The sequence below is a fragment of the Lithobates pipiens genome, unplaced genomic scaffold, assembly GCF_037356315.1.
Source record: "Lithobates pipiens isolate NorthernLeopardFrog02 unplaced genomic scaffold, aLitPip1_a1.2 Scaffold_74, whole genome shotgun sequence".
In the NCBI taxonomy this organism is placed as follows: Eukaryota; Metazoa; Chordata; class Amphibia; order Anura; family Ranidae; genus Lithobates; species Lithobates pipiens.
In genome coordinates this window covers 979-73,067 of record NW_027507897.1, presented here as the reverse complement: position 1 = coordinate 73,067, position 72,089 = coordinate 979, and the positions used below count along the sequence as shown (strand labels likewise).

Genomic DNA, 72,089 nt, shown 5'->3' with positions numbered 1-72,089 from the left:
CTAGTTCACGGTGGAGGCTCCAAGACGAATAACAGAAAAGGAGTTCCTTTTAGAGGATTTAGAGAGACAATGCCTCCACCGGCCACCATTTTAAAGAAGACCAGAAGCTGGTCTACAATTAGGGTTGCCACCTGTCTTGTTTCGACCTGGACATTCTGGGTGTTGACACATGTGCCCGAGTTTCAACCTGCCTAAATCCTGGACACATATAGCAACAGTTGAACTGTCCTGTAGTCCCGGCTGCAACATCTACAGCGGCGCATCGATTCCCGAGCCCACCATCAATGTACACTGTCACATACTGCCTGTGCAAGAGCTGGCTCCCTGTGACTGCCTGAATGAGTTGTGTGTGGGCGCTCGAGTCTGTGATTGGCCTGGTGGAGCAGGTAAGTGGTCACATGTGGACTGGGGGTGATCGCAGCCGGCCGGAGTCCCGCCTCCCTGCCTGGCGCGCTGTGTTTCTCCTAACTGAGGTGAGGTCTCTCTGCAATCCGCTCTTCCGCCCGTCTGTCAGCCCGCCCCTCTCTGCAAACCGCCCCCCCCACCTCTCAGTCCCCTCTGTCAGCAACCCTCCCCTGCTGTCAGCCCCCCCTCTCTCTCAGCCCCCCCTCTCTCTCAACAACGCCCCTGTCAGCCCCCTTCTGTCTGCCCACCCCTCTATAAGCCACCCCCCTGTCAGCAACACCCCTCTATCAGTCCCCTCTCTGTCAGCAACCCTCCCCTGCTGTCAGTCCCCCTCTCTCTCAGCCCCCCTCTTTCAGCAACCCCCCTTTCAGCCCCTTCTGTCAGCCCGCCCCTCTATAAGCCATCCCCATCTGTCAGCCTGCCCTTCTCTGTAAGCCGCCCCCCTCTCTCTCTCTCAACAACCACCCCTGTTAGCCCCCCCCCCCTCTCTGTAAGCCACCCCCATCTGTCAGCCCACTCCCCTCTCTGTCAGCAGCCCCCCCCCCTCTGTCAGCCCCTCTCTGTCAACAACCCCCCGTCAGCCCCCTTCTGTCAGCCCGCCTCTCTGTAAGCCACCCTCCTCTGTCAGGATCCTCCCCTCTATCAGTCCCCCTCTCTGTAAGCAGCCCCCTTCTGTCAGCCCCCCTCTCTATAAGCCATCCCCATCTGTCAGCCCGCCCTTCTCTGTAAGCCAACCCTTCTGTCAGCAACCCCCCCTATCAGTCCCCCTCTCTCTCAGCAACCCCCCTGTCAACCCCCTTCTGTCAGCCTGCTCCCTTCTATGTCAGCAGCCCCTCCTCTCTGTTAGAAACCCCTCCTCTCTGTTAGAAACCCCCCTCTGTCAGCAACCCCCCTTCTCTGTAAGCCACCCTCCCCTCTGTCAGCTATCCGACCCCCCCCCCCCCCCGTCAGCTACCCACAAACAGCATGCAAAACCCCCCTTTCTTCCCTCGCTCCAGTGGGGCTAATGTCCTGCAGCTGGGTCACACTGAACTCTCTATCTGTGCAGTTTCTCTCTCCCACCCAGCCGCCGGCGCCGATGCCACCAGACACTTTTGCATGAGAAAGCATGGTATTACAGACTCCGCCCCCTAACAGGTTCACACATATCTTTGCAGCGGCTCCTGGAAGGTAAGGTTTTTTTTGCCTCGCTGTAATGGAGGTATCTATTGAGGGGGCACTGGATAAAAAGGTGCTTGAAAGGGTTGTAGAATGCACAGTGCCACCTTGTGAAAAGTTTATATGGGGTTGGGTTCAGTAGAGCTGATTCAGGTTTTTGGATGGAGGTCCTCTGCCCTATAAACACCGTCCTCTGCCCTACAAACACCGTCCTCTGCCCTACGGGCACCGTCCACTGCCATATGGGCACCGTTCACTGCCCTACCGACACCGTCCACTGGTCTACTGGAACCGTCCACTGCCCTACCGGAACCGTCCACTTATCATATTACTACTCATATTTTAACTGACATTTCTTTTATTAATCAAATCATATTTTATAGGTACATGAATGTTTTTGTTTTATTTAACCATGTCCCTTTAAGTCCTCCATCCCACTGTTAATGCAATTTGGCCACAGCCACTGTTCACCGTAGCACACCTCATTACTACTCTCTATGGGTAACCCAAAAGGTGTCCCAGGTATTATACAATCCTGTAGCGTGTACTACAAAAAAATTGCCGTGCACCGCAAAAGTGTTCGAGTTTGGCTTGAAGAAAAGGTGGCAACCCTATCTACAATAGAGATACTGCGGCGTCGCCCACCCCCGCTGCCAGTGTCTATGGAAGGTGGGCGGCACCGCAGTTCAAACTGAAAGGTGCGGCAACGGCGGTGTCTGGAGGATCTGTCAGGGGTCAGTCTCAGTCTGGAGGATGTCAGAGGGGGCCAGTCTGGAGGATGTCAGAGGGGGCCAGTCTGGAGGATGTCAGAGGGGGCCAGTCTCAGTCTGGAGGATCTGTCGGGGGGCCAGTCTCAGTCTGGAGGATCTGTCGGGGGGCCAGTCTCAGTCTGGAGGATCTGTCGGGGGGCCAGTCTCAGTCTGGAGGATCTGTCGGGGGCCAGTCTGGAGGATCTGTCGGGGGCCAGTCTGGAGGATCTGTCGGGGGCCAGTCTGGAGGATCTGTCGGGGGCCAGTCTGGAGGATCTGTCGGGGGCCAGTCTGGAGGATCTGTCGGGGGCCAGTCTGGAGGATGTCAGAGGGGGCCAGTCTGGAGGGTGTCAGAGGGGCACCAGATGTTGAGGACTGATGGGGACACCAGATGTAAGGAGGGGCTCCGCTGATGGAGACACAGATGTGAGGAAGGCTGCTCTGATGGGGCACCCGATGGCATCTGGTGGCAGGCAATCTGACGCGCTCATGGCTCCCACTGATTCTGCATTATGGTGAGTGTAATATAAAATGAAATCATTCAAATGTAATAATAGAAATAATGCGCTTCAATCATCCCGACACCATAACAATCATGGTGCCGGGATGATTGAAGCACTAACACTAGGTATTTGGAGTCTCTATCTGCTGATAGTCAAATTCTGGAAAACACATATTGCTATTGTGGTGTAGGATCGAGGGCTGCTGTCTCTTCATCCCCCCCCCCCCCTTTCCCTCTCCATCCATCCCCCCCCCCCTTTCCCTCTCCATCCATCCCCCCCCCCCCTTTCCCTCTCCATCCATCCCCCCCCCCCCTTTCCCTCTCCATCCATCCCCCCCCCCCCTTTCCCTCTCCATCCATCCCCCCCCCTTTCCCTCTCCATCCATCCCCCCCCCTTTCCCTCTCCATCCCTCTCCCCTTTCCCTCTCCATCCCGCATTCATCTCAGACTATAACCACACCCCTTCAAGCCACGCAGTTTTTTTTACGTAAACCACGCCCATATTTTTGCTGTGCACTGCATTTTCACCTTTTCATATGCCACACCCATATCCGCATGCCCGCCCCCTAATTATAATACAACTCCGCCTACTGCCAAAAAAAGTGTCCACGATTTTTTATTTTTTTTTACAATGTTGCCAACTATGCACGGGGCACATAGATAACAACTGTGTGACTGACGTTCTTCCAGTGCAGAAAATGCCAATCATCGTACTATGTGTGAACAGGCACAGAGCTTCTTCACACCGTGTCCGTTTACTGCAGGGATGTCTTTAATATTGATTGGACCCTGGGTAAAAAATTTCTTGGGCCCCCCACCCCCATGCAACTTCACTCTCCACCTGCTCTGAGGCATACAATAAATAACAGCTAGACTTAAAGTCAGTTTACCGTATCAGATCAGGCAGCAATTGCGATTGGTTGCCAGTGGTTACAGCATATCATTACTGCTTAATGACTGGTTGCTAGAGGTTACAGCACACATTACGGGTCACTGATTAGTTGCTAGAGCTTACAGCAAATGATTTCTGCTCGTTAATTGGTTGCTAGAGATTACTGTACAGTAATACTGCTCACTGGATGGTTGCTAGAGGTTACAGCACATCTCCTCACTGCAGGGGGCCATGATATAAATATGACTGATACCTTTATTTACATATCAATGCCGCTAGCCACAGCTATTTACTTAGTAATGCCGCCACATTTACATGTAAACACAGGGTCTGCAGGTGAGTCATCTGTACACAACAATAGGGCAAAGCTGGGCAGCATTAGTACCAGCACTTCACACTGAGATATCTGGACACAGCACAGGACTAAAACTTCAGGGGAAGTTTTAAACTGAGAAAGGGAATTTAAACTGAGATATTTGGCAAGTATGGGGAAGCTGCTTTGGGCCCTACAACAATGACAGGACACGGGGCATCTGCCCCTTTTGCCCTGCCTTAAAGTGGTTCTGCACCTTTTAAAAAAAAAAAAAAATATTAAAAGCCAGCAGCTACAAATATTGCAGCTGCTGACTTTTAATAAATTGACACTTACCTGCCCCAGGGTCCAGCGATGTCGGCGGCAGATGACGAGCAATCGCTCGTCTCTCTGCTGCCCCCGCCGCCATCCTATGTCAGGGAATCGGGAAGTGAAGCATTGTGGCTTCACTGCCCGGTTCCGTACTGCGCATGCGCGTGTCGCGCTGCGCATCTCTGCTGGTCCCCGCTGTGTCCTGGGAACTGTTTCCCAGAACACAACGGGGGGGGGGGGGGCATCTGCGGCGGTCTGTCCCGGAAGTGGGTGCAGATACCTGGATTATCCAGGTAACTGCACCCCCCTCACCCCTGAAAGGTGCCGATTGTGGCACCGGAGGGGGGGAGGGATCAGATGAGCTGAAATTCCACTTCAGGGTGGAGGACCGCTTTAAAGATGGCCCTGGTTTACTGCACAACAACACATGCATGGTGTGAACATCGAATACAATAGTTTCCTATGGGTCCTGCTGTATTATACATGTGTGGAGGTGTGCAGCAAAATGCAGATCAATGGACATGATGTGAATAAGCTCTTCTTTAGTATTACAGAACTGGACGGTGCTCATGGGATACGCCTTCAGTACAATGGAAGAACTTCTCACTGCCACTGCTGGAAGAATGAAGATAAGAAAGTTGCATAAGTGGGGAAACAGAAAAATGTGTGGAAAGAACACGGCTTTGTGATTTATTTATTTTTAATGAAAATTAAACTATTTAAAGTAATACTAAAGTCTCCATTTTTTGTTATACTTACCTGCTCTGTGGAATGGTTTTGCACACAGCAGCCCCATCCTCCTCTTCTCTGGTCCCCCACAGGCTCTCCAGGCCCCTCCTTCCTGCTGAGTGTCCACACAGCAAGCAGCTTTCTATGGGGGCACCCGAGCTGCTGCTCTGTGTGTCCATTCAGACACAGAGCCACTATTCGGCCACATACAATCTCCTCATTGACTTTGACAGCAGTGGGAGCCAATGGCGCCACGCTGCTGTCTCAGCCAATGAGGATGAAGAGTCCCAGGCAGCCGGGACTCTCCTGCAACATCGCTGGATCGAGATGGGCTCAGGTTAGTATTAGGGGGGCTGCTGCACACAGAAGGATTTTTATCTTAATGCATAGAATGCATTCAAATAATCTTCTGACTTTACAACCACTTTAAGCCTGATTTGTTTATATGCAATGGTCAGCAGTGATAGATTCCTCCATCTGCACTGCTAGCAAGGTGAGATTTATAGACCACGTAAAGTGATTGTAAACCTCAGATATGAAATATGAATAAAGCACATCCGTCTATAGTGTGTACTTGTCTAAGTTAATCAACATAATCAATCAACATCATTTTTAATCCTCATGCTGCTAGTCTTAGTAAATAGAAAAGTATACCATATTTACTTGTCTTGGCAAAAAAAGTCGGAGTCTTCAGGAGGGGAGGAGGGTTTTTCTCAACTAAGCACACACTCCTGCATGCAGGCCTGAGCTAAAGGCAGATGGAATCCAGGAAGAAAATGTTACATGAATCATTGCCCTTGCTCAAGATGGTGAGGGGCAGAAATGCTAGGGGGGTGTTTTTCAAAGTGATTTCTCAACAAAATAAAGCATAGATGGAGACATGGATGGATGGATGGGGGAGTTTGCTTTGAATATTCAAAATTAAAGTCTTTTTGTTTTAGTGTAAAGATTGGTACAGCGCTCCCCTAAATGGTAAATAAACTTTATATACCTTATGTGTGCAGGGCCATCTTTAATATTGATTGGACCCTGGGCAAAACTTTTCTTGGGCCCCCCACCCCCCATGCAGTTTTGCTCTCCACCTGCTCTGAGACATATAATAAATAGCAGCTAGACTCAAAATCAGTTTACTGAATCAGATCAGGCAGCTATTGTGATTGGTTGCCAGAGGTTACAGTGTATCATTACCGCTCACTGACTGGTTGCTAGAGGTTACAGCACACATTACAGGCTCACTGATTAGTTGCTACAGGTTACAGCACATGATTTCTGCTTGTTGAGATTACTGTACAGTAATACTGCTCACTGATTCATTGCTAGAGGTTACAGCACATAATCTCCTCACTCCAGGGGTCATGCTATACATATGGATGCCGCCTTTATTTACATATCTATGCAGCTATTTACATATGAATGCTGGTTATTTACATGTAAACACAGGGTTTGAAGGTGAGTCATCTGTACACAACAATAGGGCAGAGCTGGGCAGCATTAGTAGCAATACTTCACACTGAGATATCAGGACACAGCAAGAGACAAGGAAATTTAAACTGGGATAGTTGGCAAGTATGAGGCAGCTGCTTTGGGCCCCACAACAATGACAGGGCCCAGGGCAGCTGCCACTTTTGCCCTGCCTTAAAAACGGCCCTGTATGTGTGAACCTTCTGTGATGGGCAGCAATACAATAAATCAATCAACATAATAAAGAAAGTAATGACAAAAATGAAAAAGAATATTAGAAATGCAAATCATTTAACCACTTTAAGACCAGGCCTCTTTTTATGCCCCGTATGCACGGTCGGAAATTACGATGGGAAAATTCAGATCCGATTATGTTGTTGGAAAATCCGATTGCGTGTGGGCTCTAGCGGGCTTTTTCCGTCGGAACTTCAGACGGAAAAAATTTGAGAGCAGGACCTAAAATTGTCCAACATCCAGTCTGACTTTTTCCGATCAAATGTATAGAATTCCGATGCACAAAGTGCCACGCATGCTCAGAATAAATTTGGGGATGAAAGCTATTGTCTACTGGCCTCTACGTAGTCCCATCATACACATTGTACATCACTTCGTTCAGAACGATCGGATTTTCCTACAACTTTGTGCGACCGTGTGTATGCAAGACTAGTTTCGGCCAAAATCCTTCTGAAAAAATCTGATGGATTTTTTTTGATCGAAATGTCTGACCGTGTGTACAGGGCCTTAGATGTGGTGTTTACAAGTTAAAAGCACTTTTTATTTGCTAGAAAATTACTTAGAACCCCCAAATATTATACATTTTTTTTCTAACATCCTAGAGAATAAAATGGCGGTCGTTGCAATACTTTGTAACACTGTATTTGCGCAACGGTCTTACAAGCGCACTTTTTTGGGGAAAAAAAAATACACTTTTTTGAATTAAAACATAAAAAAGAAAGAAAGATAATGTTACGCCGCATAAATTGATACCCAACATGTCACGCTTCAAAATTGCGTCCGCTCGTGGAATGGCAAACTTTTACTCTTAAAAATCTCCATAGGTGACATTTAAAAAATTCTACCGGTTGTATTTCGCGTTACAGAGGAGTTCTAGGGCTAGCATTATTGCTCTCTACCGATCGTGGCGATACCTCACATGTGTGGTTTGAACACTGTTTTCATATGCGGGCACTACTTACGTATGCGTTCGTTTCGGCGGAACAGGGCGCGTTTAAATTTTTTATTTTTTTTCTTATTTATTTTACCTTTTACTTTTTATTTTTACACTGTTTTAAAAACAAAAAAGTGTCACTTTTATTCCTATTACTAGGAATATAAACATCCCTTTTAATAGAAAAAAAGCATGACAAGGCCTCTTAAATATGAAATCTGGGGTCAAAATACCTCAGATCTCATATTTACACTAAAATGCAATAAAAAATAATAATTTTGTAATTTAAAAAAATAAAATGGCCCTTTAAGAGCTATGGGCGGAAGTGAAGTTATGATCTGTCTCTCCCTCCCTGAAACATTTCCCCTGGCTCTTGGCTCAGATCCGTACACCGCCCCTCCAGCCCTCTGCACTGCATCTACTCCCACACTACTGTACACAGGATGGGTGAGGGAGTCCGTGGAGGGACACGCCGCTGTGCATATCCCGCGTGTTCTGAGGTCTGAACAGTGTATTGTATTTGTACATGGAAAAACGCTGGGGGTGCTATGGGAGGGGGGACTACTAGCACAAGTGGAGGGGGGTCTGCACTGAGGGGGTTTATACTGATGGAGGGGGGTCTATGTTAAGGTGGCCAGATTTTCAAAATGAAATCCGGGGACATATATATATATATATATATATATATATATATATATATTATTTTCTTTTGCAAATAGTAAACTATTTTATAAGCAGATGTTCCTCAAATTATATATGAAGTGTATGTGGAATGTGTTTATAGAATGATTTTACTGCCCATCAGTGCCGCCTATTAGTGCCACCTCATGAGTGTCTATCAGTGCCACCCATCATTGCTGCCGCCTGTGAATGCCCATCAGTGCCGTCTGTCAGTGCCATTGCATAAGTGCACATCCGTGCCACCTGTCAGTGCCACTTATTATTGCCACCGCATGAGTGCCTATCAGTGCCATTACCTGTCAGTGCCACCTATCAGAGCCACTGCCTGTCAGTGTCACCGCCTGTAAGTGCCCATCAGTGCCAACGCATGAGTGCCCATCAGTGCCAACTATCAGCGCCACTGCCTGTCAGTTCCGCCTATCAGTGACACCGCCTGTTAGTTCCCATAAGTGCCGTCTGTCAGTGCCGCCTATCATTGCCACTGCCCGTCAGTGCCCATCATTGGCACCTGTCAGTGCCACCTCATCAGTGCCCACCAGTGAAGGAGAAAAATTACTTATTAAAATGTTATAACATAAAATCACCTCCTTCTTGTGCTTGTGGCCATTACACTCTGTAGCTCCAGGCAATCCCGCCCCTCTGGATTACAACTCCCATAATTCTTTTCAGTACAGGAGGGAGGGGGAAGGAACACTGTGCTCTGTTCTCTCCCCTATGTATTGCCACTGCCGGTGTCCTATCATATACTGTCCCCCATCGAGTTGGAATATAAAAGAGCCAAGCGCAGCGAGGCCGAGCCCGAAGCATGGCGAGCGGCCCTCTAATTTTCCCAAACCTATGTCCGCTTGGATGGTGGGGCTACCACCTCCACTCACGGCGCAGGCGCCGTTCATCTTCAGAGATTTTCCAAAGCTTCTTCTGCTCCGTACTGCGCATGCGCAGTACAGGGCGGACACTATATGATGGCAGGACACTATCTGCCAGAACACGGGGAGAGTAATTGGAGGAGGAAGCAAAGGTAGGAGGAGAGGGGCGGGATGCTGGGAGAGGGGGCGGTCATGTGTCTCTGGGATCACGGCCGGTGTCCTATCACATTGTGTCCCCCATCGGATAGTGTCCACTGTGTACTGCGCATGCACAGTACACAGGACACACAGATTCCGAAAATAGCCGAAGATGAACGGCACCTGCGCTGTGAGTCCAGGTTCTAGCCCCACCATCCGAGTGGACATAGAGTTGGAATAAAAAGAGCCGAGCGCTGCGAGGCCGTGCCCGAAGCGTGGTGAGTGAAGCGAGCCCATGAGGGGCCCTCTAATATTTGCAGCCCTATATCCACTTGGATGGTGGGGCTAGCACCTCCACTCACGGCACAGGCGCCGTTCATCTTTGGAGATTTTCCGAATCTCCTTCTGCTCCGTACTGCGCAAGCGCTGCACCTGCGCATTACAGGACGGACACTATCCGATGGATGGATGCTATATGGCAGAACACCGGTTATTCTAGCTGAAAATGGGGAGGAAGAGTGGCGGCTACAAGTAGCACACAGTCAGGCTGGAGCCAGTCCAGCTCCTCCTCTTCAGCTACTTTGCGAGTACTACCGCGATAGCGATCACAGACCTGGCTCCTCTCAAAGCCAGCGTGGCACCCGTCCACTGGGAAACTGCCTGCCCAGGATCGGTGTGGCAAAAGCGGGGACAAAACAGGGGATGAATGGGGTCCGGGGACCATGCCCTCAGTCCGGGGATGTCTGGTCACTGTAGTCTATGTTGATGGCGGGGTGGCTGCACTGAGGGGGTCTTTACTGATAGAGGGGGTGGCTATACGGAGGGGGGTCTCTACTAAGGGGAAGGTGTCTATACTGAGGGAGAGGCGTCTGCACTGAGGGAGAGGGGTCTGTACTGTGGGAGGAAGGGTCTGCACTGAGGGAGAGGGGTCTGTACTGTGGGAGGAAGGGTCTGCACTGAGGGAGAGGGGTCTGCACTGACAGAGGGGGGCCTGTACTGCGGGAGGGAGGCCTGCACTGTGGGAGAGAGGTCTGCTTTGCGGGACGGGCATCTGTACTGCAGGAGTGTGGGAGAGGAGTCTGTACTGCGGGAGATTGGTATGCACTGCAGGAGGGGGGTCTGTACTGAATTTTCTGGCTGGGATGCCTCACCAGCCCCGTTGCAGCCAGACCCCAGGACCAGCAGCTCAGCCCCAGCAGCCGAACCCCAGGACCAGCAGCCCAGCTCCAGCAGCCAGACCCTTGGCCCCAGCAGCCAGACCCCAGGACCAGCAGCCCAGCTCCAGCAGCCGGACCCCAGGCTCCAGCAGCCAGACCTCAGGACCAACAGCCCAGCTCCAGCAGCCAGATCCCAGGAGCACCAGCCCAGCCCCTGTGTGATCAGGCTGCATTTTTCATGGGCACTGTAGGGTTGCCACTTTTCTTCAAGCCAAACCCGGACACTTTATTGGCGCACATTACATTTTTTGTTTGATTGTAAGAGACCTGGGACACCTTTGGGTGCTCCAAACAGAATAGTAATGCACAGTGCCCCCAAAACATACTGTCAAGCCCTGTTCTAAGCCACACTCCTGTCTTAATAATGTGTCCGAGTTTCAGGTGGACTGAAACCCAGACACATGATTTAAAACCCAGACTGTCCGGGTGAATCCCGAACAGGTGGCACTCCCGCTAGGAGGACTGTAGGAGGGGTGATAAGGGGAGCCCCCATCCAGGGATATAGAGACTCCCCTTCATCCCTCTCCAGTTAAAAAAAACACCAGCTGGGAGGACAGCAGAGGGATGATGGGGGGCCTTGATCACCCCCCTCTAGTAGAAAGAAATCACTGGTCAGGAAGAATACAAACAGCTGCCCCTCCTCCCTCCTACTAAGGTGAATGGTGTGTAATGAGTGAAGACATCCAGAGGTCTGTACACACATAGCAGTCCCGGGAGGGGGGATTGCAGAGAAGGAGGAAGAAATCCCACGCACAGTTCAGATGGCTGTGATGGAGCTCTTGGGGGCTGCCATGGCTGCTTCTACTCCTCGCTTTGTCCTCCACATTGCTGAAACTCTCGCTCTTAGCGGTGACGGCGGGGGTGGGGGTCATTACTCCTCCCCTGTCCTAAAATCTTCAAATAGTCCCGACAGTGTTCCTTCTGCTGTGGCTCTGCCAATTAACCTAAAGTGCCGGCCCCCTCTTCTATACCACCCCGCCGGGGCTTTGAAATTGCCGGGAGCCGCAGCACAAGGATTACTCCTCTTCTGCCCGGAAAAAATCAAATAGTCCCAGCGGAGTAATCCTTGTGCTGCGGCTTCCAGCAATTTCAAAGCCCTAGTGGAGTGGTATAGAAGAGAGGGCCAGGACTATTTGATGATTTTCGGGAAGAAGAGTAATGCTTGTGCTGCGGTTCCCAGGAATTACATGCCCCGGCGGATTGCTGTAGAAGAGGAATCTGTTGGAACTGCTCCAAACCTCTGGTACCCTAGTCCTGTTCCTTCCCCCACCCCCAGAGCTGAGCAGGTGGAGCTTAGAGCCGCATTCCGGTGTGAACAATGTGTCTGGGTGTCAGGCAGACTGAGACCTGGGCACATGGTTTAAAACCTGGACTGCCCAGGTAAATACCGGACAGGTGGCAACCTTACATATGGAGTGTACTATGTGGTATAGAAGAGTGCATGGGACATGCTCTAAGTGCGATATGGGATATAAGCAGTGGCGGACTGACCATTCGGTCAGTTTGAACGTGTTCCAAGGGGCCAGCCAGCGCCACCTGCTGGAACTGTCAGTGCTCCTGTGGGCCCCCGCAACCATTGTTTCAGGCTCACCTGGGCCCCGTCGCTATTGAAGGGGGGGACACCAGGCTCGGATAGACACTGGGCGCCGCGGCTCCCTTTTTCCCTTCTGCTATCCCTCAGCTGAGACACTGACAAACAGGGTCAGGGTGCCCAGGTCCAATCGTCCCACGCACCTCCACAATCGCACTTCTTTTCAGCTGCAGCCTCCTCCTTGGCTCTGACATTCACGCACACAATCCGGGAGCAAGAGCAGGGGAGGAAGGACACCTGCCATAAGAGGTCTGTAATAACAAGTCTTGAAAGGGGGGACGAGAAGGGCCTGGGCAGGTAACAAGTGTGCTGCCAGGAGTGATTCTAGGGAGGGGAAGGGGGGTGGTGGATGGAATATGTGCTAGGGGGTGCTTTGGGTTAGAGAGGACTTGTATTAGAAGGGGGGAAGATTTGAAGTTTGACCCCCCAGCACAATTCTTCTCCCCTCCCAAAACACCCCTTAACACATATCCTATCCCCCACCCCCTTCCCCTCCCTAGAATCACTCCTGGCAGAGAAATTTTTACCTGCCCAGGCCCTTCTCGCCCCCCTTTGAAAAGTACCCCGTGGCACATATCCTTCTTTTAACCCCCCTCCCGAATCACTCATTGCCATATCCTCTGTTAGCCACATAAACCTTGTAATCGTCGCTGCCTTAATTTCTTCTCCATGAAGTTACTCATGAGCAATTACAATAATGATCGCCCATGGCCTTACTTCCTCAGCCCTTTTCTGCCTGGCCAACACCTCTTATGAACGCACCAACAGCCCAACTATAATCTTATTACGAGGGGCCCTAACAATTATTCCCCTCGCAGGGGCATGATGATTAATTATTATATTACTAAATATAGCCTCCCCCCCTACTATTAACTTCGTAGGAGAGATACTTATTATAGCCTCACTTTTTAGTTGATCTCTCATTGCATTTTTAATTGTTGCCCTTAACCTTATTTTCACAACCGCATACACCTTGTATGTCTTATGATCAACTCAACGAGGCCCGTTACCAAACCACATTAAAACCCTTTTCCCACACCAATCTCGCCAACACCTTTTACTTTTTCTACATATTATACCAGGTCTCCTTCTTATCCTTAACCCAGAAATTATCCTTTGTGAATATAATTTAACCAAAATTCTAGATTGTGATTCTATAAATAAAGGTTCAAATCCTTTTATTCACCGAGCTTATCTGGTGTAGTGAGAACTGCTAATTCCTCACAACCATGGTTCAATTCCACGGTTCGCTCATATCCCTCAAAATACTGTTAAAATCCCCCCTTACTCCTATACTGACAGCTCAATGAAATATACTTATACACCCTATTATATCACTTATTCAACTGACGATACTGCCGTATAAATGTATTAAACAACGTCATGTAACAAATGAATTAACACAAACTACCATAATTCCCCATTACTGCTTCCAATTAAAGTTATACATCTACTCTTACAGCTCGCAATGCTCCTCCCCCTTATGCCCTCGTACCACCTCCAAGACCAGAAATAAGGTTAATAATAAAGCCCACCCCCCCAAAAATAATATTCACCCACCCTCGCATAATAAACTACCCTCCCCCCACCACTCATTACATCCTCCATCCCATCCGACTCCTGAAAACAAAACTTTATTATTATCCCCCATTTGTGTTAATCATAAAACTAATAACAGTACATTATATACCGCAATATACCCTATAACCACTTGACTCCCCCACACCTCAGGATACGGCTCTGCCACCAAAGCAGCACTATAAGCAAAAACAACCATCAACCCCCCCAAATATAAAAGAACAGAACGAGGGATAAAAAACTAACCCCCCCCTTTTATTAAAATTAAACACCCAGCCCCCGAACCCCCCACTAATCCCAATGCCGCAAAATAGGGGGAAGGATTAGAGGCTACCGCCAAAAGTCCCACTAATAAACACAACTCTAAAATCATATATTTCCACTAGGACTTTAACCTAAACCTTTAACTCGAAAAGCTATCGTTATTCAACTACAGAAACTTATGGCCCCCACAATACCAAAGTCCCACCCCCTCCTTAAAATTATCAACGGCTCATTTATTGATCTTCCCTCCCCCACCAATATTTCTTCATGATGACATTTTGGCTCACTTCTAGGAATTTGCCTAATTGCCCAAATCGCTACAGGCTTATTTCTCACAATACACTACATGGCAGACACCTCCCTCACATTCTCATCTGTCTCTGCTGATCTGCTATACTCACTTGCTGAACATCTTCCTGGCTGCCTCCTCTATCTCCATCACACATACCATGTGCTTGCTGCCCAGATGCCGCACAAAATCTTCTGTTTTGTGGGCACATACTGGCAGAAGACGTCACACAACTGCGCAATTGTAACTTATAGTAACGCAGAGCCGTATCGCAAAAAATGGCCTGGTCATGGGGGGTAAATCTTCTGGGGAGGTTAATCTTGGTTTCATGTTCTGTTCTATGACTGAGGATCATTTTTAACCACTTCAATACAGGGCACTTTCACCCCCTTCCTTCCCAGCCCAATTTTCAGCTTTCAGCGCTCTAGCGCTTTCAGTGACAATTGCGCGGTCATGCTACACTGTACCCAAATGAAATTGTTATCATTTTGTTCGCACAAATAGAGCTTTATTTTGGTGTTATTTATTCACGACTCCGTTTTTTTTTTTTGCGATATAAGCGCAAAAAAAGCGGAAATTTGGGAAAAAAACAATATTTTCTTTTTTCTATTTGAAAAGAAATCCAATAAAATCAAATTTTGTCATAAATTTAAGCCAAAATGTATTCTGCTACATGTTTTTGGTAAAAAAAATTCCGTTAAGTGTATAATAATTGGTTTGTGTGATCACGGACATATGTACGCAAATGATCATGTACATATGTGTGCAGATAATCATTGGGACATGTGATTTTAGTGGGACATATGTGGGGGACATGTTTTTATTATTAGGGACATGTGTTTTTATTATTTGGGGACATGTATGTTTTGGGACATGTGTGTTTTGGGGACATATGTGGGGACTGTGTTTTCACTGTGTGGTGTGTTTACACTACACTGATGATCAGTGAGTAAAAAGCTGTGAAAAGCAGCCCATACTCACTGATCATCAGCCGGCTGCAGCGATCTGCTCTCCTCTCCTCAGCGGTGACTTCCGTGTGAGGAGAGGAGAGCCGATTGCCTAGAAACCGGCTGTTTATTTACATCACATGACGGCCGTGATTGGACACGGCCGTCATGTGATCAGGAGGGCCAATCACAGAGCCCTCCTGCCGATCTGAGATGTGCCGTGTCCGGGTGACACGAGCACATCGGGATCGCGCCGCTGCGCGGGCGCGCGCGATCCCGCTACTCCTGAAGGACGTTCCTGAACGTCCTATCAGGAGCAGGCGGCTCCCACCCGGCCGTATATATACATTGGCCGGGTGGGAAGTGGTTAATGACATTCTTGTAATGATAAGGTATAGATCTACATGGATGGGAGAAGCTTTATTCTGGAGAAAGACAGACAGTGCAGAGCATAGAATTCGTCTCTTATCACACAGAACAATCTAGTAGTGTGACCTCCATGTGTTATAGTGAGCCCTGAGCTCTGAGAGGGGGGGGGGGGGCTGTGTGAGGAGCAGAGAGGGAAGGTCTGAGGTAAGTTGTCCCCTCTCCCTCCTTCTACGTACCCCCTGAGAAATATCTTTCTTCTTCCCTCCAGTCATGTGACAAGGGCATAGAATGAGTGAGAACGGCACAGCCTTCCCTCACTGCACAGCGGAGATCTCTATTGCCACCTGCAGACTGGAGGGAGAAGAAAGCCGAATTCACTCTCCAGCTATCTGTCTTCTGTCCGTACATCAGGGCTGAGCGGTGTCACAGCCTGCGCATGCCCTGTGCGTCGGGGGGCGGGTTTACTCTGATTGGCGGAGGGGGCGGGGAGGTGCGACACTCTGATTGGCGGATAGGGCGGGGACGCGCTTACGCTGATTGGCGGAGGGGACAGGCGGATAACGCTCATAACAGGCAAGCGCCAGCCGACCGGCGCCATTTTCTTCTGTGTCTTGAAGGCGGCTTATCGGCTCTCATCACAGCAGAGGAACAGCGCCATACAGCGGATTTTTTGGAGATTACAGGCAGAGCTTTTTAGTCGGAGATATAGTAAGTGTCATTATCAGTGATGTCACCTTAGTAGTGAGATCGGGTCCAGGGTCGGGATGTGTGGGGGGGCGGGGACAATAGAGAAGGGGAGCGGCTTGTACTGTAATGATCTGTCAGTGTTTTCTCTCCTCCTTTCTGATCCGGAGGATTCACACTCAGCATCAGAGCTGCCATTAGAGATCACAGGGGCCCCCGAACACCCCACTGACAGGGGCCCCCGAACACCCCACTGACAGGGGCCCCGAACACCCTGCTGATGGGGGCCCCCAACACCTCACCCGACAAGCGCCCCCGAACACCCCACTGACAGGGGCCCCCGAACACCCCACCCAACAGGGGCCCTGAACACCCCACCCGACAGGGGCCCCAAACACAGGTCCCCAAGCACCCCACCCGACATGGGCCCCAAGCACCCCACCCGACAGGGGCCCCAAACACCTGACCCCAGTGACGGGGGGGCCCCGAACACCCTACCCGACAGGGGCCCCAAACAACTGACACCACTGATGGGGGGGCACGGAACACCTGAACCCACCTGACAGGCGCCCCCAACACCCCACCTGACAGGGGCCCCCTCCTCCTCCCAGTTCTAATCTTTTCACCAAATTCCTATAGAAAAGTGACGCCACCCCCCATGCAGTGTTTGTGTATCCCCCCCCCCCCCCCCCCCCATGCCTGCTGTCTGCAGACATCTGCCTGGACTGCATCCAAGCAATGTGTACAGTGCTGCCTGTGAGACAGAATATCACATCACATTACATAACAGTATATCACATTACATCACAATACATGACAGTGTCACGCTCTGAGTGGTTGGGGAAGGAGGTGACAGGAGGAGCTGGTAGTGTCTGGTGGTGGCAGAAGGTGATGGTGGCAGGAGGAGTTTGTGGCAGGAGGAGCTTGTGGCAGGAGCTGGTGGGGACAGGAAGTGCCAGGAGCTGGTGGTGGCAGGAGGAGCTGGTGATGGTGGCATGAGCTGATGGGGGCAGTAGGAGCATGTGGCAGGAGCTGGTGGTGGCAGGAGGAGCTTGGGCCAGAGCTGGTGATGTTGGTAGGAGCTGGAGGGGGCTGGTGGTGGCAGGAGGAGTTTGTGGCAGGAGGAGCTTGTGGCAGGAGGTGACGGTGCTGGCAGGAGCTGGTTGGGGAAGGAGGTGACAGGAGGAGCTGGTGGTGGCAGAAGGAGGTGGTGATGGTGGCAGGAGGTGAGGGGGCAGGAGGAGATGGTGAACAAAATATGATGGACTATTTTTATATTGAACCTTAAATTGCATTGCTATTCAGATAGTGTACTTGTTTGTAGCCCAAATACTGAAATTTGCAATTAAAACTGTAATTTTTTAACCTTAATAAAATGGCAGTAAAAATTTGGCTTTGCCAGTAAATTCTGGGTGTCATGCCAGTAAATTTCAATCTGGTAGGTTGGCAACACTGGCACACACTACCCAATGGGGCACAGGGATCCCCACCTGGGGGCACACACACTACCAAGTGGGGGCACAGAAATCCCTGATGGGGGCACACACTACCCAGTAGGGGCACAGAGATCCCCCACCAGGGGGCACACACTACCCAATGGGGGCACAGAGATCCCTGCCAGGAGGGCACATACTACCCATTGGAAGCACCGTTCCCCCTTTACATGTGAATCCACAGAGTTCTCTTACACTGTAAGGGGGGACTCTGCAGACTCTGATATAAGGGAGAACTCTGGGGACTCTAACATAAGGGATGATCTGGGAACCCTGATTTAAGGGGGAACACTGTACTCTGGTGCACGGTGAGGACGGTGTAAAGGGGAACTGTGATATAGAGGGTGCTCTGAGAACCCTGATTTACCTCGGTGTACTCACTCAGCCACTTGATCGTTCTTATGGGTGGCGAGAGGGGACATCCCCTCCCCACCACCCTCCGGTGCTTCTACCAACTTACTGCTGTGGAGAACAGATCCGCCAGGCCTGGATGTTTACCATAGAAATTTCCGGCGGACCAGATGGTCGCCAGAGTCTGTTTAGAGGCTGGGCGCGATGTTATGACGTCACGCCCGGCCTCTGCATTCAAACAGCGCCGCCTCGGCTGGGAAGCTGAGATCGTTTTTATATTTCAGCTGTCCCAGCCTAGAGGTGAGATGTGGGGTCTTATTGACCCCACATCTCATTGTAAAGAGGACCGATCATGCCATATTCCTATTACAAGGGATGTTTACATTCCTTGTAATATGAATAAAGTGATCAAAATTTTTTTTTTTTTAAAGTGTCAAACTAAAAACATGTAAAGTAAAATTCACAAAATAGAAAAAAAGTTAAAGTGCCCCTGTCCCCATGTGCTCGCACGCAGAAGTGAATGCATACGCAAGTCCCGCCCACATATGAAAACGGTGTTAAAACCACCCATGTGAGGTGTCGCCGCGAACGCTAGAGCGAGAGCAATAATTCTAGCGATTAGACCTCCTTTGTAACTCAAAACATATAACCAGTAAAAAAAATTTAAAGCGTCGCCTATGGGAATTTTAAAGTACCGAGGTTTGGCACCATTCCACGAGCGTGTGCAATTTTGAAGCATGACATGTTCGGTATCTATTTACTCGGCGTAACTTCATCTTTCACATTATGCAAAACAAAATGGGCTAACTTTTTAATGTTTTGCTTTTTTAAAGCATGAAACTATTTTTTTTTTTTTTCCAAAAAATACACATTTGATAAATACTGCGTGAGATAAAAAGTTGCAATGACCGCCATTGTATTCTCTATGATCTCTGCTAAGAAAAAAATCTATGTTTGGGGATTCTATGTAATTTTCTAGAAAAAAAATGATGACTTATATGAAGGAGAGAAATGTCAGAATTGGCCTGGGCGGCAAGGGGTTAAAGGAGAAGTACAGCCAAAGCTTGTTTTGCACTCCTGTGACACGTCACAGAAGTCGATCCAGGAACCCGCATCATCACAACAATGGAAGTTGGGATCCACCAGGTCCCTGGACCAGCACCCAGATCAGCCTCTCAGTGAGCTGCTGAAAGCCTGAGCCGACCACTCCACCCCCTCCACAGCCCAGCACCCCAGAGAGTGAGGAGGGGGCAGAGCAGAGAGCGGTGACTGACAGTCTGCAGCTCTCTGCGAACCGAGGGATCAACAGTTTTTGATCGCTCATCTCTCCATGTAGAGTGGCCAGGGGACAGATGCAGCATCCACCTAGGTAATTATGATACTGGGAAAAACTCCCAGCATACGGGACAAGAGAAGTGGTACTGTGCAGGGTCCACACAAACAGAATAAGAACAGATACTGAGAATTATGCCCAGCATACCCAGCCATTAAAATGACCATAGTACAGTTTAATTATATGTAAAATCTATGAAATGATATAAAATGAATTTGGCTACAGTGTTACATGGCCGAGGTATTCCCAGTCAGTTTTCATACTAGAAAAGTGGCAGTTGGTATGAGGTGTGTGATGTCACAGTGGGCTTCAAACCGGTTCAAACTGGACTGCAGTTGTTTCAAAACATTCCTGCACTGGGAGCTGACTGAGTCACATCGTCAGATTGTGTCTCCTGGGATTATTAGCTTTTTTATTCAAATATATTGCTATTGTACTATTATTGTATATATTAGTATTATTAGTATTTAACAATTTTAGTTTTTTCCAGACACACCGGCATCAATCACCACCACCATGCCACGGGCTTCACGCCATCCGTCCCGTGGAAGGCGATCCCGTCAGGAGGGAGAAGAGTCTCCAGTTGCTCACCGGACAAGAGGACAACTTCGGAGGAGACGGGAGGAGGCAGAAAACAACCGGAGCCGTTCCCCCAGAGACAGAGCTGCAGAACACCGCCCAGCACCACCGAGACCACCGGCAGTGGAGCAGCCTAACTGTTCCATTTGCCTCTGTGAGTGTAATGCAGGGACCACCAGAACATTACCATGTGCTCACACTTTCCATTCTGTTTGTATTTACAGATGGCTTATGCAAACATCAACTTGTCCTCTGTGCCGAGCATTGACTTCACCATACCAAGCCCCTGCCTTGCAGATTCATCATCGGATAAGGCTTCGTAGAAATCTGGGCATCCGCTGGTTTATCCACTAATGTACCACTTTTCTCTTATTACAGGCCTCAAAAACAGCATGTAACGTACAGTATAACAATATGTTTTTTTTTTTTTGTTTTGTTTTATATTTCCTGCATATAAATGTGGTGAAATAATGGACCAGCAGGTAATATCAACAATATAGTAGATTGTGTAATACAATGAAAACTATAAAATGCAGCCCTGTGAAAAGAAAATTTTAGTGAAACCGTTGGGAGACTGGCACCAAAAGTGCCGACAGGTAGATGTCCCTACATGGGAAGGCGATCACCAGCTGGAATGGTCTGCGGTGCTCCCAATAGCATCCAGTCAGGGTTTAAAATCATGAAAAAAAACAATAAAAGAAAAAGGGCCTCCACATAGTGCATGAATCCAAGTGAAAAAGATTTGTTTTATTTAAAATAAATAAATGTACAATCACCAATCATGATGGGTACATAAAGTGATCACATAAAAATGGCGTGGTAACGAGAACACATTAGGCTAGCAACCTGAAAAATAAATAAATAAATAAAAAGGGCATATGCCCCAGTAGATGGACTATTGTCCAAAATAGGTCGGGTTGCTGGCCCATTGTGCTCTCGTTACCACACCATTTTTTATGTGATCACTTTATATACCCATCATGATTGGTGATTGTACATTTTTATTTATTTTTAGAAAAAATCTTTTTTCACTTGGATTCAGGCACTATCTGGAGGCCCTTTTTCTTTTATTGTTTTTTCATGATTCCCATGTAGGGATGTCTATCTGTCGGGTTTTTTTGGTGCCAGTCTCCCACCGGTTGCTGCTGGAGATGTGATCGAGGTTCACCATCACACCATCATTTCCCAGTTAAGATCCACGGGAGTGGATGGCTTAAAGGCTCGTTTAACCCACCGCTATACGGCGTGTGTGCCCACCACCTGTGGTAAGTAAGGATGAGCTCAGGCGTGTTCGCATGCTCCACGTGAAGAGCCCGCCAGGAAGTCAGCGCAATGCTGCGCTAATCACAGGCAGTGAGACATTGTCCTGATGTGCGGCTGCAGAGATTGGGCAATGTCTCACTGCCTGTGATTAGCGCTGCGCCGACTTCCTGGCCTGCTCTGCACGTGGAGCATGCGAACACGCCTGCTGCTAGTCACTAGTTTAACACCCATCCCAAGAGGTGACTCCTTTCCACCAATTTCTTTTACTATCATCCCTGGGGGTGACTCCTGAGATCTTCACTAAAAGCTTTATTTTCACAGCGCTGCATTTTATATAGTAGATGATGGCTGGAAAAAGAAAATGCAAAAGGCAATTACCACTGAAAAAGAGACCCTTCACCTTGACGTGGCCTTGAGCTCGCGGGTGGAGGCTCCAGGCTACTACTACCAAAAAGGGGTCCCTTCACCCCGACGCGGCCTCTAGTTCACGGTGGAGGCTCCAAGATGACTAACAGAAAAGGAGTCCCTTTTAGAGGATTTAGAGAGACAATGCCTCCACCGGCCACCATTTTAAAGAAGACCAGAAGCTGGTCTACAATTAGGGTTGCCACCTGTCTTGTTTCGACCCGGACATTCTGGGTGTTGACACATGTGCCCGAGTTTCAACCTGCCTAAATCCTGGACACATATAGCAACAGTTGAACTGTCCTGTAGTCCCGGCTGCAACATCTACAGCGGCGCATCGATTCCCGAGCCCACCATCAATGTACACTGTCACATACTGCCTGTGCAAGAGCTGGCTCCCTGTGACTGCCTGAATGAGTTGTGTGTGGGCGCTCGAGTCTGTGATTGGCCTGGTGGAGCAGGTAAGTGGTCACATGTGGACTGGGGGTGATCGCAGCCGGCCGGAGTCCCGCCTCCCTGCCTGGCGCGCTGTGTTTCTCCTAACTGAGGTGAGGTCTCTCTGCAATCCGCTCTTCCGCCCGTCTGTCAGCCCGCCCCTCTCTGCAAACCGCCCCCCCCCACCTCTCAGTCCCCTCTCTGTCAGCAACCCTCCCCTGCTGTCAGCCCCCCCTCTCTCTCAGCCCCCCCTCTCTCTCAACAACGCCCCTGTCAGCCCCCTTCTGTCTGCCCACCCCTCTATAAGCCACCCCCCTCTGTCAGCAACACCCCTCTATCAGTCCCCTCTCTGTCAGCAACCCTCCCCTGCTGTCAGTCCCCCTCTCTCTCAGCCCCCCTCTTTCAGCAACCCCCCTTTCAGCCCCTTCTGTCAGCCCGCCCCTCTATAAGCCATCCCCATCTGTCAGCCTGCCCTTCTCTGTAAGCCGCCCCCCTCTCTCTCTCTCAACAACCACCCCTGTTAGCCGCCACCCCCTCTGTCGGCCACCCCCATCTGTCAGCCCACTCCCCTCTCTGTCAGCCCCTCTCTGTCAGCAGCCCCCCCCCTCTGTCAGCCCCTCTCTGTCAACAACCCCCCGTCAGCCCCCTTCTGTCAGCCCGCCTCTCTAAGCCACCCTCCTCTGTCAGGATCCTCCCCTCTATCAGTCCCCCTCTGTAAGCAGCCCCCTTCTGTCAGCCCCCCTCTCTATAAGCCATCCCCATCTGTCAGCCCGCCCTTCTCTGTAAGCCAACCCTTCTGTCAGCAACCCCCCCTATCAGTCCCCCTCTCTCTCAGCAACCCCCTTCTGTCAGCCTGCTCCCTTCTATGTCAGCAGCCCCTCCTCTCTGTTAGAAACCCCTCCTCTCTGTTAGAAACCCCCCTCTGTCAGCAACCCCCCTTCTCTGTAAGCCACCCTCCCCTCTGTCAGCTATCTGACCCCCCCCCCCCCCCGTCAGCTACCCACAAACAGCATGCAAAACCCCCCTTTCTTCCCTCGCTCCAGTGGGGCTAATGTCCTGCAGCTGGGTCACACTGCACTCTCTATCTGTGCAGTTTCTCTCTCCCACCCAGCCGCCGGCGCCGATGCCACCAGACACTTTTGCATGAGAAAGCATGGTATTACAGACTCTGCCCACAGGTTCACACATATCTTTGCAGCGGCTCCTGGAAGGTAAGGTTTTTTTTGCCTCGCTGTAATGGAGGTATCTATTGAGGGGGCACTGGATAAAAAGGTGCTTGAAAGGGTTGTAGAATGCACAGTGCCACCTTGTGAAAAGTTTATATGGGGTTGGGTTCAGTAGAGCTGATTCAGGTTTTTGGATGGAGGTCCTCTGCCCTACGGGCACCGTCCACTGCCCTACGGGCACCGTCCACTGCCCTACCGACACCGTCCACTGCCCTACCGACACCGTCCACTGGTCTACTGGAACCGTCCACTGCCCTACCGGAACCGTCCACTTATCATATTACTACTCATATTTTAACTGACATTTCTTTTATTAATCAAATCATATTTTATAGGTACATGAATGTTTTTGTTTTATTTAACCATGTCCCTTTAAGTCCTCCATCCCACTGTTAATGCAATTTGGCCACAGCCACTGTTCACCGTAGCACACCTCATTACTACTCTCTATGGGTAAGCCAAAAGGTGTCCCAGGTATTATACAATCCTGTAGCGTGTACTACAAAAAAATTGCCGTGCACCGCAAAAGTGTTCGGGTTTGGCTTGAAGAAAAGGTGGCAACCCTATCTACAATAGAGATACTGCGGCGTCGCCCACCCCCGCTGCCAGTGTCTATGGAAGGTGGGCGGCACCGCAGTTCAAACTGAAAGGTGCGGCAACGGCGGTGTCTGGAGGATCTGTCAGGGGTCAGTCTCAGTCTGGAGGATGTCAGAGGGGGCCAGTCTCAGTCTGGAGGATGTCAGAGGGGGCCAGTCTCAGTCTGGAGGATCTGTCGGGGGGGCCAGTCTCAGTCTGGAGGATCTGTCGGGGGGGCCAGTCTCAGTCTGGAGGATCTGTCGGGGGGGCCAGTCTCAGTCTGGAGGATCTGTCGGGGGGGGGCCAGTCTCAGTCTGGAGGATGTCAGAGGGGGCCAGTCTGGAGGATGTCAGAGGGGGCCAGTCTGGAGGATGTCAGAGGGGGCCAGTCTGGAGGGTGTCAGAGGGGCACCAGATGTTGAGGACTGATGGGGACACCAGATGTAAGGAGGGGCTCCGCTGATGGAGACACAGATGTGAGGAAGGCTGCTCTGATGGGGCACCCGATGGCATCTGGTGGCAGGCAATCTGACGCGCTCATGGCTCCCACTGATTCTGCATTATGGTGAGTGTAATATAAAATGAAATCATTCAAATGTAATAATAGAAATAATGCGCTTCAATCATCCCGACACCATAACAATCATGGTGCCGGGATGATTGAAGCACTAACACTAGGTATTTGGAGTCTCTATCTGCTGATAGTCAAATTCTGGAAAACACATATTGCTATTGTGGTGTAGGATCGAGGGCTGCTGTCTCTTCATCCCCCCCCCCCTTTCCCTCTCCATCCCTCTCCCCTTTCCCTCTCCATCCCTCTCCCCTTTCCCTCTCCATCCCGCATTCATCTCAGACTATAACCACACCCCTTCAAGCCACGCCCACTATTTTTACGTAAACCACGCCCATATTTTTGCTGTGCACTGCATTTTCACCTTTTCATATGCCACACCCATATCCGCATGCCCGCCCCCTAATTATAATACAACTCCGCCTACTGCCAAAAAAAGTGTCCACGATTTTTTTTTTTTTTTTTTTTTTTTACAATGTTGCCAACTATGCACGGGGCACATAGATAACAACTGTGTGACTGGCGTTCTTCCAGTGCAGAAAATGCCAATCATCGTACTATGTGTGAACAGGCACAGAGCTTCTTCACACCGTGTCCGTTTACTGCAGGGATGTCTTTAATATTGATTGGACCCTGGGTAAAAAATTTCTTGGGGCCCCCCACCCCCATGCAACTTCACTCTCCACCTGCTCTGAGGCATACAATAAATAACAGCTAGACTTAAAGTCAGTTTACCGTATCAGATCAGGCAGCAATTGTGATTGGTTGCCAGTGGTTACAGCATATCATTACTGCTTAATGACTGGTTGCTAGAGGTTACAGCACACATTACGGGTCACTGATTAGTTGCTAGAGCTTACAGCAAATGATTTCTGCTCGTTAATTGGTTGCTAGAGATTACTGTACAGTAATACTGCTCACTGGATGGTTGCTAGAGGTTACAGCACATCATCTCCTCACTGCAGGGGGCCATGATATAAATATGACTGATACCTTTATTTACATATCAATGCCGCTAGCCACAGCTATTTACTTAGTAATGCCGCCACATTTACATGTAAACACAGGGTCTGCAGGTGAGTCATCTGTACACAACAATAGGGCAAAGCTGGGCAGCATTAGTACCAGCACTTCACACTGAGATATCGGGACACAGCACAGGACTAAAACTTCAGGGGAAGTTTTAAACTGAGAAAGGGAATTTAAACTGAGATATTTGGCAAGTATGGGGAAGCTGCTTTGGGCCCTACAACAATGACAGGACACGGGGCATCTGCCCCTTTTGCCCTGCCTTAAAGTGGTTCTGCACCTTTTAAAAAAAAAAAAAAAATATTAAAAGCCAGCAGCTACAAATATTGCAGCTGCTGACTTTTAATAAATTGACACTTACCTGTCCCAGGGTCCAGCGATGTCGGCGGCAGATGACGAGCAATCGCTCGTCTCTCTGCTGCCCCCGCCGCCATCCTATGTCAGGGAATCGGGAAGTGAAGCATTGTTGCTTCACTGCCCGGTTCCGTACTGCGCATGCGCGTGTCGCGCTGCGCATCTCTGCTGGTCCCCGCTGTGTCCTGGGAACTGTTTCCCAGAACACAACGGGGGGGGGGGGGGGGCATCTGCGGCGGTCTGTCCCGGAAGTGGGTGCAGATACCTGGATTATCCAGGTAACTGCACCCCCCTCACCCCTGAAAGGTGCCGATTGTGGCACCGGAGGGGGGGAGGGATCAGATGAGCTGAAATTCCACTTCAGGGTGGAGGACCGCTTTAAAGATGGCCCTGGTTTACTGCACAACAACACATGCATGGTGTGAACATCGAATACAATAGTTTCCTATGGGTCCTGCTGTATTATACATGTGTGGAGGTGTGCAGCAAAATGCAGATCAATGGACATGATGTGAATAAGCTCTTCTTTAGTATTACAGAACTGGACGGTGCTCATGGGATACGCCTTCAGTACAATGGAAGAACTTCTCACTGCCACTGCTGGAAGAATGAAGATAAGAAAGTTGCATAAGTGGGGAAACAGAAAAATGTGTGGAAAGAACACGGCTTTGTGATTTATTTATTTTTAATGAAAATTAAACTATTTAAAGTAATACTAAAGTCTCCATTTTTTGTTATACTTACCTGCTCTGTGGAATGGTTTTGCACACAGCAGCCCCATCCTCCTCTTCTCTGGTCCCCCACAGGCTCTCCAGGCCCCTCCTTCCTGCTGAGTGTCCGCACAGCTCGACTCTGTGTGTCCATTCAGACACAGAGCCACTATTCGGCCACATACAATCTCCTCATTGACTTTGACAGCAGTGGGAGCCAATGGCGCCACGCTGCTGTCTCAGCCAATGAGGATGAAGAGTCCCAGGCAGCCGGGACTCTCCTGCAACATCGCTGGATCGAGATGGGCTCAGGTTAGTATTAGGGGGGCTGCTGCACACAGAAGGATTTTTATCTTAATGCATAGAATGCATTCAAATAAAAATCTTCTGACTTTACAACCACTTTAAGCCTGATTTGTTTATATGCAATGGTCAGCAGTGATAGATTCCTCCATCTGCACTGCTAGCAAGGTGAGATTTATAGACCACGTAAAGTGATTGTAAACCTCAGATATGAAATATGAATAAAGCACATCCGTCTATAGTGTGTACTTGTCTAAGTTAATCAACATAATCAATCAACATCATTTTTAATCCTCATGCTGCTAGTCTTAGTAAATAGAAAAGTATACCATATTTACTTGTCTTGGCAAAAAAAGTCGGAGTCTTCAGGAGGGGAGGAGGGTTTTTCTCAACTAAGCACACACTCCTGCATGCAGGCCTGAGCTAAAGGCAGATGGAATCCAGGAAGAAAATGTTACATGAATCATTGCCCTTGCTCAAGATGGTGAGGGGCAGAAATGCTAGGGGGGTGTTTTTCAAAGTGATTTCTCAACAAAATAAAGCATAGATGGAGACATGGATGGATGGATGGATGGGGGAGTTTGCTTTGAATATTCAAAATTAAATAGTCTTTTTGTTTTAGTGTAAAGATTGGTACAGCGCTCCCCTAAATGGTAAATAAACTTTATATACCTTGTGTGCAGGGCCATCTTTAATATTGATTGGACCCTGGGCAAAACTTTTCTTGGGCCCCCCACCCCCCATGCAGTTTTGCTCTCCACCTGCTCTGAGACATATAATAAATAGCAGCTAGACTCAAAATCTGTTTACTGAATCAGATCAGGCAGCTATTGTGATTGGTTGCCAGAGGTTACAGTGTATCATTACCGCTCACTGACTGGTTGCTAGAGGTTACAGCACACATTACAGGCTCACTGATTAGTTGCTACAGGTTACAGCACATGATTTCTGCTTGTTGAGATTACTGTACAGTAATACTGCTCACTGATTCATTGCTAGAGGTTACAGCACATAATCTCCTCACTCCAGGGGTCATGCTATACATATGGATGCCGCCTTTATTTACATATCTATGCAGCTATTTACATATGAATGCTGGTTATTTACATGTAAACACAGGGTTTGAAGGTGAGTCATCTGTACACAACAATAGGGCAGAGCTGGGCAGCATTAGTAGCAATACTTCACACTGAGATATCAGGACACAGCAAGAGACAAGGAAATTTAAACTGGGATAGTTGGCAAGTATGAGGCAGCTGCTTTGGGCCCCACAACAATGACAGGGCCCAGGGCAGCTGCCACTTTTGCCCTGCCTTAAAAACGGCCCTGTATGTGTGAACCTTCTGTGATGGGCAACAATACAATAAATCAATCAACATAATAAAGAAAGTAATGACAAAAATGAAAAAGAATATTAGAAATGCAAATCATTTAACCACTTTAAGACCAGGCCTCTTTTTATGCCCCGTACACACGGTCGGAAAATTCAGATCGGATTATGTTGTTGGAAAATCCGATTGCGTGTGGGCTCTAGCGGGCTTTTTCCGTCGGAACTTCAGACGGAAAAAATTTGAGAGCAGGACCTAAAATTGTCCAACATCCAGTCTGACTTTTTCCGATCAAATGTATAGAATTCCGATGCACAAAGTGCCACGCATGCTCAGAATAAATTTGGGGATGAAAGCTATTGTCTACTGGCCTCTACGTAGTCCCATCATACACATTGTACATCACTTCGTTCAGAACGATCGGATTTTCCTACAACTTTGTGCGACCGTGTGTATGCAAGACTAGTTTCGGCCAAAATCCTTCTGAAAAAATCGGATGGATTTTTTTTGATCGAAATGTCTGACCGTGTGTACAGGGCCTTAGATGTGGTGTTTACAAGTTAAAAGCACTTTTTATTTGCTAGAAAATTACTTAGAACCCCCAAATATTATACATTTTTTTTCTAACATCCTAGAGAATAAAATGGCGGTCGTTGCAATACTTTGTAACACTGTATTTGCGCAACGGTCTTACAAGCGCACTTTTTTGGGGAAAAAAAAATACACTTTTTTGAATTAAAACATAAAAAAGAAAGAAAGATAATGTTACGCCGCATAAATTGATACCCAACATGTCACGCTTCAAAATTGCGTCCGCTCGTGGAATGGCAAACTTTTACTCTTAAAAATCTCCATAGGTGACATTTAAAAAATTCTACCGGTTGTATTTCGCGTTACAGAGGAGTTCTAGGGCTAGCATTATTGCTCTCTACCGATCGTGGCGATACCTCATATGTGTGGTTTGAACACTGTTTTCATATGCGGGCACTACTTACGTATGCGTTCGTTTCGGCGGAACAGGGCGCGTTTAAATTTTTTATTTTTTTTCTTATTTATTTTACCTTTTACTTTTTATTTTTACACTGTTTTAAAAACAAAAAAGTGTCACTTTTATTCCTATTACTAGGAATATAAACATCCCTTTTAATAGAAAAAAAAGCATGACAAGGCCTCTTAAATATGAAATCTGGGGTCAAAATACCTCAGATCTCATATTTACACTAAAATGCAATAAAAAAATAATAATTTTGTAATTTAAAAAAATAAAATGGCCCTTTAAGAGCTATGGGCGGAAGTGAAGTTATGATCTGTCTCTCCCTCCCTGAAACATTTCCCCTGGCTCTCGGCTCAGATCGGTACACCGCCCCTCCAGCCCTCTGCACTGCATCTACTCCCACACTACTGTACACAGGATGGGTGAGGGAGTCCGTGGAGGGACACGCCGCTGTGCATATCCCGCGTGTTCTGAGGTCTGAACAGTGTATTGTATTTGTACATGGAAAAACGCTGGGGGTGCTATGGGAGGGGGGACTACTAGCACAAGTGGAGGGGGGTCTGCACTGAGGGGGTTTATACTGATGGAGGGGGGTCTATGTTAAGGTGGCCAGATTTTCAAAATGAAATCCGGGGACATATATATATATATATATATATATATTATTTTTTTTTGCAAATAGTAAACTATTTTATAAGCAGATGTTCCTCAAATTATATATGAAGTGTATGTGGAATGTGTTTATAGAATGATTTTACTGCCCATCAGTGCCGCCTATTAGTGCCACCTCATGAGTGTCTATCAGTGCCACCCATCATTGCTGCCGCCTGTGAATGCCCATCAGTGCCGTCTGTCAGTGCCATTGCATAAGTGCACATCCGTGCCACCTGTCAGTGCCACTTATTATTGCCACCGCATGAGTGCCTATCAGTGCCATTACCTGTCAGTGCCACCTATCAGAGCCACTGCCTGTCAGTGTCACCGCCTGTAAGTGCCCATCAGTGCCAACTATCAGCGCCACTGCCTGTCAGTTCCGCCTATCAGTGACACCGCCTGTTAGTTCCCATAAGTGCCGTCTGTCAGTGCCGCCTATCATTGCCACTGCCCGTCAGTGCCCATCATTGGCACCTGTCAGTGCCACCTCATCAGTGCCCACCAGTGAAGGAGAAAAATTACTTATTAAAATGTTATAACATAAAATCACCTCCTTCTTGTGCTTGTGGCCATTACACTCTGTAGCTCCAGGCAATCCCGCCCCTCTGGACTACAACTCCCATAATTCTTTTCAGTACAGGAGGGAGGGGGAAGGAACACTGTGCTCTGTTCTCTCCCCTATGTATTGCCACTGCCGGTGTCCTATCATATACTGTCCCCCATCGAGTTGGAATATAAAAGAGCCAAGCGCAGCGAGGCCGAGCCCAAAGCATGGCGAGCGGCCCTCTAATTTTCCCAAACCTATGTCCGCTTGGATGGTGGGGCTACCACCTCCACTCACGGCGCAGGCGCCGTTCATCTTCAGAGATTTTCCAAAGCTTCTTCTGCTCCGTACTGCGCATGCGCAGTACAGGGCGGACACTATATGATGGCAGGACACTATCTGCCAGAACACGGGGAGAGTAATTGGAGGAGGAAGCAAAGGTAGGAGGAGAGGGGCGGGATGCTGGGAGAGGGGGCGGTCATGTGTCTCTGGGATCACGGCCGGTGTCCTATCACATTGTGTCCCCCATCGGATAGTGTCCACTGTGTACTGCGCATGCACAGTACACATGACACACAGATTCCGAAAATAGCCGAAGATGAACGGCACCTGCGCTGTGAGTCCAGGTTCTAGCCCCACCATCCGAGTGGACATAGAGTTGGAATAAAAAGAGCCGAGCGCTGCGAGGCCGTGCCCGAAGCGTGGTGAGTGAAGCGAGCCCATGAGGGGCCCTCTAATATTTGCAGCCCTATATCCACTTGGATGGTGGGGCTAGCACCTCCACTCACGGCACAGGCGCCGTTCATCTTTGGAGATTTTCCGAATCTCCTTCTGCTCCGTACTGCGCAAGCGCTGCACCTGCGCATTACAGGACGGACACTATCCGATGGATGGATGCTATATGGCAGAACACCGGTTATTCTAGCTGAAAATGGGGAGGAAGAGTGGCGGCTACAAGTAGCACACAGTCAGGCTGGAGCCAGTCCAGCTCCTCCTCTTCAGCTACTTTGCGAGTACTACCGCGATAGCGATCACAGACCTGGCTCCTCTCAAAGCCAGCGTGGCACCCGTCCACTGGGAAACTGCCTGCCCAGGATCGGTGTGGCAAAAGCGGGGACAAAACAGGGGATGAATGGGGTCCGGGGACCATGCCCTCAGTCCGGGGATGTCTGGTCACTGTAGTCTATGTTGATGGCGGGGTGGCTGCACTGAGGGGGTCTTTACTGATAGAGGGGGTGGCTATACGGAGGGGGGTCTCTACTAAGGGGAAGGTGTCTATACTGAGGGAGAGGCGTCTGCACTGAGGGAGAGGGGTCTGTACTGTGGGAGGAAGGGTCTGCACTGAGGGAGAGGGGTCTGTACTGTGGGAGGAAGGGTCTGCACTGAGGGAGAGGGGTCTGTACTGTGGGAGGAAGGGTCTGCACTGAGGGAGAGGGGTCTGTACTGTGGGAGGAAGGGTCTGCACTGAGGGAGAGGGGTCTGCACTGACAGAGTGGGGCCTGTACTGCGGGAGGGAGGCCTGCACTGTGGGAGAGAGGTCTGCTTTGCGGGACGGGCATCTGTACTGCAGGAGTGTGGGAGAGGAGTCTGTACTGCGGGAGATTGGTATGCACTGCAGGAGGGGGGTCTGTACTGAATTTTCTGGCTGGGATGCCTCACCAGCCCCGTTGCAGCCAGACCCCAGGACCAGCAGCTCAGCCCCAGCAGCCGAACCCCAGGACCAGCAGCCCAGCTCCAGCAGCCAGACCCTTGGCCCCAGCAGCCAGACCCCAGGACCAGCAGCCCAGCTCCAGCAGCCGGACCCCAGGCTCCAGCAGCCAGACCTCAGGACCAGCAGCCCAGCTCCAGCAGCCAGATCCCAGGAGCACCAGCCCAGCCCCTGTGTGATCAGGCTGCATTTTTCATGGGCACTGTAGGGTTGCCACTTTTCTTCAAGCCAAACCCGGACACTTTATTGGCGCAAATTAAATTTTTTGTTTGATTGTAAGAGACCTGGGACACCTTTGGGTGCTCCAAACAGAATAGTAATGCACAGTGCCCCCAAAACATACTGTCAAGCCCTGTTCTAAGCCACACTCCTGTCTTAATAATGTGTCCGAGTTTCAGGTGGACTGAAACCCAGACACATGATTTAAAACCCAGACTGTCCGGGTGAATCCCGAACAGGTGGCACTCCCGCTAGGAGGACTGTAGGAGGGGTGATAAGGGGAGCCCCCATCCAGGGATATAGAGACTCCCCTTCATCCCTCTCCAGTTAAAAAAAACACCAGCTGGGAGGACAGCAGAGGGATGATGGGGGGCCTTGATCACCCCCCTCTAGTAGAAAGAAATCACTGGTCAGGAAGAATACAAACAGCTGCCCCTCCTCCCTCCTACTAAGGTGAATGGTGTGTAATGAGTGAAGACATCCAGAGGTCTGTACACACATAGCAGTCCCGGGAGGGGGGATTGCAGAGAAGGAGGAAGAAATCCCCCGCACAGTTCAGATGGCTGTGATGGAGCTCTTGGGGGCTGTCATGGCTGCTTCTACTCCTCGCTTTGTCCTCCACATTGCTGAAACTCTCGCTCTTAGCGGTGACGGCGGGGGTGGGGGTCATTACTCCTCCCCTGTCCTAAAATCTTCAAATAGTCCCGACAGTGTTCCTTCTGCTGTGGCTCTGCCAATTAACCTAAAGTGCCAGCCCCCTCTTCTATACCACCCCGCCGGGGCTTTGAAATTGCCGGGAGCCGCAGCACAAGGATTACTCCTCTTCTGCCCGGAAAAAATCAAATAGTCCCAGCGGAGTAATCCTTGTGCTGCGGCTTCCAGCAATTTCAAAGCCCTAGTGGAGTGGTATAGAAGAGAGGGCCAGGACTATTTGATGATTTTCGGGAAGAAGAGTAATGCTTGTGCTGCGGTTCCCAGGAATTACATGCCCCGGCGGATTGCTGTAGAAGAGGAATCTGTTGGAACTGCTCCAAACCTCTGGTACCCTAGTCCTGTTCCTTCCCCCACCCCCAGAGCTGAGCAGGTGGAGCTTAGAGCCGCATTCCGGTGTGAACAATGTGTCTGGGTGTCAGGCAGACTGAGACCTGGGCACATGGTTTAAAACCTGGACTGCCCAGGTAAATACCGGACAGGTGGCAACCTTACATATGGAGTGTACTATGTGGTATAGAAGAGTGCATGGGACATGCTCTAAGTGCGATATGGGATATAAGCAGTGGCGGACTGACCATTCGGTCAGTTTGAACGTGTTCCAAGGGGCCAGCCAGCGCCACCTGCTGGAACTGTCAGTGCTCCTGTGGGCCCCCGCAACCATTGTTTCAGGCTCACCTGGGCCCCGTCGCTATTGAAGGGGGGGACACCAGGCTCGGATAGACACTGGGCGCCGCGGCTCCCTTTTTCCCTTCTGCTATCCCTCAGCTGAGACACTGACAAACAGGGTCAGGGTGCCCAGGTCCAATCGTCCCACGCACCTCCACAATCGCACTTCTTTTCAGCTGCAGCCTCCTCCTTGGCTCTGACATTCACGCACACAATCCGGGAGCAAGAGCAGGGGAGGAAGGACACCTGCCATAAGAGGTCTGTAATAACAAGTCTTGAAAGGGGGGACGAGAAGGGCCTGGGCAGGTAACAAGTGTGCTGCCAGGAGTGATTCTAGGGAGGGGAAGGGGGGTGGTGGATGGAATATGTGCTAGGGGGTGCTTTGGGTTAGAGAGGACTTGTATTAGAAGGGGGGCAGATTTGAAGTTTGACCCCCCAGCACAATTCTTCTCCCCTCCCAAAACACCCCTTAACACATATCCTATCCCCCACCCCCTTCCCCTCCCTAGAATCACTCCTGGCAGAGAAATTTTTACCTGCCCAGGCCCTTCTCGCCCCCCTTTGAAAAGTACCCCATGGCACATATCCTTCTTTTAACCCCCCTCCCGAATCACTCATTGCCATATCCTCTGTTAGCCACATAAACCTTGTAATCGTCGCTGCCTTAATTTCTTCTCCATGAAGTTACTCATGAGCAATTACAATAATGATCGCCCATGGCCTTACTTCCTCAGCCCTTTTCTGCCTGGCCAACACCTCTTATGAACGCACCAACAGCCCAACTATAATCTTATTACGAGGAGCCCTAACAATTATTCCCCTCGCAGGGGCATGATGATTAATTATTATATTACTAAATATAGCCTCCCCCCCTACTATTAACTTCGTAGGAGAGATACTTATTATAGCCTCACTTTTTAGTTGATCTCTCATTGCATTTTTAATTGTTGCCCTTAACCTTATTTTCACAACCGCATACACCTTGTATGTCTTATGATCAACTCAACGAGGCCCGTTACCAAACCACATTAAAACCCTTTTCCCACACCAATCTCGCCAACACCTTTTACTTTTTCTACATATTATACCAGGTCTCCTTCTTATCCTTAACCCAGAAATTATCCTTTGTGAATATAATTTAACCAAAATACTAGATTGTGATTCTATAAATAAAGGTTCAAATCCTTTTATTCACCGAACTTATCTGGTGTAGTGAGAACTGCTAATTCCTCACAACCATGGTTCAATTCCACGGTTCGCTCATATCCCTCAAAATACTGTTAAAATCCCCCCTTACTCCTATACTGACAGCTCAATGAAATATACTTATACACCCTATTATATCACTTATTCAACTGACGATACTGCCGTATAAATGTATTAAACAACGTCATGTAACAAATGAATTAACACAAACTACCATAATTCCCCATTACTGCTTCCAATTAAAGTTATACATCTACTCATAAAGCCCACCCCCCCAAAAATAATATTCACCCACCCTCGCATAATAAACTACCCTCCCCCCACCACTCATTACATCCTCCATCCCATCCGACTCCTGAAAACAAAACTTTATTATTATCCCCCATTTGTGTTAATCATAAAACTAATAACAGTACATTATATACCGCAATATACCCTATAACCACTTGACTCCCCCACACCTCAGGATACGGCTATGCCACCAAAGCAGCACTATAAGCAAAAACAACCATCAACCCCCCCAAATATAAAAGAACAGAACGAGGGATAAAAAACTAACCCCCCCTTTTATTAAAATTAAACACCCAGCCCCCGAACCCCCCACTAATCCCAATGCCGCAAAATAGGGGGAAGGATTAGAGGCTACCGCCAAAAGTCCCACTAATAAACACAACTCTAAAATCATATATTTCCACTAGGACTTTAACCTAAACCTTTAACTCGAAAAGCTATCGTTATTCAACTACAGAAACTTATGGCCCCCACAATACCAAAGCCCCACCCCCTCCTTAAAATTATCAACGGCTCATTTATTGATCTTCCCTCCCCCACCAATATTTCTTCATGATGACATTTTGGCTCACTTCTAGGAATTTGCCTAATTGCCCAAATCGCTACAGGCTTATTTCTCACAATACACTACATGGCAGACACCTCCCTCGCATTCTCATCTGTCTCTGCTGATCTGCTATACTCACTTGCTGAACATCTTCCTGGCTGCCTCCTCTATCTCCATCACACATACCATGTGCTTGCTGCCCAGATGCCGCACAAAATCTTCTGTTTTGTGGGCACATACTGGCAGAAGACGTCACACAACTGCGCAATTGTAACTTATAGTAACGCAGAGCCGTATCGCAAAAAATGGCCTGGTCATGGGGGGTAAATCTTCTGGGGAGGTTAATCTTGGTTTCATGTTCTGTTCTATGACTGAGGATCATTTTTAATGACATTCTTGTAATGATAAGGTATAGATCTACATGGATGGGAGAAGCTTTATTCTGGAGAAAGACAGACAGTGCAGAGCATAGAATTCGTCTCTTATCACACAGAACAATCTAGTAGTGTGACCTCCATGTGTTATAGTGAGCCCTGAGCTCTGAGAGGGGGGGGCTGTGTGAGGAGCAGAGAGGGAAGGTCTGAGGTAAGTTGTCCCCTCTCCCTCCTTCTACGTACCCCCTGAGAAATATCTTTCTTCTTCCCTCCAGTCATGTGACAAGGGCATAGAATGAGTGAGAACGGCACAGCCTTCCCTCACTGCACAGCGGAGATCTCTATTGCCACCTGCAGACTGGAGGGAGAAGAAAGCCGAATTCACTCTCCAGCTATCTGTCTTCTGTCCGTACATCAGGGCTGAGCGGTGTCACAGCCTGCGCATGCCCTGTGCGTCGGGGGGCGGGTTTACTCTGATTGGCGGAGGGGGCGGGGAGGTGCGATACTCTGATTGGCGGATAGGGCGGGGACGCGCTTACGCTGATTGGCGGAGGGGACAGTCGGTGTAGTGTCACAGTTTGCTGCCTATCACAGGATGGTGCGGAAGTGACGTTGTTGCGTACTGCGCATGCGCGATGCGTTCCAAACGCTCGCGCCGTGCGTTCCAACATAGTTTCGGCAATACAGTTCAGCGAAACCATCACATAATGTTACGGAAGTGATGTTACACACAACACAAACACGGGCCACGTTGTTGCGTACTGCGCATGCGCGATGCGTTCCAAACACTTGCGCCGTGCCTTCCAACATAGTTTCGGCAATACAGTTCAGCGAAACCATCACATAATGTTACGGAAGTGAAGTTACACACAACACAAACACTGGGCCGTTCGTTACAACACTAATACTTCCCTTGTTACCTAGTAGGTTTTGCATTGCTGGGACTTGTAGTGCCTATCCTGAGCTACATGCTTCAATGTTCAGTGTCCTCATCCCTATCCCCATGCTTCAATGTTCAGTGTCCTCATCCCTATCCCCGAGCTTCAATGTTCAGTGTCCTCATCCCTATCCCCGAGCTTCAATGTTCAGTGTCCTCATCCTTATCCCCGAGCTTCAATGTTCAGTGTCCTCATCCCTATCCCCCTGCTTCAATGTTCAGTGTCCTCATCCTTATCCCCGAGCTTCAATGTTCAGTGTCCTCATCCCTACCCCCCTGCTTCAATGTTCAGTGTCCTCATCCCTATCCCCGAGCTTCAATGTTCAGTGTCCATCCTTATCCCTGTGCTTCAATGTTCAGTGTCCTCATCCCTATCCGCAAGCTTCAATGTCCTCATCCTTATCCCCATGCTTCGATGTTCAGTGTCCTCATCGAAGCAGGGGGATAAGGATGAGGACACTGAACATTGAAGCTCGCGGATAGGGATGAGGACACTGAACATTGAAGCTTGCGGATAGGGATGAGGACACTGAACATTGAAGCATGGGGATAGGGATGAGGACACTGAACATTGAAGCACAGGGATAAGGATGAGGACAGTGAACATTGAAGCTCGCGGATAGGGATGAGGACACTGAACATTGAAGCATGGGGATAGGGATGAGGACACTGAACATTGAAGCACAGGGATAAGGATGAGGACACTGAACATTGAAGCTCGCGGATAGGGATGAGGACACTGAACATTGAAGCACGGGGATAAGGATGAGGACACTGAACATTGAAGCTTGCGGATAGGGATGAGGACACTGAACATTGAAGCATGGGGATAGGGATGAGGACACTGAACATTGAAGCACAGGGATAAGGATGAGGACAGTGAACATTGAAGCTCGCGGATAGGGATGAGGACACTGAACATTGAAGCATGGGGATAGGGATGAGGACACTGAACATTGAAGCACAGGGATAAGGATGAGGACACTGAACATTGAAGCTCGCGGATAGGGATGAGGACACTGAACATTGAAGCACGGGGATAAGGATGGACACTGAACATTGAAGCTCGGGGATAAGGATGAGGACACTGAACATTGAAGCACGGGGATAAGGATGGACACTGAACATTGAAGCTGGGGGATAAGGATAAGGACACTGAACATTGAAGCACGGGGATAAGGATGGACACTGAACATTGAAGCTCGCGGATAGGGATGAGGACACTGAACATTGAAGCACGGGGATAAGGATGGACACTGAACATTGAAGCTCGGGGATAAGGATGAGGACACTGAACATTGAAGCACGGGGATAAGGATGGACACTGAACATTGAAGCTGGGGGATAAGGATGAGGACACTGAACATTGAAGCATGGGGATAGGGATGAGGACACTGAACATTGAAGCATGTAGCTCAGGATAGCACGGGGATAAGGATGGACACTGAACATTGAAGCTCGGGGATAAGGATGGACACTGAACATTGAAGCTGGGGGATAAGGATAAGGACACTGAACATTGAAGCACGGGGATAAGGATGGACACTGAACATTGAAGCTCGCGGATAGGGATGAGGACACTGAACATTGAAGCACGGGGATAAGGATGGACACTGAACATTGAAGCTCGGGGATAAGGATGAGGACACTGAACATTGAAGCACGGGGATAAGGATGGACACTGAACATTGAAGCATGGGGATAAGGATGAGGACACTGAACATTGAAGCATGTAGCTCAGGATAGGCACTACAAGTCCCAGCAATGCAAAACCTACTAGGTAACAAGGGAAGTATTAGTGTTGTAACGAACGGCCCAGTGTTTGTGTTGTGTGTAACTTCACTTCCGTAACATTATGTGATGGTTTCGCTGAACTGTATTGCCGAAACTATGTTGGAAGGCACGGCGCAAGTGTTTGGAACGCATCGCGCATGCGCAGTACGCAACAACGTGGCCCGTGTTTGTGTTGTGTGTAACATCACTTCCGTAACATTATGTGATGGTTTCGCTGAACTGTATTGCCGAAACTATGTTGGAACGCACGGCGCGAGCGTTTGGAACGCATCGCGCATGCGCAGTACGCAACAACGTCACTTCCGCACCATCCTGTGATAGGCAGCAAACTGTGACACTACATCGGCTTTCTTCTCCCTCCAGTCTGCAGGTGGCAATAGAGATCTCCGCTGTGCAGTGAGGGAAGGCTGTGCCGTTCTCACTCATTCTATGCCCTTGTCACATGACTGGAGGGAGGAAGAAGAAAGATATTTCTCAGGGGGTACGTAGAAGGAGGGAGAGGGGACAACTTACCTCAGACCTTCCCTCTCTGCTCCTCACACAGCCCCCCCCCCTCTCAGAGCTCAGGGCTCACTATAACACATGGAGGTCACACTACTAGATTGTTCTGTGTGATAAGAGACGAATTCTATGCTCTGCACTGTCTGTCTTTCTCCAGAATAAAGCTTCTCCCATCCATGTAGATCTATACCTTATCATTACAAGAATGTCATTAAAAATGATCCTCAGTCATAGAACAGAACATGAAACCAAGATTAACCTCCCCAGAAGATTTACCCCCCATGACCAGGCCATTTTTTGCGATACGGCTCTGCGTTACTATAAGTTACAATTGCGCAGTTGTGTGACGTCTTCTGCCAGTATGTGCCCACAAAACAGAAGATTTTGTGCGGCATCTGGACAGCAAGCACATGGTATGTGCGATGGAGATAGAGGAGGCAGCCAGGAAGATATTCAGCAAGTGAGTATAGCAGATCAGCAACTTATCACATAACCTCTCAAGCTGCAAATGTTTTTATTATGGCCAAGTTGTCTACATCTTCATTGTAATTCAAACACTGATGGAAATGTCCTGCAAAACTCACTTCTCTTCTGTACAGCAACAGTCCCGTCCCTTTTCCACATGTCCGTTCAATAAACGTGTTTTTTGTGTCGATTTTCCTGATTTGTGCAGGTTGTTGCAATCAGTGGCTTTATTGTCTGCATAATATTTTCAGCTGTCTACTTTGCCAACAATGACTTCACTGCTGAGCCACAACTGATGCCAAAGACACCGTCTCAGAAGAGACACAGAAAGAAAAGAATCTCTATTGTGCCAGATGAAAATAGGGACCCGAGTGGGCGCAGGGAACTGCTGCACAGGGCAGCCATCAGACATTTTTGGGCCCCTTACACAGCTTTAGGCCTGGCCCCCCCCGGGCCTGACCACCAACATTCTCCAGAGTCTCCCCCTTCGCTGTACCACCAAATTCGCCCACTGGCCATTCCATGTCCTCCTTTGTCTGCAATCCCATCTCCTCCATCCCATATCCTCATCCTCCTCCAGTCCCATCTCCTCCATCCCATATCCTCATCCTCCTCCAGTCCCATCTCCTCCATCCCATATCCTCATCCTCCTCCAGTCCCATCTTCTCCATCCCATATCCTCATCCTCCTCCATTCCCATCTCCTCCATCCCATGTCCTCTTCCTCCTCCATCCCATTCCACCTCCAGTCCCATCTCCTCCATCCCATATCCTCATCCTCCTCCAGTCCCATCTCCTCCATCCCATATCCTCATCCTCCTCCAGTCCCATCGCCTCCATCCCATATCCTCATCCTCCTCCAGTCCCATCGCCTCCATCCCATATCCTCATCCTCCTCCAGTCCCATCTCCTCCATCCCATATCCTCATCCTCCTCCATTCCCATCTCCTCCATCCCATGTCCTCTTCCTCCTCCATCCCATTCCACCTCCAGTCCCATCTCCTCCATCCCATATCCTCATCCTCCTCCAGTCCCATCTCCTCCATCCCATATCCTCCTCCTCCATTCCCATCTCCTCCATCCCATGTCCTCTTCCTCCTCCATCCCATTCCACCTCCAGTCCCAATTTATCCATCCCATGTCCTCTTCCTTCTCCAGTCCCATCTTCTCCTACCACAGGAGGGGGAAGTGGGACAGGAAGGTAACAGTGGGACAGGTGGGGGCCAGTGTGTTAGGAGGGGGGCAGAGAGACAGGAGGGGGAAATGTCACAGAAAAGGGGGCAGCCGGATAAAAAGGGTGCAGCAGGACAGGTAGGGGACAGCGGAACTGGAGGAGGAGGTGTCATGGGAGGAGGTCAGCGGGACAGGAGGGGCAGTGTCACAGATAGGGGACAGCAGGACAGGTGGGGGGGCAGTGTCACACACACTTTGGGACGCACCAGTCCTCCCATCTCTCACCTGTCCAGCAGTACCAGGAGGGATAGCTGACCCTGTGTCCCATCTCCACCAGGCTCTACGGGCCACAGCTGCAGGAGCCCAGGCGCTGCAGGCTCCTCCTCCCTGACCTTTTCCTCCATGGGGCCCTCCTACTGCCCCCGCACACTGACGGCGGGCCTGGTCTGCTCGTGAAAGGCGGTGGTGGGCTCAGACTAGTAAGCGCCGTTCTCCTTCCATTGCGTGCGAATGGGGGGGGGGGGGGCGGGGGTTGCTGGTGAAAGGCGTTGGAGGCTTCTCTCTCCTTCTCAATATCGGACGGCCTACAGGGGCCCGGCCAGTGCATGACAGATTAATGTCATGTCTTGATGAACGGGCAGCGGGCCTGGCTAGTGGGGCCCCTTAGGACGCTCGGGCCCCTTATAGTAGAACTGCCTGTAACCCCTGATATCGGCCCTGCTGCTGCAGCAGTGATGATACTATTGGATCATTTATGCACAACACTTTCTGTTTATCTTTGACTCACTGTGCTACTTCTAACCAGGTCTAAAGTTCCACAACAGCTGTGCGTTACAATGATATAGTGAACACTTTAGGTCTTCAAACTAATAATACTGACACATGTGCGGGCACCTTGTGGAGATGGCACTTAGATTTCACTTCAACTAGTTTTCTTAGAGCCTTGGAAGTGCCTAAATCCCAGGCTATACCTACAGCCTGGTGCTAATAATAAGCCCGGTCTTGCCAGCCTACATGTGGAAGCCTTTATAGTCAAGGTGCTTATATTGGATCTTTGAACAGCAGAGAGATTATATCTGAGGTGGACGGAGCTCATCAATCACTACAGACAAAAGTCAAGAACTTATGTAAGGTGTGGGCCTGGAATCAGAGGGTTGCCCAGGAGCAGAAAAAAAGTACCTTATGACTAAGCAGTGTGTGCCACTTGCTCACTTAAATCTTCAGTCATGTGAGCATTATTGACACATTCATGTGATGTAGTTTTGTTGTAGCAAGAAGAGGCAAGGTCTGGGGTGCCTTGGCATACTTTGCTTAGTGAAGGTGATGTTCAGTCTCCCTTGCAGCAACAAGAATTTAGTTCTTTAGCATAGGTAAGGGTTTACAAGCTTGTACAGTTAGCCCTTTATTTAGTTTCTTTATTTTGACACTAGAAATGTGGTCACCTGATAAATTCACTTTTAAAGCTCTATACCCAGCTCAGAAAACAGTGTCTTAGTGAGGCTCCATTTTATAGAGATGCTTAAAGTGGTTGTATACTCATTTTTTTAACTTTTACCTACAGGAAAGCCTATAATAAGGCTTACCTGTAGGTAAAAAAAAACATCTCCTAAACCTGTACGGTTTAGGAGATATTCCCCTCGGTATGCGCCGCTGACTGCAGCGGCGCATGCGCACAAGGGGATTCTCGGCCTGAAAATCTGGCAGTGGCCGACCGGCCGGAATGAAATCTCCAGCGCGCATGCATGGGAGTGACGATATCGCGGCTCCGGCCACTCACAGCGCTGGAGCCGCGATACCCGGAAGAAACGCCGAGGGAGCATGTCAGCTCCCTCGGCGTGGATCGGGCCAGATGTCGGGGCCTCGTTCTAAGGTAAGTATTTCATAATGAGCTAGTATGCGGTGCATACTAGCTCATTATGCCTTTTGCTTTGCAGGTGTTAAAAAAAAAAAAAATAATTAGCGGGTTTACTACCACTTTAAAGCGGAGTTCCACCTGGGAAAAAAAAATACGTTGGCGGCTTCACTCTTGCAGGACATGGCGTAGCTTGCAGCAGAAAGTGCAGCGATCTATGCCCGGAAGTGGGAGCAAATTCCTGAATTTGACAGGTATCTGCTCCCTGCTTTTATTTATTTATTTTTTTTTTTTTTTATCGCAACTCTTTTAGAATCACTTTAATGCAGGGCTTTGGCTTTTAGTTCAGGAAGAAAAAGCCTCCACTGCTGGTTTCCCAAAGTCTTTCTGTGCAAACGATGGATGGCGTAATGTCTTAATTTATTTTGACATAATGGTAAAAGTGCTTGCTGACCTGGGATGAGCATTGGTAGGACAAAGCACTGAGGAACCATCTCCCGTAGTTTAAGACGTGCTTATTGCATTATTTAGGACTTAATTTTTTGATTAACGTTACATTTTAATTCTTCTTTAATGTGTTACCTTTTTTTGCAGACCAGAGCTCCGTTGAAATAGTGAATGAAGAGGTCACTGTTCAAATTAGGTGAGAATGATTGTGAGATTAGTTTGAATAGTTGACAGTTTTCTTAGTTGTGTAAAGTTTTCTTATTTTATATATTTCAAAGATTGAAATAAGTAAGATTCCTCCATCCACACATGAGGTGTGGCTTGCTGCTTTCCTAGTTATCAAAGATCACTGAGCTGAATGGAGGTGAACGGGGCCACCATGCCTCTGTCGGTGTCCATGTGAGCTCCCTTCTTATCTCTGTGCTACAAGCCAGAACTCCAAAGGGCATATATGTTTCGGGGCTTTGCCCCTTTTTCAAAGCCCCCAACATATTCTCACCCACTACTCACTGTGGTTCTGGCTTGCAGCGCAGAGACGGAGGGAGCTCACAAAGATGCCAATAGTGGCATGGTGAGTGGCGAGCCCGGCTCACCTCCATTCAGTTCAGTGATCTTCGATACCCTGTGTCCTAGTTAGTGATCACCCTGTCTAAAGCCCCATACACACTATCAGATTTTCTGCTGAGTTTTTCCTTCAGATTTACCAAAACCATATAATATGAGGTCAAACATTAGGAGTTTCAATGTGTATGCAATCAGGTAGGCCCTTCTACTACATGGTTTTGGTAAATCTGATGACAAAAATCAGCAGACAATCTGATAGTGTGTATGGGGCTTTAGGAGCTGCGTCCTCAGTACCTTAGTGTAAGTTTGGATATGGGTTGTTTAAAAAAAAAAAAAAAAAGTTACAATTTTATTAGACCAGTGCCTTAGCTATTGTTTCTCTTAATTACTCTTTTTATGATATACTTATCACCAGTTGCATTTGAATCCGTTGCTCCTCTGGGTGACTTCATTGGTTGTGTGACCATGTTAAGAATTGTACTTGCAACTAGTATGCATATATACATGTATATAATGGTTGTGTTTAAAAATTAATGGAAATCCTAAGTGGTATAATGACTGGTGCTAGATTTTTCAGACTTAAATTTGTTTGTTAAATCTGCAGGGCCGAAGCTGCAGAACCTGCTGAGGAGATAAGAAACAAATTGCTTGTTTGTCCTTTTAACTAGAATTGATTATTTGTAGTAATATGTGGTGTTTTTTTCTACTCATTCTGTGCCCCTTTAGAACTTAATCAGGCTGCTGTTAATCCTGCAGACTGTACTGCAGGGATGGCCAACCTTTTGAAGAGCAAGGACCACTTAAGTGACTTGGTAACCAGTCACGGCCACAATGAGCGGAGTGGGAGGATGACAGGTCCATGTACACTCCGCATATGCAGAGCCGACACAGTCCACTCTACTCTATGGGCCCTCCGATCCACCCAGATGGAAGGGGACAGATCACCTTCTGTTTTTTTTTCTTTTAGCGGATCGGATTGAAGGTATGCAGATGTAAACGGACACAAGTCTGTTTACAATTTCCACTCCATAGAGGTGAATGGAGGGTCTGATTGGGTTGGACCAATCATGTGAAAGGGGCCTAAGGCTGCTTTCACACTGATGTGCTGTGGTCTACCCAGAGCAGTGCACCTCTGGCTTTTCTTGGGGTTAGCTGCACTTTGCCATAGAATTCTATTATATCCTGCAGGTGTTGTGTACTTTCTGAAAGCGCACCAAACCCATAGGAAATAACAGAGGTCTATGGCTCAGTGCAGTTTGAAAGCAGTCCAGTAACCACTGCAGATTATAGTATTAAACATACCTTTAATAATAGTCTTCAATTCGGGTATCACCAGCTGTTGCTGTTCCAGAAAGAGTGCATTTGGTATCACTCTGTCTGTGACAGGATGTGGCGCTATACAGGAAGCATCGTCTTATATGGCTCTGCTACACAACCGCTTGCTTCCACTACCACCGGCTTCATTCACAACACTGATGCTCTGGGATGCCGGGTCGAGAACCTGCAATCTGGGCTTGCCAACCAGCCATCCCAGAGCAGGAGGTCGCGGGCCACATCAGAGGGCTCCGCGGGCCACTGGTTGGGCACCCCTGCTGTACTGCATGTGAAGCAGAGGTCAACATGAGTGGCTTGCAGAATGAAATTAAGTGGTTCCAGAATGCTAGGTTGGCAGCCATTGGTGTATACAGTGCCTTGAAAAAGTATTCATCCCCTTGAAATTTTCCACATGTTGTTATGTTACAACCAAAAACGTAAATGTATTTTACTGTGATAAAACAACACAAAATGGCACATAATTGTAAAGTAGAAGTAAAATGATAAATGGTGGCCAACGTGATTTTAATTCAGCCCCCCTGAGTTAATAGTTTGTAGAACCACCTTTCGCTGCAAGTCTTTGAGAATGTCTCTACCAGCTTTGCACATCTAGAGTGACCTTTTTGCCCATTCTTTGCAAAATAGCTCAAGCTCTGTCAGATTGGATGGAGAGCATCTGTGAACAGCAATGTTCAAGTCTTGCCACAGATTATCAATTGGATTTAGGTCTGGACTTTGGGTCATTCTAACACATGTATATGCTTTGATCTAAACCATTCTATTGTAACTCTGGCTGTAGGTTTAGGGTAGTTGTTCTGCTGGAAGGTGAACCACCGCCTCAGTCAAGTCTTTTGTAGACTCTTAACAGGTTTTCTTATAAGATTGCCCTGTATCTGGCTCTGACCAGCTTCCCTGTCCCTGCTGAAGAAAAGCATTCCTACAACATGATGCTGCCACCACCATATTTCACGGTGGGGATGCTGTTTTCAGGGTGATGTGCAGTGTTAGTTTTCCGCCACACATAGCGTTTTGCTTTTAGGCCAAAAAATTTAATTTTGGTCTCCTGACCAGAGCACCATCTTTCACATGTTTTCTGTGTCCCCCACATGACTTCTCGCAAACAAGACTTCTTATGGCTTTTTCTTGGCCTTCATGATGCTGTTTGTTCACTAAGATTCTCTAACCAACCTCTGAGGGCTTCACAGAACAGCTGCATTTATGCTGAGATTAAATTGCACACAGGTGGACTGTTTATTAATTAGGTGACGTCTGAAGGCAAGACTAGATTTTAGTTGGAGGTATCAGTAAAAAAAAAGTTAAAAGTTAAAAACCATTTTTATCGTGTTCCTTCCACTTCACAATTATGTCTAGGGGTGCAACGGATCGTCACCGATCCGTGATCCAAACGGGTCACCCCGCTCGGATCGGCACACGCCGTGATCCGCGGCGCGCTCCCCGGTCACGGTCTCAGGGAAGGCCGCGGCTTCGGCCTAGGTCTGAAGCGGCAGCCATCTTTATTCACCCAGGCCGTTTACAATGTGATTGCTCCGTCAAATGACGGAGCGATCACTTATAAACAAACCAAATCATGACATGACACCGGTTCCTCTCTCCCCTCTCTGTACTGATCTGTACAGTGGAAGGGGAGAGGTCGGATGGATGCAGCACTGTGGGCTGCATCTGTAGTGCCCACAGCGCTGCTCTTTGACAGCCTACTCTGCAATACCCTGCCAATACCCTGCCAATATTCTGCCATACCCTGCTAATATTCTGCCATACCCTGCCAATACTCTGCCATACCCTGCCAATACTCTGCCATACCCAGCCATCCCCTGCCAATACTCTGCCATCCCCTGCCACTACTCTGCCATCTTCTGCCAATACTCTGCCATACCCAGCCATACCCTGCCGATACTCTGACATACCCAGCCTTACTCTGCAATACTCTGCCGTACCCAGCCATGCTCTGCCGTACCCAGCCATGCTCTGCCGTACCCAGCCATGCTCTGCCTTACGCAGCCGTGCTCTGCCGTACCCAGCCATGCTCTGCCGTACCCAGCCGTACCCTGCCACGCTCAGCCAATATTACAGTGGGGGAGATTGTGGATATTACAGTGGGGACTATATGGCGGTGGAATTTTCACAGGTTTCTGCAAATTCAATTACTATTTTCTGATCCTAAAAATGATCCGATCCGTGAGTTTTTTTGATCCGTTGCACCCCTAATTATGTCCCACTTTGTGTTGGTCTATCACATAAAATCCCAATTTAAGTTTTTTTGGTTGAAACATGACAAAGTAAAAATTTCAAGCGGTTTGAATACCTTTCTTATGGCACTGTATATAATTGATGACAAGACTTAGTCTAAAGTAGAATAACTTTCTATTGCGTATCCCTATAAATTGTCTATAACAAATTTGTCTATTCTTTAGGCTCCTTCTGCTGAGAGCCCCAGGCCTTCTCTTTGGGTGCGCACTTGTAAAATGACTCCTATTAGCAACCCAACAGACTCTAAGCCACAAAGGATGCCAACGCGACAGTCATCGACATCAAATGGTGGTAGGATTACTATTAACTTTTTAAATCTTGGTGACATTCTTGACAGGTGATCTCCATAGGAATTGGAATTAAAATAGATAATCTATGACACTATAACCTCTAACCACTTGCCGACCGTGCTATAGCAGAATGACGGCTACAGTGCTGTCGTTTAGTTCTAGGAGGGCTTCTGTTGACGTCCTCAAGATCGTTGCCCGCTGCAGTGCTCACCCAGCGTGCTCTGTGATCGCCAATCACAGTGGCCCTTTACCACATGATCAGCTGTGTCCATACACGGCTGATCAAGACATAAGCACACTTCCCAGTAATCAGCATTCATTTTTAAGGAGAGCCAGTGACCGACAAGTGTGAAAGGGGACAGCTACACTAATCAGGGAACCGATCAGTGATTTTCAAAATGTTTGCTCTTTCATTTGTTTAGCAAAAAATAAAACCTTGTGGTGACTAAATACCATCAAAAGAAAGCTCTAGTGTGGGGGGGAGATAAAAATGTCACATGGGTATAATGCTGCATGCCTGTGCAGTTGTCAAAGTGCGACAGTGCTGAAAGCTTAAAATGTTGGCCTGGTCAGGAAGTGGGTGAAAGTGCCCGTTAAACAAGTGGTTATGCTGAACTCTGGGCTACTGAAGACAGATGCTCACACACAATGAGTAGGGAAAGACTGGCTGTAGTTTGTTGCAGAGGGACCCCCCAGACAAAGCAATGCTTTTCTAGGTTACTCAGTTTAACAGCAAGCTGCAGTGATGAAAAAAGTAATCTCTAGAGCTGAAATGTCACCCTGCTTCCCCCTGCACTGGGCACTTTATTCCCAGTAAGGCAGCACACCTGCTGTAGAAAGCACTTTCTATTTCTATGACTGAAGTTCAGCTTTTAAGATTTCTGTAAAATGAACAGTCTACAAAAGTTGAAATCTGCTTTTCTTTTCATACATCAGGGGACACAGAGCCATAGTAGTTACTATGCGGGTTATAGGGCCACTGATAGGTGATGGACACTGGCACACCCTAAGGCAAGAATTGCACTCCCTATATAACCCCTCCCACTACTGGGAGTCCTCAGTTTTTTCCCCAGTGTCTAAGGTGTTGGTCACGAGTAAAGATCTGCTGTGCTAAGCTCCACTGGAAGCTTCCTTGCTGGGACTAGCCATGCTGACCGGATCCGTTTAGAGTGTCCTTTCATGGGCCAAAGGAATGGTACCTGGGCCTCGTGTTTGAAGAAACAAGGTTTTGCTTGCGAATGTTTGTCTTTTTAGAGAGCTGGACCCTGGGATCCAGTACAAAGTTTTACTGGCAGGGTGCTGTTGCAGGTCCAGGATTGTGGGTAACCTCTAGGTTCCCCTGTTCCTGAAGGTTTTGGAGCCCACCGTGAAGGGTGATTAGGTTTATCTCAGATAACCCCACAGCGAGGAATGGTAAGTGGAGATTTTGCAGACTTCCCCGATGGTCACAATTCAACCTTTGATGCTGAGAACCTATTCATGTGTGGGAGATCTTTCTTTCTGGGACGGAAACTACCTCTGCCACTCTGGAATGGAGTCTGCTTTACATGATAACCTATCCGGACATTCGGGGTAAAGTCTTCTGATAATGGTTTCCTTCTTTATATCTCTTATTATCTAGTAGCTTTGTTCTAGAAGTATCTGTATTGTCAGTTACAACCCACCAATCAGGTGCTTTCACTTTCTGTCACCTGCAATTCAATATATTTTTTTGAATAATACAAACCTAAGCTGCCTTCAGTTTTATTTTATTATATTTTCAGTATGAGTATAAAACTGTAGATGCTCTTTCAGAGAAATATAGAGAAGAAATAGAGGAGACAGAGACAACCTTGACTATGATGACAAAGTAAAGATGCCGTACACACAGGCTGTTCTACAGGAAATCCAGGGCTTTGCCTCAGTTGTGTCAATAGGAGTTGCTCATGCACCCATTAAAGATGTTCAGCTGAATGGATATTTTATACCAAAGGTCAGAAGATACTTCAAGTGTATGTCTGAGAAAAACAAACAGAAACATATAAAATATATCTCTGCAATACAAACACAGTTCTCTAAATGTTATCCCTATAAAAGCATTGCAAGTACATAAAAGAACAAAACCGTTCCACTCATTTTTCAGTTTATTAAAAGTCAGCAGCTACAAGAAGTGTAGCTGCTGACTTTTAACAAAACACTCACCTGTCCCACGTTCCAGCAATGCGGCCGCCGCAAGCCTCACTCCTCTCCCCCTCCTCTCCGCGGTGCTGTCATTGCAACTGTGGGCACCCGGCTGTGACAGCTTGCGGTTTCACAGCCAGGCATACTCTGCGAATGCGCGAGTTGCTCTGAGCTCTCCTAGTGGCCAGGAAATCTTGTGGGACCTGTGACGTGTCTCAGAAGATTGCAGCGAGGGAGGGGCCACCTAGGGGGAGAGGGGGCATCGCCTAGGCACACGGAAGGAGGAAGTGTGACAGGAAGTACCTGTCAAGAAGGTGTGTTTATAGGTACCCAACCCCCCCCAAAAAAAATTGCATGCCATTTGTGGCATGTAAGGGGCGAGGAGTGCATAAAGCGGAACTTCCACTTTTGGGTGGAACTCTGCTTTAAGGTGAACATGCATGTGTTTTAACAAAAAATAGTAAAAATACCGGCGCACTAGGGACAAGAAAATGTAAAATATATCTGTTTGCTGCAACCTAATATAGAGATATCACTATGTGAGTCAATCTAATGAATATGTGCGTATGATCAGGGTTGCGCTAACTTTATTTCCTATAATAATGCCTTACTTCCAAGAAGTCTAGACCATGTGTTTCAAATACATTAATATCACTACCAACTAAACTACCACTTTTACAAATTATAAAACCAGAAAAAAAAGGAAAAATATACATATGTGATGGTACCACTGCAGTTTGTGTCTGTTGACCAGACCCCCAACTCCTGCACTGGCGTCAACAAATAAATAAAGAAATCTTACACAGACCACAAACAACTAAAGTGCTCAAGCCCCCAAAATTATATAGGGATGCTGTGAAAAAAATCATCCACAATAAATAGTTTCAACAGTGTAAAAAATGTGTGAAAAAAACTGTTTGTTGCTTTCTATATACCACAAACAGTATAAACCACAATATGCTCCAATATACCATTAATATTACAAGTGCTTTATTATCTCCTGTAAGAAAAAGTGCTTTGTGCATAAATATAGTGCATAAATGTAAACAGTCTCTTCAGTGTTTAAGATTTTCTTGATAATGCTTCTATCTCCACCCAAAGTGTTTAATAGGAACACCGACCGAGTGCTTCACCACCACAGGTACTCAGGTACTCTGATGGCCTGGGGACAGGTACTCGGGTACTCTGGTGGACTGTGACAGGTGTGGGGGGCAATCAGTGTGTGTTGGTGTACACTGTAGGCAGTAACGAGATGTTACTGCAATCTCCTCACACACGATTGGTGTGTGAGGAGGAGAACCCGGTAACATCTCGTTACCGCGGTTTGTTTACATTTAGTGATTGGCTGTGAAAGGATCACAGCCAATCACATGCCGCCGCCAGCCAATGGCTGTTTACCACCGTCGGTAAAGAGCAGTGATCCTGGGAACATGCCGCCACCGACGTGCATGGGCAGCGTGTTTCCGATCGCGTGCATGAGCTGTGCAAAGTGGGGCGGTACCACTTGTGATCGGCTGTGACTTCATCATGGCTGATCACGTGGTAAACGGCCATGTCAAATGGCTGTACACCCCTCCTCAGTGGCGAGCGGTGTCTCAGTGACACGCCGCCACCGAAGGAACAGGGATGCGTGCGCATGATCGTGCGCATTCCCTGTTTAAATGGGAGGCCATCATATGAAGCACTCCCAGAACAAGAGCCGCACCGCCTGGCTGTCATATGATGGCCGGCGGGTGGCAAGTGAGGGAAGAAAACGGTTGTTCACGTAACCTGCATGGGCAAAGCAGAGTTCACTTTAAAGTGTAATGTTGCAGAGCCTCAGTGCAGTTTAATCAGAACCTTATGTAGTAAAGGTGGTGGGCAAATAAAACCTGTTGCTGGACTGCAATATTAACTTCTCTACTACTTCCTGGGGAAACTGGTTGTTTGGTTTAGGTAGCTGCTGTAATCTCAGTATAAATACAGCTGTTCTGCAAAGCCCTCAGAGGCTTGTTAGAGAACCTTTGTGAACAGACGGCATCATGAAGGCCAAGGAACACACCAGAAAGGTCAGGGATAAAGTTGTGGAGACATTTAAAACGGGGTTGGGTTATAAAAAAAAAAAAAAAATGCCAAGCTTTGAACATCTTGCGGAGCACTGTTTAATTCATCATCCGGAAATGTAAACAGTATGGCATAACTGCAGATCTACCAAGACATGGCCGTCCATCTAAACTGACAGGCCAGGCAAGGAGAGCATTAATCAGAGAAGCAGCCAAGAGGCCCATGGTAACTGGAGGAGCTGGGAGGGGGGGAGTTCAGTGGTCCCCAAATTAGCAACACAAAGGAGCTAATGATTCCGTTCATACTTCCGTCTTATTCACATGGAGGGTATGAAGCCATACCCCATGGGAGGGCCGTGTTTATCAGAATGGGGATGCACAGGTGTTCCCAGCATCCCGTGTAGGCAGTCCCATTGCTGTCAACTGGGGTGCAGCAGCTGTACCCAATGTGGCATCTGTGTGGGTGCTGGTGCAAGGCCCCGAAATGCACCCAGGGTGCGTCCGCACAACTGCACCCGCATGGATGTCCTTTTTGGGGTAAATACAGCCCCACACAGGGTACAGATTCATACACCCCGTGTGAGTGAGGCCTTGAACTTCTCCATAAAGGACCTTATTGGTGAGAAGAGTTCTCATTTCTCCAGCAGAAAAAGCCTAAATAAAGCTGGAAAGACTCCTCCGACCTCTGAAGACAAAAAGATTTCCAACCTCCCCTCATAGCCGGTGTAACACACGGCTCAAAAACATACCGGCCTCCGCAATAAGGGAGGCCAACACATTTGTTGTGATATTCCCTGCAGTGAGCAAGTTAGTAATAATGATGCCAAGGAAGTTGTATGAACATGTTTGTATGTTTTATTTCCTTTTAGTTGCCTAACGTCCACCACTGGCAAAGTCATTTATACAGTAATGTCTGTTAATATATTAAAAACATAAAATGCTAAAAAAAAAAAAAAACATACCGGCCTCCAACCTCCCCTCATAGCCGGTCCAACACACACCTCAAAAACATGCTGATACTACTTATACTTGATAGTTGGTGATCCAGAAGCTGCAGAAAGGGAAATAGAGGGCTGATGGGAAGGCCCTCCAGTTACTGGAGTGGCAGCCGCCATCAGTGTAGGAGCCTGTGTTGGTACATATATACCTGGTCCCTGGCAGGATTCCTCAGACTTTCCATTGAGTCTTGTAACATTCTGTTCCCACACACAAAACTTGGACTATGTAGAAAAGATAATATGCAGTGACGGGACAAGGTCATCCAGAGCCCAGGGCAAACATGCCCAACTACACCCGCCGCCCCCAAGGTGTATGGGCATTATGCGTCATCAAAACCCCCCCACAAAAAAAACTGAGCACTAATCTTTTTCACCCCCCCTAAGCATAAATTCCCCCTCATCCCAGCACAAATCTTACCCCCCCCACCCCCCAAATCCCCCCAATTCAAGTGCCCCCCCCAAAAAAAAATCACTCCTCCTAGCACAAATTATCTACCCCTAAGATTACTCCTCCCAATAACTCCACTGCAAATCATCCTTCCTAGCACAAATCTTCTTCCCCCATTCCTTCTCCCCCTAAATTTTAGCATACCCCCCAAATTTCCCCTCCTAGAACAATACTTCCTGTTGCCCCCCAAATCCCCCTTTCCAACACAAATCCCCTCCCCCTATTTCCTTGTGGTGCTCCCCACCGCCCATGATACCACAGTGCCCAGGGCAGCCGCCCCTCCTGCCCACCCCTTGTCCTGGCCCTGATAATATGGCACTCTTGTTGGGTGAAGATAGCTGAAGGTATTGCTCTTTTGAAGATAGGTGCTGATGAGAATCTTTTTAGAGAATAATGACATCTGGACTCTGGTGATGATGGCTCGACTTGAAGATCTTCTCCCTCATGTTCACTAGAAAATCATTCTCTGATCCCTTTTCCTCATCATCTCCTAGTTTAAAATTTCTTCCAGCATTTTGGCCATCTTCCTTCCCAAAAAAGCTGCACCTCTTCCATTTAAGTGCAATCCATCACTGCAATAAAAATGGTAACCGGCTGAAAAGTCAGCCCAGTTCTCCATGAAGCCAAACCCCTCCTCCCTGCAATAGTTCCTCAGCCAGTTGTTAAGATCCCTAAGCTCCTGCTGCCTCCATGGTTTGGCTCGAGGTACGGGCAGTATTTCTGAAAATATTGCCTTGGAGGTCCTTTTCTTCAATATAGCCCCTAAGTTCCTGAAATCATTTGTTAGGGTGTCCCAATTTCCTCTAACTTTTTCGTTAGTACCAATATGTATCATGACAGCTGGGCTCTCCTCAGCCCCATCCAACAATCTGTCCATCTGATGGATAATGTCTCGAACACGAGCACCTGGTAAACAACATACTGTTCGGTAATAACTGTCTTTGTGGCAGATTTCCCTCTTTGTCTTTCTAATGATTGAGTCCCCTACCACCAATACCTTCCTATTCTTTGCTGGAACTTTGCCCCCATCTTCACTGGAGGAGATGTTCCCAAGGTTCCTCTGGCATTTTTGTGGAGTCTCATCTTGAGCGTCACTTTCTGGTAAAGTCACAACGTGAATGCCACATTCTGGTGGAGAAACAATGTGAACGCCGCTTTCAGGTGTAGTCTCAACGTGAACGTCACATTCTGGGTGAGTCTCAGTGTGAGAGTCACATTCTGGTGGGTTCTCAATGTGAACTTTACATTCTGGTGGAGCGTCAACCAAAATTTCTTCCAACATTTTGGCCATCTTCCTTCCCAAAAAAGCTGCACCTCTTCCATTTAAGTGCAATCCATCACTGCAATAAAGATGGTAACCGGCTGAAAAGTCAGCCCAGTTCTCCATGAAGCCAAACCCCTCCTCCCTGCAATAGTACCTCAGCCAGTTGTTAAGATCCCTAAGCTCCTGCTGCCTCCATGGTTTGGCTCGAGGTACGGGCAGTATTTCTGAAAATATTGCCTTGGAGGTCCTTTTCTTCAATATAGCCCCTAAGTTCCTGAAATCATTTGTTAGGGTGTCCCAATTTCCTCTAACTTTTTCGTTAGTACCAATATGTATCATGACAGCTGGGCTCTCCTCAGCCCCATCCAACAATCTGTCCATCTGATGGATAATGTCTCGAACACGAGCACCTGGTAAACAACATACTGTTCGGTAATAACTGTCTTTGTGGCAGATTTCCCTCTTTGTCTTTCTAATGATTGAGTCCCCTACCACCAATATCTTCCTATTCTTTGCTGGAACTTTGCCCCCATCTTCACTGGAGGAGATGTTCCCAAGGTTCCTCTGGCATTTTTGTGGAGTCTCATCTTGAGCGTCACTTTCTGGTAAAGTCACAACGTGAATGCCACATTCTGGTGGAGAAACAATGTGAATGCCGCTTTCAGGTGTGGTCTCAACGTGAACGTCACATTCTGGGTGAGTCTCAGTGTGAGAGTCACATTCTGGTGGGTTCTCAATGTGAACTTTACATTCTGGTGGAGCGTCAACCAAAATTTCTTCCAACATTTTGGCCATCTTCCTTCCCAAAAAAGCTGCACCTCTTCCATTTAAGTGCAATCCATCACTGCAATAAAGATGGTAACCGGCTGAAAAGTCAGCCCAGTTCTCCATGAAGCCAAACCCCTCCTCCCTGCAATAGTACCTCAGCCAGTTGTTAAGATCCCTAAGCTCCTGCTGCCTCCATGGTTTGGCTCGAGGTACGGGCAGTATTTCTGAAAATATTGCCTTGGAGGTCCTTTTCTTCAATATAGCCCCTAAGTTCCTGAAATCATTTTTTAGGGTGCCCCAATTTCCTCCAACTTTTTCGTTAGTACCAATATGTATCATGACAGCTGGGCTCTCCCCAGCCCCATCCAACAATCTGTCCATCTGATGGATAATGTCTCGAACACGAGCACCTGGTAAACAACATACTGTTCGGTAATAACTGTCTTTGAGACAGATTTCCCTCTTTGTCCTTCTAATGATTGAGTCCCCTACCACCAATATCTTCCTATTCTTTGCTGGAACTTTGCCCCCATCTTCACCGGAGGAGATGTTCCCAAGGTTCCGCTGGCATTTTTGTGGAGTCTCATCTTGAGCGTCACATTCTGGTGAAGTCACAACGTGAATGCCACATTCTGGTGGATTAACAATGTGAATGCCGCTTTCCGGTGTAGTCTTAACGTGAACGTCACATTCTGGTGGGTTCTGAATGTGAACGTCACATTCTAGTGGATTCTCTGGTGGAGTCTCCCTGTGGAATTCACACTCTGGTGGAGTCTCCCTGTGGAATTCACACTCTGGTGGAGTCTCCCTGTGGAAGTCACACTCTGGTGGAGTCTCCCTGTGGAAGTCACACTCTGGTGGAGTCTCCCTGTGGAAGTCACACTCTGGTGGAGTCTCCCTGTGGAAGTCACACTCTGGTGGAGTCTCCCTGTGGAAGTCACACTCTGGTGGAGTATCCTTGTGGAAGTCACACTCTGGTGGAGTGGCCATGTCTAGGTCGCACTCTGGTGGAGTGGCCATGTCAAGGTCGCACTCTGGTGGAGTGGCCATGTCAAGGTCGCACTCTGGTGGAGTGGCCATGTCAAGGTCGCACTCTGGTGGAGTGGCCATGTCAAGGTCGCACTCTGGTGGAGTGGCCATGTCCAGGTCGCACTCTGGTGGAGTGGCCATGTCAAGGTCGCACTCTGGTGGAGTGGCCATGTCCAGGTCGCACTCTGGGAGAGTGGCCATGTCCAGGTCGCACTCTGGGGGAGTGGCCATGTCCAGGTCGCACTCTGGGGGAGTGGCCATGTCCAGGTCGCACTCTGGGGGAGTGGCCATGTCCAAGTCGCACTCTGGTGGAGTGGCCATGTCCAGGTCGCACTCTGGTGGAGTGGCCATGTCCAGGTCGCACTCTGGTGGAGTGGCCATGTCCAGGTCGCACTCTGGTGGAGTGGCCATGTCCAGGTCGCACTCTGGGGGATTGGCCATGTCCAGGTCGCACTCTGGGGGAGTGGCCATGTCCAGGTCGCACTCTGGTGGAGTGGCCATGTCCAGGTCGCACTCTGGTGGAGTGGCCATGTCCAGGTCGCACTCTGGTGGAGTGGCCATGTCCAGGTCGCACTCTGGTGGAGTGGCCATGTCCAGGTCGCACTCTGGTGGAGTGGCCATGTCCAGGCCGCACTCTGGTGGAGTGGCCATGTCCAGGCCGCACTCTGGTGGAGTGGCCATGTCCAGGCCGCACTCTGGTGGAGTGGCCATGTCCAGGCCGCACTCTGGTGGAGTGGCCATGTCCAGGCCGCATTCTGGTGGAGTCTTAATTTCAATGTCACTTGATGGCAGCGTCTCAATGTGTTGGTCAACAGGCCTGCCATGTGAGCCTTGTCTGCAGTAAATAGTGCATACATCTTCAATAAAAAAAAAGAGTAATTAGATTTAGCACCTTAATCTACATTTCATATATTTTTCTTTGTACAACATCAAGTTATAGAGAGAAAAGTTCAAAACTCTTCTACCAGAGACAATGAATAAACGTGATATGACAGGGACACCAGGATGACTATTGTTGGCCTTTGTATAAAAATGCTGGTTGCCTGCCACTCATCCCAGCCCACTGGCTGGCAATAATCACATGAAAAACCAGACAGGCTGGTTGTACCCAGCCCGTAATCAGCCTGCACATACATGGATAGAATCTCGGCTGGTCCCTGCTGAACTGGCCGAGATACGAACTGTCTATGGCCGGCTTTAGGAACACAGACACTTTTAATTACAGCACTTAGGTTAAAGGCATAATGCCAGGGCCGGACTGAGAATAAAAACCAGCCCTGGAAATAATTTCATACCAGCCCCAGAGCATTATTATACCAGCCCAACAGCATAACGTCATTATTTTCTTGTTCAGAAAAGGGAAAACCATACATTTTAAAGCACATTTGAAGAGTGTATTATATATAGATAAGAGAGACATGGAATTTACAAACAGCACCAATTGTTTACTTGCAAAAAATCATGGCATTTAGGCTACTTTCACACTGAGGTGCTGGGCGCACTGGCAGTAAAGCGGCGCTATATTTAGCGGCGCTTTACCATCGTTTTAGCAGTGCTTTTTGGCCACTAGCGGGGCAGTTTTAAACCCCGCTAGCGCCTGAAAAAGGGTTAAAACCGCCCGCAAAGCACTGCTGCAACGGCGCTTTGCAGGTGCGTTTGGAGCGCTGCCCCATTGTTTTCGATGGGAAGGGGCCCTTTAGGAACGGTAAATACACCGCTCCTACAGCGCTCCGAAGATGCGGCTTGCAGGACATTTTTCAGCGTCCTGCAAGCGCACCGCTCCAGTGTGAAAGCACTCGGGTTTTCACACTGGAGAGACAGCAGCGGCTGTTTGAGGAAGCTTTGCAGGCGCTATTTTTAGCACTCTAGTGCCGGCAAAGTGCCTCAGTGTGAAAGGGGCCTTACTGGCACATTTTTTACTGACACTGCAAAAAAAAAGGTGCCAAAAATGGCAGTTTTCAGTACAAATATCAATATTTACCCTATAAACATGTAGCTAATGCTATTAGCAATGTGTTTAAGTTAAACAAAAGTCAAAAACCAAATTTCTCCATTTACATGAAGGTCAGATTAATATAACCCAGCACAGAGTTCCCCCTTACATCAGGAGGATTCCCCCTTTACAGTGCAAGGGAACTCTGACATAAAGGGGAACATTGCAGATCACGATCTAAGCGGGAACTCTGATATAAAAAGGGGGCACTGGTGACCAGAGACCCCACTTATATCAGAGTCCACTGCATTCCCCTTTAGAGTTCTCACTTACATCAGGGTCTGCAGCATTGCCCTTTACATCAGAGTCGCCCCTTGCACTGTAAGGTGGAATCCTGCAGACTATGATGTAAAGGGGAACTCTGGGAATGTGGGGAGGACTCTGATGACCAGAAAGAAAGAAAACACTAAGATAAGAGGGTTTACTGATATAAGGGGGAAACCTTTATATCAGTGCCCCCTTACAATATTGTATTGCCCCCCCCCCCCCAGGCTGGCCTGGCAGTGCTTTCACTGACTTCCTCTCAGGTGCACCGTGCAGGGCTCAGTCAGTCGGTTCAGCTCGTGGCTCTGGTTTTATCCCATCATTTCCTCTCCACAGTCCATACATGTCTGACTTCTCCCATGACCCCCCTGGCGGCATTTCCACTCTTGACTCCTCTCCAGGGGAGGTCAGAGGCTGCAGATGGTACGGGGAGGTCAATGGCTGCGGAGGGGACGACATGGGAGGTCTGAGGCTGCGGAGGGGATGACGGGAGGTCAGAGGCTGCGGAGGGGAAGACAGGGGAGGTCAGAGGCTGCGGAGGGGACGACAGGGAAGGTCAGAGGCTGCGGAGGGGACGACAGGGAAGGTCAGAGGCTGCGGAGGGGACGACAGGGGAGGTCAGAGGCTGCCGAGGGGACGACAGGGGCGGTCAGAGGCTGCGGAGGGGACAACAGGGGAGGTCAGAGGCTGCGGAGGGGACGACAGGGGAGGTCAGAGGCTGCGGAGGGGATGAAAGGGGAGGTCAGAGGCTGCGGAGGGGACGACAGTGGAGGTCAGAGGCTGCGGAGGGGACGACAGGGGAGGTCAGAGGCTGTGAAGGGGACAACAGGGGAGGTCAGAGGCTGTGAAGGGGACGACAGGGGAGGTCAGAGGCTGCGGAGGGGACGACAGGGGAGGTCAGAGGCTGCGGAGGGGGAAACAGGGGAGGTCAGATGCTGCGGAGGGGGGGAACAGGGGAGGTCAGATGCTGCGGAGGGGGGGAACAGGGGAGGTCAGAGGCTGCAGAGGGGGGGACAGGGGAGGTCAGAGGCTGCAGAGGGGGGAACAGGGGAGGTCAGAGGCTGTGGTTGGGGGGGAACAGGGGAGGTCAGAGGCTGTGGTTGGGGGAAACAGGGGAGGTCAGAGGGGGGAGAGGGTAGGTCAGAGGCTGCAGAGGGGGGAACAGGGGAGGTCAGAGGCTGCAGAGGGGGGCACAGGGGAAGTCAGAGGCTGCAGGGGGGGGACGGGGGAGGTCAGAGGCTGCAGAGGGGGGGACAGGGGAGGTCAGAGGCTGCAGGGGGGGACAGGGGAGGTCAGAGGCTGCAGAGGGGGAAGAGGGGAGGTCAGAGGCTGCAGAGGTGGGGACAGGGGAGGTCAGAGGCTGCAGAGAGGGGGACAGGGGAGGTCAGAGGCTGCGGAGGAGGGGGGACATGGGAGGTCAGAGGCTGCAGGGGGGATGGGGGCAGACAGGAGATCAGAGGTTGCAGAGGGGGAGACAGGAGGTCAGAAGCTGCGGGGGGGACAGGAGGTCAGAAGCTGCAGGGGGGAGACAGGAGGTCAGAGGCTGCAGGGGGGAGGACAGGAGGTCAGAGGCTGCAGAAGGGAGGACAGGGCAAGTCAGAGGCTGCGGAGGGGACGACAGGGGAAGTCAGAGGCTGCGGAGGGGACGACAGGGGAAGTCAGAGGCTGCGGAGGGGACGAAAGGGGAAGTCAGAGGCTGCGGAGGGGACGACAGGGGAAGTCAGAGGCTGCGGAGGGGACGACAGGGGAAGTCAGAGGCTGCGGAGGGGAGAACAGGGGAAGTCAGAGGCTGCAGGGGGGGGACGGGGGAGGTCAGAGGCTGCAGAGGGGGGGACAGGGGAGGTCAGAGGCTGCAGGGGGGGACAGGGGAGGTCAGAGGCTGCAGAGGGGGAAGAGGGGAGGTCAGAGGCTGCAGAGGTGGGGACAGGGGAGGTCAGAGGCTGCAGAGAGGGGGACAGGGGAGGTCAGAGGCTGCGGAGGAGGGGGGACATGGGAGGTCAGAGGCTGCAGGGGGGATGGGGGCAGACAGGAGATCAGAGGTTGCAGAGGGGGAGACAGGAGGTCAGAAGCTGCGGGGGGGACAGGAGGTCAGAAGCTGCAGGGGGGAGAAAGGAGGTCAGAGGCTGCAGGGGGGAGGACAGGAGGTCAGAGGCTGCAGAAGGGAGGACAGGGCAAGTCAGAGGCTGCGGAGGGGACGACAGGGGAAGTCAGAGGCTGCGGAGGGGACGACAGGGGAAGTCAGAGGCTGCGGAGGGGACGAAAGGGGAAGTCAGAGGCTGCGGAGGGGACGACAGGGGAAGTCAGAGGCTGCGGAGGGGACGACAGGGGAAGTCAGAGGCTGCGGAGGGGAGAACAGGGGAAGTCAGAGGCTTCGGAGGGGACGACAGGGGAAGTCAGAGGCTGCGGAAGGGACGACAGGGGAAGTCAGAGGCTGCGCAGGGGACGACAGGAGAAGTCAGGGCTGCGGGTGGGGCAGACAGGAGGTCAGATGCTGCAGGGGGGCGAACAGGAGGTCAGAGGCTGCAGGGGGAGGGGGGCGGACAGGAAGTCAGAGGCTAAAGGGGGCTGACAGGAGGTCAGAGGCTGCGGGGGGCGGACAGGAGGTCAGAGGCTGCGGGGAGGGGGCGGACAGGAGGCCAGAGGCTGCGGGGGGGCGGACAGGAGGCCAGAGGCTGCGGGGGGGCGAACAGGAGGCCAGAGGCTGCGGGGGGGGGGGGGGGCGGACAGGAGGCCAGAGGCTGCGGGGGGGTGGACAGGAGTCCAGAGGCTGCGGGGGCTGGACAGGAGGTCAGTGGCTTCATGGGGCCGGACAGGAGGTCAGAGGCTGCAGGAGGGGCGGACAGGAGGTCAGATGCTGCGGAGGGGCAGACAGGAGATCAGAGGCTGCAGGGGGGAGTGGGGGCAGACAGGAGGTCAGATAATGCAGGGGGGTGGACAGGAGGTCAGATGCTGCATGGGGGGCAGACAGGAGGTCAGAGGCTGCTGGGGGGTCGGACAGGAGGTCAGAGGCTGCATGGGGGGCAGACAGGAGGTCAGAGGCTGCAGGGGGAGTGGGGGCAGACAGGAGGTCAGATGCTGCATGGGGGATGGGGGTCGGACAGGAGGTCAGATGCTGCATGAGGGAGGGGGGCGGACAGGAGGTCAGATGCTGCATGGGGGAGGGGGGCGGACAGAAGGTCGGAGGCTGCAGGGGGAGGGGGGGCGTTCAGGAGGTCATAAGCTGCGGGTGGGACGTAAGAAGAGGCACACGCCATCAGACGAGACCTCACTGAGCTCTGCTTTACTTTTAAAAATGGCGCCTCCCATCGTGTAACTGCGCATGAGCCCTCCTTTACGAAAATTGACGAGCGTGTACGGGCTCAGCCCGAGCACGGCCAGCTTCGGAACAGCGCTGGTGCCTGCTCAGTTTCATGTCGGCCCGGCCCCACGGCCATATTTTTTCAGGCGCCGCTGCCCTCACAGCGGCCCCACGAACAACCAGGCAGCCGGCCCACCGGGAAATTTCCCGGTATCCCGGTAGGCCAGTCCGGCCCTGCATAGTGCATATTAAAATGCTCATGGATAATTAATTATCGCTGTTTTATTTGTATTAGTTTTGTCTGTCTGTATGGACTTGTTTACAAGGGTGATGAGGCCCATATAGCATGAACGGGCCGTTTTTGCAACATCTGTAACTTCCAGGTGCTGCATGCAGGCAGTCTATTGAAAATGATTAGAACAAACGCAGCTACTTCTCCTAATATGATATGCACTGTCTGCATTCAGTGCCATTCGCCCCCACACTCAGGGCCGCTGTTAGAAATGGGGCCCCGTACAGCTTGCATGACTGGGCCCCCTCCACCTATAAGGGCCAGGGCCTGGGCCTGCCTGACAGCTCACATTCAGCCAGTAAAGAAAAAGGAGATTGTGTGCTCTGTGAAGAAATTGGGGTGTGACAACATTTTCCTAACAGTATAAGGATTTTAAAACCTGTACAGCACACATACAGGGATCTAAAATGTTTATATAACGTTGTCGTGTTTAAACAAGTGGTGAGGAGGCAATATAACACCTTCTTACCACCTGTCAAATGGACTCTGAAGAGCGACCTGGATGTGGATTGCTGTTCAGAGGGCACAACATGCTTAAATGAGCCCTAAGGCTGTTCAGACAATCCATTATTTTTTGTCAATTCAGCAGGGAACAGAGGGGACTATTTCATGTTTTCTTTGGGGCACCGTTAAGTAATCTTCTGGTTTTCAGAAAATACTAATTCACAGGGAGATGGTGCTAATAAGAGATCTATAACCATCCATCTGCATGTGTATGGACTTCCCAGTAGTGTGTACATGTGGATTGTTGGAAATTAAATCAAAAGATTGACATATATGACTACAGAGTTGCAATCAAAATTGAACCTTCAAAGAGACAGTGGGAAAGGGATCTAAGTCCCATAAGGGATGATCATTGGGAGGTGGCATTGTCCGCACTGCCCATGGTCTCTTTATCCTCCACACAGAAATGAACCCAACTATTCATTTCACACAGGACCTATCACATGGCAGCGTAAAGATACCCCTCTTTGTCCTAGATGTAATATGGGGCTGGCTAATTTAAGACATGTTATGGAGATGTCCTAAACTCCATCAGTATTGGGAAGGGGTTATTTCTACTGCTAACTGTCTTTACATAAAAATGGAACTGTATAATACAGGTATTTGCACCCATTTCTGGGCATAGACTCTCGTTGGAGTCTACGCCTCTTCACCCCCCCCCCCCCGTCTACTGTGAAATGCACGGATCCCAGAGACAGCAGGGACCATCCAGTTTGCGCAGCGCAACTCACGCTTGAGCAGTAGGGAACTGGGATTGTACAAGGCTTCATTTCCTGATTCCTTTACCGATGATGGCGGTGGCAGCACCCGAGAGCCAAGCGACAGATCGGCTTCGGGTGCCGACATCACGGGTGCCGACATCACAGGCGCCCTGGACAGGTAAGTGTCTATATTTTAAAAGGCAGTAGATGCAGTATTTGTAGCTGCTGACTTTAAAAAAAAAATTGCGGGACCTCCACTTTAAGTCAGAATTGATGGAAGAACCTGGGGTATGCCCCTTAAGTATGATAGATGAATCTAGGACCCTGGAAAACACTCATATACCGATAGTAAGGACTCTCTTTATAGCCTAATTAAGGGATGTCTCCACATCCTCCGACATTAGGCGAATGGAAAATGCAAACAAATGATATGGTGCTTAGAGAAAAATAAATATATCTACATAGGACCCTGATGTATGGGGGAGGGGGATCTCTGTGGACCTTGATGTATGGGGGGTGGTGGGCTTTCTGGGGACCCTGATGTATGGGGGCTTTCTTGGGACCCTGATGTATGGGGGGATATTTGGGGACTCTGATGTATGGGGGGCTCTCTGGGGACCCGGATCAATGGGGGGGTCTCTCTGGGAACCCAGATCTATGGGGGTCTCTCTGGGGACCCTGATGTAAGGGGGGCTCTCTGAGGACCCTGATGTAAGGGGGCTCTCTGGGGACCAGGAGGTAAAGAGGGGACTCTGGGGACCCTTATGTAAGGAGGGGGCTCTCTGGGGACCCTGATGTAAAGGGGGGGGTCGGGGGCTCTCTGGGGACCCTGATGTAAAGAGGGGGCTCTCTGGAGACCCTTATGTAAGGAGGGGGCTCTCTGGGGACCCTGACGTAAGGGGGGTCGGGGGCTCTCTGGGGACACTGACATAGGGGGGGTCGGGGGCTCTCTGAGGACCCTGATGTAAGGAGGGGGCTCTCTGGAGACCAGGATGTAAAGAGGGGGCTCTCTAGGGACCCTTATGTAAGGAAGGGGCTCTCTGGGGACCCTGACATAAGGGGGGTCAGGGGTTCTCTGGGGACACTGATGTAAGGGGGGGTCGGGGGCTCTCTGGGGACCCTGACATAAGGAGGGGGCTCTCTGGGGACCAGGATGTAAAGAGGGGGCTCTCTAGGGACCCTTATGTAAGGAAGGGGCTCTCTGGGGACCCTGACATAAGGGGGGTCGGGGGTTCTCTGGGGACACTGATGTAAGGGGGGGTCGGGGGCTCTCTGGGGACCCTGACATAAGGAGGGGGCTCTCTGGGGACCAGGATGTAAAGAGGGGGCTCTCTGGGAACCAGGATATAAAGAGGGGGCTCTCTGGGGACCCTTATGTAAGGGGGGTCGGGGGCTGTCTGGGGACCCTGATGTAAAGAGGGGGCTCTCTGGGGACCCTTATGTAAGGGGGGGTTGGGGGCTCTCTGGGGACCCTGATGTAATGAGGGGGCTCAATGTGGACCCTGATGTAAGGAGGGGGCTCTCTGGGGACCCTGTTGTAAGGAGAGGGCTCTCTGGGGACCCTTATGTAAAGAGGGGGCTCTCTGGGGACCCTGATGTAAGGAGGGGGCTCTCTGGGGACCCTTATGTAAAGAGGGGGCTCTCTGGGGAGCCTGACGTAAGGGGGTCGGGGGCTCTCTGGGGACCCGATGTAAGGAGGGGGCTCTCTGGGGATCCTGGTGTAAGTGGGGGAGGCTCTCTGGGGATTTGTTTACATCGGCAGACCACTATTCTGCCTCTGTTGGAAACGATGGGGCGGGGCCCACCAGACGTGCTGATTAGCTCTCGGTGTGTCCAATCAAACAGCGCGCAGACCCGCAAGTGCAGAATCAAGTACCTGTACGTGATTCTGCTCACAGGAGATGCAGCCCCGCAGTAAATGTACATGGTTAATGTGAGTTTATTTTTCTTAACTCTTTAAACATTTATTTTGAACATACAGTAGATAAATTATGTGACCAATGCATGTAATGTAGCAGTGCAATATATACGTGGTGCTTTGTGAGGGTGTGGCTTGTGTGTGGGTGGGTGGAGACAAAGGGGGCCCCATGATCCCCTATTGCCCAGGGGCCCCATGAGTTGTCAGTCCGCCCCTGCTCACAACCATCAATTATGTAGAGTGGCACAAGGGGTTTGAGGACAGATATAGTCGTGATGATGTATTGACCATTTATTACACCAGATATATATGAACCTCTAAATATAGCGGTGTAAAAACTTGAATGATGGGGTTGGGAGATTAAGATATTAGTAGTATACAATGTTATGAGGTCTTTTTTTTTTTTCTTTTCTTTTTCTTAAATATTGCTTATAAATGTGTGTTTATTATGATTGTACAATACGTACATGGGTTGTGTGTATGTCTTGTGTTGATTGTAACTAAAAACCTTAATAAAAAAAGGACTTACCATTCAGGTCTTCTGTTTTCTGCTGTTGGCCATTGACTTTAACGCCGGCATGAAAGCATCCAATAACGGCTCTGAAGCAGCCGCGCATAAGAGCCCGTAGTATCCTTCTCTGCATTCTTTTGGGCTTCTTGCTTGAGATATCTGCAGGATGGAAACTGATATCTCCTTCCATAGGTGGTCTTCCAATGGTGGGTTTCTCTTTGGTGTTATTTTGAGAAACAACCTTTTTAAGGTTAAATCTGTTCATTATGAAGAATAATGAAACACGCTTTAAATGGGTGAGAATTAAATTGTAATGAAATCGGATAAAATCTGATCAGATTACAAGAAAAAACTCGCTAGAGAAAGAAGCTCGTGTTAACCGTTCAGAGTCAACAAAGCAACTGGCAGGAACCCTGCTGAGCTGTTTCTTATATGAGAGCAGCCAGTGACATCATAGTGCAGCAGTGTTGTCATGGAAACCTTTTTTTTTTTTTTTTTTCAAATCTCCTGGTGCTCCTCTAACTGACAGGCTTTTGTTGCCATGGTTACCAAAGCTTCTGCACAGTGATGAGCAGTGGGGGAGGCGGCTGGGACATCTTAGCTCTGATTATAGAACCCGGGGGACAGCACAGCCACACCATCTACTAAGGATTTATAATAGAGGAATATGATGGGGCAATATTGATGGGACACCGTGGTCAACGTGATCTCATTTTAATGATTGTGGTGGAGGTAATATTTTTCATTGTCGCCAGTGCTTACGGTATGTGGAATTGTTTAATAAAATATTTTGTTTCTCTTTGAAGAATCTCTTTGGAATTTGTCCTACTTTTTTATATGCTGTTTACTGATTCAGAGGAACACCCCTCACACTTTATTGATTACTATTGGGGTGACAGTTTTGGTGGCCTGGTTGAGGAATTGCTACCTATAATTCTTTTCCTCCCTAGTAACCATTTACCCAGGTGTACCTTCAGTGACTATTTACCTATACAATACATTGTCTGGAGGTACTGCATGTTTTACTATATAGATTCAACATTGTGAAATTTAAAGGATAAGTTCACTATTAAAAAAATAAGTGCACTTTTTTTGTAGGTAACAAAAGTGCATTTACCATTTTATTTTTTTATTCTTTATAGAAGCCTGGAAAGCATTGCACCATGCATGACTCCTACAGACGGTCAGTGTAAGCTGTCTGCCCTATACATCGTACAGGCAGGCTTTTTCACATGACAGGAAGAATCAATGGACTACCAGAGCGCTTAACAACGCCATGGTAGTTCATTGAGGACTACAAGATGACAGCTTCAAAGGCACTTGATACTTGAAGTTTTCACATTCACAGAACTCTGTGAATGAATAAACCTGTTTTTTTTTTCCTTAAAGAGGGATTTCACTGTAAAAAAAAATATTAAAAGCCAGCAGCTACAAATACTGCAGCTGCTGACTTTTAATAAATAGACACTCACCTGTCCCTGGATCCAGCGATGTCGGCAGCCGAGGCCGAACGATCGCTCGGCTCTCGGCTGCTGCCGCCGCCACTCTAAGTGAGGGAATCAGGAAGTGAAGCATTGCGGCTTCACTTCCCGGTTCCCTACTGCGCATGCGTGAGTTGCGCAGCATACTAGGAAAGGTCCGCGCTGTCTCTGGGACCCGTGTGTGTCCCAGCAGACAGCGCGGAGGGACAGGAAGAGGCATAGACTCCCGTGGGAGTCTATGCCCAGAAGTGGGTGCAAATACCTGTCTTAGAGGGGTGGAGGGTTCCGATCAGCGGAAGTTCCAATTTAGGGTGGAACCCTGCTTTAACTGCGTCCGGACCCCCACCGCACATTTACCATGGCAGGGTGGCCCCAGCTGCACGAAACAAAGTACCTGTATGTTGCTTCCGCTTCGGGGATTGGGGCGCGCTGCCAGCGACCCACTCCCGCTGTGATTAGACACAATCAACTGGTCCAGCAGCCACAATGGCTGCCAAATCCTGCCGATCATTCACTGGAGAGGCAGAACAGCAGTCTGCCTATGTAAACAAGAGAGAGATTTTGTGTTTGTGTTCCTCCAATCAGTCCATCCCCCACACAGTTAGAATTCACTCCCTAGGAGCACTTTGACCGCCCCTGGTATCAACCTGTTCCTTGCCAGTGTAATGTATACAGTGACAGTGCATTTTTTTAGCACTGATCAATATATTAGTGTCACTGGCCCCCAAAAGTGTCACTTAGTGTCAAATTTTTCCGTCGCAATGTCGCTGTCCCGAAAAAAATTGCTGATCGCCACCATTACTAGTAAAAAATATAAATGCCATAAATCTATCCCATAGTTTGTAGATGCGATAACTTTTGCGCAAACCAATCAATATATGCTTATTGTGATTTTTTTACCAAACATATGTAGCAGACTACATATTGGCCTCAACCAATGAAGAAATTAGATTTTTTTTTTATTTTTATTGGATGTATCTTATAACAGAAAGTAAAAAAAAGTATTTTTTTTTCCAAAATTGTCGGTATTTTTTTGTTTATAGCCCAAAAAAGAAAATCAGCAGAGGTGATCAGATACCACCAAAAGAAATCTCTGTTTGTGGTAAAATAAGGACATCAATTTTGTTTGGATACAGCGTCACATGACTGCGCAATTGTCAGTTAAATTGATGTAGTGCTCTATGGCCTAGTCATTATAGGGGTGAAACCTTCCGGGGCTGAAGTGATTAAGGTTGCCATTAATTCTTAATAGTACCCTACACATTGGCAAACGCGGGGTGTTCTTGGTGCAGTGCAATTAAAAAAAATGGATCAGGGGCTTCTTTCCCTGCAGATAGGGCAACCTATTGAAATGCATGGGACGTGCTACGTGCTACACACAGCCAAACAGACGTAAATGCAGTAAAGCTGTTTTTACCACCCCCAACAGCTCCCCCTTTAGCTGCAAAGGCAGCAGCTGTATAAATGATGTGGGCAAGGCTGGAAGTATACCTCCAGGTGAATGGGGCTACACTGCAACCACCTCGCAACTGTGTGCATTGCATGTGGTTGCGTTGTGGTGATGCTGCATTTAAGGGGTTAAAACCGGTGGTAAGAAGGCAACATATTACCTCTTTACCGCCTCTCAAATGCCTCTGAAAGGCAATCTGAACATGGATTGCTGTTCAGAGGAGTGACAGTCCTGGCTGCTATTATGAAAAAGCCGTAAAAAAGCAGTACAGGAAGGGGGATCAGGATTAAAAGTAACACAAACACACACATGTAAACACACACACATACAAACACGTGCATATATGCATAAAAACACATGTACACAAATAGGGATGAGCTTCGTGTTCGATTCGAACATACGTTCGACTCGAACATCGGCTGTTCGTCCGTTCGGCGAAGTCCGAACATTTTGGTCCGTTCGCGCCAAATTCGTGTGGCGCTCACGCCCCACAATGCACTGCGATGGCGCAGTGCATTGCTGGCTCATGATTGGCCAAGCATGCACTGTGACCCCGCATGCTTGGCCAATCGCAGCGCCAGCAGCGAGGAGAGCCATGATTGGCCACAGGCAGGATGCCTGTGGCCAATCATAGCTCAGGCTGTGTAGTGCACGCCCCACACTATATAAGGCCGCCAGCGTGGCGGCCTTGTGTAGTATGTTGGCGTCTGAAGCAGTGGGTGTTCTGTGTACCTTCAACACAGTACACACCGATCGTTTTCGGCCGATTTTCGATCTTGCTGTTGTGTAGTGGTTATTGTCTGCGTGCCCTGACCGCAGTATACACCGCTATATTCACCTCACCTATATTGCTAGCGATATATCTATCTTTTATAATAGAGCTTGCAGTCAGTAGTGTTAGGAGATAGTGCGTGTTGTCTGCGTGCGCTGTACCCAGTACATACCGCTATATCCACCTACATAGCTCTTCTCTATTTGAGCCCACTTGCCATCTGCAGGAGTTATTGGAAGTTGTGTGTGCCTCCAGCACAGCACAGTATACATCTGTATATACCCCTTTATCTCTGGTGTTCTATAATAAAGGCATCTGCAGGAGTTAGTGGGTGTTCTGTGTACCTTCAACACAGTACACACCAATCGTTTTCGGACGATTTTCGATCTTGCTGTTGTGTAGAGGTTATTGTCTGTGTGCCCTGACCGCAGTACACACCGCTATATTCACCTAACCTATATAGCTAGTGATCTATCTTTTATAATAGAGCTTGCAGTCAGTAGTGTTAGGAGATAGTGCGTGCTGTCTGCGTGCTCTGTACCCAGTACATACCGCTATATCCACCTACATAGCTCTTCTCTATTTGAGCCCACTTGCCATCTGCAGGAGTTATTGGAAGTTGTGTGTGCCTCCAGCACAGCACAGTATACATCTGTATATACCCCTTTATCTCTGGTGTTCTATAATAAAGGCATCTGCAGGAGTTAGTGGGTGTTGTGTGCCTCTAGCACAATATACACTACCCAACTGCTTTTTTACCCAACTCCCTTCAGGCCATTACCATGTCTGGAAGGCCAGCAAGGAGAGGCAGACAGGCGCGAGCCGATAAAAGAGGGCAAGCAGGCTCTGTGTCTAGAGACAACAGTGCTGGTCGTGGACGCGATGCATTGTCATCAGCACGTGGCCATGGGACACGCTTGTCCTTCTTTTCGGCAGCTGGACATGTTGAGCCGCAACATGCCAACGACTTGGTAGAGTGGATGACCAAGCCCTCTTCATCCTCCTCATCCTCTCTCACCCAGGCTCAGGGTACTAGCAAAGCAGCTGCCAACGCATCGTCTTCCCTCCTCTCAATGTCATCATCAGTGACTCCTTCCCTAGACCCACCACGTCCTCCTGAGGAGTCTCCTGAACTCTTTGAGCACAGTGTTGGGTACATGCTCCAGGAGGATGCCCAGTGTTTTGTGGGCTCTGATGATGACACTCAGCTAGAGGAAGGCAGTAGCGTGAGCGCAGAGAGAGGGGATGCTCAAGAAGGACAGCAATCTGGCAGTCATGTTCCACAAGCTGCAGCATACTGCCAGGTTTGCTACAGCGATGAAGAGGGAGGGGATGATTAGGGCACTGACTCCACGTGGGTGCCTGGAAGGAGAGAAGAGGAGGAGGAGGAGGCACATGTCCAACGAGGCAGGATGCCCTCCGGGGGCCAGCTTAGGGGCAGCACACCGACTGAATCACACCGCAGAGCTCCGCCTGTGCAGAGCGCTGCCTCTGCGCGTTATTCTAAAAGTTCTTTGGTGTGGGCCTTTTTTGAGACGAGTGCATCAGATCGCACCGCTGCTATTTGCAACATATGTCTCAAGCGTATCTCACGTGGCCAAAACATCAGCCGCTTGGGTACCACATGCTTGACCAGACATATGTTGACCTGCCATGCAGCTCGTTGGCAAGCGTACCTCAAAGACCCACACCAAAGAACAAAGCGTACCTCTCCTTGCTCCTTATCAGCTGGCATCTCCAACCCCACTAGACCTTCAGTCCTCTCTGAAACCTGCTCTGAGAGGAATGAAGGTGTAGAATTAGGTGTGTCACAGCCAAGTGCTTCCGGGAACTCTGCTAGCGGTACACCCACGTCCGATTATAGCAGGCAAATGTCCCTGCCCCAGCTGCTGGACCGGCGAAAGAAGTTCACTCCCAGCCATCCACATGCCCAGCGGTTGAATGCTAGCTTGGCTAAATTGCTAGCACTTCAACTGCTGCCTTTTCAGTTGGTAGACTCGGCCCCCTTCCGTGAGTTTGTACAATGTGCGGTTCCTCAGTGGCAGGTCCCCAAACGCCACTTTTTCTCACGGAAGGCGATTCCGGCTCTCTACCGGCATGTGGAAGGCAATGTCCTTGCCTCGCTGGACAGGGCGGTCAGCGGTAAGGTGCATATTACCGCTGACTCATGGTCCAGCAGGCATGGACAGGGACGTTACCTGTCTTTCACGGCCCATTGGGTCACTCTTCTGGCAGCTGGGAAGGATGCAGGACAAGGTGCAGTAGTGTTGGAGGTTGTTCCGCCACCACGCCTCCAAAATGCTACTATTGGTTGTGACACACCTCTCTCCTCCACCCGCTCCTCTTCTTCTTCCTCCATGGCCTCTTCCAGTTCTCTGTCCTCAGAACCAGCGGTGCTCCGTAGGCG

At 49.2% G+C, this 72,089-nt stretch overlaps 3 long non-coding RNA genes across 3 annotated transcripts; 2 read left to right on the top strand and 1 right to left on the bottom strand.

The window, feature by feature from the left end:
* Window positions 1-3,189: 3,189 nt before the first annotated feature.
* On the top strand, window positions 3,190-5,066 carry LOC143959412 (uncharacterized). The gene is made up of 2 exons (XR_013270220.1): window positions 3,190-3,784; window positions 3,825-5,066. It is a non-coding gene; the product is annotated as an uncharacterized LOC143959412 (long non-coding RNA).
* A 34,263-nt stretch (window positions 5,067-39,329) lies between these two features.
* On the top strand, window positions 39,330-49,532 carry LOC143959409 (uncharacterized). The gene is made up of 3 exons (XR_013270218.1): window positions 39,330-39,397; window positions 43,501-43,549; window positions 47,664-49,532. It is a non-coding gene; the product is annotated as an uncharacterized LOC143959409 (long non-coding RNA).
* On the bottom strand, window positions 49,522-66,469 carry LOC143959411 (uncharacterized). Its single transcript, XR_013270219.1, has 2 exons — window positions 65,998-66,469; window positions 49,522-49,786 (listed from the first exon to the last, which is right to left on the bottom strand). It is a non-coding gene; the product is annotated as an uncharacterized LOC143959411 (long non-coding RNA).
* Window positions 66,470-72,089: the final 5,620 nt, after the last annotated feature.